The 72,089-nt window shown below is 35.3% G+C and overlaps 4 protein-coding genes across 4 annotated transcripts in view; 1 reads left to right on the top strand and 3 right to left on the bottom strand.

Moving 5' to 3' along the window:
- LOC144442181 (eukaryotic translation initiation factor 2A-like) overlaps positions 1–12,982 on the bottom strand; it is a 14,087-nt gene extending 1,105 nt beyond the window's left edge. Inside the window, exons 1-18 of the mRNA XM_078131452.1 lie at positions 12,875–12,982; positions 11,638–11,707; positions 10,829–10,903; positions 9,997–10,115; positions 9,509–9,608; positions 8,490–8,572; positions 7,384–7,484; positions 6,380–6,497; positions 5,680–5,796; positions 5,281–5,349; positions 4,792–4,893; positions 4,201–4,241; positions 3,609–3,742; positions 2,832–3,048; positions 2,260–2,290; positions 1,820–1,899; positions 1,155–1,307; positions 1–357 (exon numbers count right to left, since the gene is read on the bottom strand). The exon at positions 1–357 is cut by the window's left edge and continues 1,105 nt beyond it. Of these exons, the coding sequence (XP_077987578.1) occupies positions 232–357; positions 1,155–1,307; positions 1,820–1,899; positions 2,260–2,290; positions 2,832–3,048; positions 3,609–3,742; positions 4,201–4,241; positions 4,792–4,893; positions 5,281–5,349; positions 5,680–5,796; positions 6,380–6,497; positions 7,384–7,484; positions 8,490–8,572; positions 9,509–9,608; positions 9,997–10,115; positions 10,829–10,903; positions 11,638–11,707; positions 12,875–12,902 (1,764 nt within the window). The 5' untranslated portion in view covers positions 12,903–12,982 and the 3' untranslated portion in view covers positions 1–231. The remainder of the gene's footprint in view (positions 358–1,154; positions 1,308–1,819; positions 1,900–2,259; positions 2,291–2,831; positions 3,049–3,608; positions 3,743–4,200; positions 4,242–4,791; positions 4,894–5,280; positions 5,350–5,679; positions 5,797–6,379; positions 6,498–7,383; positions 7,485–8,489; positions 8,573–9,508; positions 9,609–9,996; positions 10,116–10,828; positions 10,904–11,637; positions 11,708–12,874) is intronic.
- Positions 12,983–24,071: 11,089 nt separating this feature from the next.
- On the bottom strand, positions 24,072–36,377 carry LOC144442770 (proline-, glutamic acid- and leucine-rich protein 1-like). Its single transcript, XM_078132143.1, has 17 exons — positions 36,250–36,377; positions 35,670–35,731; positions 34,007–34,112; positions 33,330–33,479; positions 32,374–32,508; positions 31,314–31,464; positions 30,575–30,704; positions 29,900–29,987; positions 29,003–29,097; positions 28,688–28,795; positions 28,397–28,535; positions 27,777–27,921; positions 27,009–27,064; positions 25,971–26,177; positions 24,790–25,225; positions 24,539–24,726; positions 24,072–24,137 (listed from the first exon to the last, which is right to left on the bottom strand). The coding sequence occupies exons 1-17, from the start codon at positions 36,373–36,375 to the stop codon at positions 24,072–24,074; spliced, it is 2,388 nt and encodes a 795-aa protein (XP_077988269.1). The 5' UTR covers positions 36,376–36,377.
- An 859-nt stretch (positions 36,378–37,236) lies between these two features.
- Positions 37,237–58,243, top strand: LOC144442304 (amine oxidase [flavin-containing]-like). Its single transcript, XM_078131616.1, has 14 exons — positions 37,237–37,392; positions 43,852–43,946; positions 48,892–49,032; positions 50,500–50,604; positions 51,604–51,695; positions 52,119–52,260; positions 53,096–53,248; positions 54,385–54,544; positions 55,054–55,150; positions 55,374–55,427; positions 55,794–55,949; positions 56,373–56,484; positions 57,264–57,326; positions 57,998–58,243. Exons 1-14 carry the CDS (start codon positions 37,320–37,322, stop codon positions 58,166–58,168), a joined length of 1,614 nt encoding a protein of 537 aa, XP_077987742.1. The 5' UTR covers positions 37,237–37,319; the 3' UTR covers positions 58,169–58,243.
- Positions 58,244–66,717: 8,474 nt separating this feature from the next.
- Positions 66,718–72,089, bottom strand: part of LOC144441924 (integrator complex subunit 6-A-like) — a 27,152-nt gene continuing 21,780 nt past the window's right edge. Inside the window, exons 14-17 of the mRNA XM_078131189.1 lie at positions 70,081–70,226; positions 69,541–69,811; positions 67,936–68,289; positions 66,718–66,926 (exon numbers count right to left, since the gene is read on the bottom strand). Coding sequence (XP_077987315.1) covers positions 66,718–66,926; positions 67,936–68,289; positions 69,541–69,811; positions 70,081–70,226 — 980 coding nt within the window. The remainder of the gene's footprint in view (positions 66,927–67,935; positions 68,290–69,540; positions 69,812–70,080; positions 70,227–72,089) is intronic.

Here is a 72,089-nt window from a genome sequence, read left to right as displayed (position 1 = left end):
TGATTTTACGGTCTTCAACTCGTTCCCAAAGATAACGTTTACACATTTCTAAGCCTGATACACTGTGAAATTTAGCCACTACTTATTTTCATTTTGTTTTCCAGCAAAATAGGCGAAAATAAGTCTTTATAATTAGTGAAAATCTCCAGGTTTTAGAGTATTTAGAGTTTATTTTACAGTATGTAACTCTACTTATAGAAATCTACTGAAACTTTATTGTGATCACTTTCGCTAGAGTTCTAACTCTCCAAGTTCTTTTAGTATGCTGTCTTCCATTGCAAGTTTATCAAGTTGATTTTTTTCAAGCTGTTTACCCGACGCCTGCTGCTCCTTCAGTTTATCGATCTGTTTCAATTTCTGAAAAAAAAAATTCAAAATCATGAGAGCTCAATTTCTGATGACTCCAAGATTATTGCTGCACTAGCTGAAACTGGGCCATTTTTTTCATCAAAACAAATAAAGATATATTCACCGAAAATTGGTCAGTTACTTATAAAAAGGCATTGTATATGTTAATTAGTTGTCAATATTATCGGTATGTAGTGTAGTAGTCTGTAAGGTACGCCGTGACGGGGCGCCCTCAACCATCGGCCAACCCCTAAGAGGAGGCCGGTGAGGGCGAAACGTCACGACGTATCTTACAGTCTAGTAGTGTAGTGGCAAACTTAAATCTAGATAGAATAGGTGGAGGTGGAGGTATTAGGTAGATCTTTTTTTTGAATTTTTTTTTCATGTTTTGAGTGTCTAGTTCAGGTAGTTATCATGTTTTATGTTGTTTTCCATATGGTCTCTGTGTTATTGGTTTCTTCTCATCAGATGTACAGCCATTACAGATTGGAAGAACAGTTTTATATTGTCTTTTTAAGTTGATGTCAGTTTCCGCATCAACTATTTCTCGCAAGATATCACAATTTTCATGATTTTATCATTTTTTCTCAAGTACGTACAAAAAATTTAGGGTCAGCAGTGAAAAACTAGGTGGGGTCCGGTAACCGGACCAAAACAATTTTTTTTAAGCCTTATCACGTACTTGTGTAATCTACCACATCCAAAAACAATAATTTTAGTTTGTGTCTGTTAGTTTGATGATGGCTTGATTTCCATAGTAAGACTTTTTTTACTTTTTCTACAAAATGATGTCATAATTTTCGTACCTTTCTTAAACCTTTGATTTTTTTGTCTTTCTCTGGGTCAGCATCACCTCCTGCTGAAAATGGTGCATTCTGGACATGAGGAGATGGCTGCGAGGGCGCCATCACATATGCAGCCATTGCAATTGCATCTCGTTTTTCTTGTGACATTCCATCCTGAGAAAGAACAGAAGAAAGGAATGTGTTTAGTCGTTCTCAAATATATTGGTCATGTCTGTAATCTTTTGGGGCTTTGTAGTCTGGCTGTCTACATGTCATTTTTTGTGATTCCTCCCTCCCTCCCTCCCTCCCTCCCTCTCTCTCTCTCTCAACCTCTCTTGACAGAGGGTCTATTTCTCTCGACCTAAAAAATAATTCTGCAATTGACAATCATATCAAGAATAAGACATTGATTTACAATATAATGTGGGTCATTTTCTTTCGAATGATACTTTATGCAAATTTGCTTACATGACATAAAATATTATCACCATATCACATGACAACATATGAGACTTAAAGGAAAGTAAACCAATCACAGTGCAGCTTTCTAACCATAACCAAGGTCACATAACATCAAACCAAGGAAAGGTCAAATTGACCAATCATAATGCAGCTCCCTTACCATGTGATAAGGTCACATGACAGAAATCTGATGATCATGACCAATCACAATGATGATCTCTTACCGTTTGATCACCTTCCAGCTTAGCTTTGGCTTTAGCTTCTCTTTTCTTTTTGTTCTTCATTGCAGATTTGGATAATTGCTCTAAAAAATGAAAAAAAAGAGGAATACTATAAATAACTAAATACATGTTAAAGGTCTAGAAAAATTTCTAGAAAAGCTTCCAGAAAATCAGTCTCTTAATACCAAATGTGTGTTTGTTAAGGGTGGTTAAAGGTGTTAAAAGCTACCTGAATTCCCCAGTCATTTTACCAGGGTTCCCTACCAGTGTGTTTGCTAAGGGTGGTAAGGCAGTAAAATGTACCAGAGTTTCCAAGACATTTTACCAGAAACAAAATTGTAGTAGATTGATTGTATAGGAATCTATGCCCAATATTACTATGATTTCCCACTTTCTGTTACCAATATTAGCAAAGACACAGCACATTTAATAATAAAACTAACCTGGCTTGTTCTGTTCTTCTTTTTCTGCTTTCTACAAAATAACATTACAAAATATATCTTAGTTAGATTTTCAAAAGTCTTTATTGTTGAATGTATAAAATACAATAAACGCCTTCCATGCTTCTTCACATGATAAACTCTATAACACAATATTTATTTGAAATAATGTTTTATCTCTGAGTTCTGAGACTAGCTGTGATTAGTCACTTCAATTTGAGTAATTAGACATTATTCTCACCAGTGTTCTTAATTCAGCCAAGGAAAATGCAAGTGAACTAAGGGGCCTTGTCAATACAAGTCAAAGATGAGAAGCAGTCTTATCATTCAATGTTATGTTACAAATACATTGGACGAATAATTGGCAAGGCAGCTACTAAGTGTGTGCACCCTGGTATTTATTGCTATATTACATGTATCTCTAAGTTTTAATGTAACTAAAACAAATATCTGTTCATGAACATGGCAACAAAATTGGATGCCAATTCTAGCAATCAATCATCATTTATATACATTTGTGTTTGTTTTTATCTTAAAAGAACTATTCTTAAAATTCACATTTACAACTAACTCACAAAGACATCTTTTTTGGGTGGCTGCCCTCTCATAGCTGGTGGCCTATATGCTGCTGGCTTAGCATGGGCTTCTGATTGGCTGGCTGTCTGGTGGACTATTGCTTTTTCTGGAAGTGCTCCCTCTGGAAAACATTGCCAGGTGGCTTCCCATAATTCTGCATTCTTGTCAACATCCATTTCGTACATAAGCTGGCCAGTGTAGTGCCAGACTTTGTAACTGGTAGGAAAAACAAGAAACAGTAATAGCATATAAGTTTTTTTACTTTTATGTAGATGGTAAAATAGTTAATGTTTGGAAACAACTTTGCTGGTCTACCATACTAATGTGTGCCCACACTCAAAACACTCTTATTTTTCTATCATCAAATTTGGAAAGCTCTATTGTTTGAAATGTTTTCATTTGAAATTAAGCATATCGCACTTCTCCCAGCTTTTTGTATGTGACTGGGTTGACAGAAGAAGCCTGGCTCTTAAAACTATACCTCGCGATTGGCAATTATTATTTCAGGTGGGACTGGGTGTTTCCAGTGAGGATAAGCTGAGATAAAAAGGTGCTTTTTAATTAATAAATATTTATAAATTGTGCACACAAGTGACAAGATAGTCTTGCTGAGAGCTTGCATCTACAGGTTTGTAGGCGCAGGTAGACAAAACATATCAGAGCAGACCAGTTCAAACTGGTTTAGACTGGTTCAGATCGGTTCAAACTGGTTCAAACTGATTCAGACCAGTTCAAACCAGTTCAGACTTTTTCAAACTGGTTCAGACTAGACTCACCCATTACCAACTCTTAATCTTGGTGCACAGGTTGCAGTCAGAAAGTGAGCTCCATCAGGACACCATTCAAAGAGGGTTGAATCACTAGCTGTCATTTTACTAATTAGTTTCTTTTGTTTACAATCCCAAAATTCCTGAAAAAAATTTAAAAATTTAAAAATAATGTCTGAAAATTATTTTGTTTGAATTGCAAGTGTAGTTTAATGTATCTGCAAATACTTTCTGTAATTTCATGCTTGTTTCTCATGAACAAACTGACCATATATTTTATTCAATCGGGTGAAATTAAAAAAAAATTGACGCCATCTATGGCAGGATTACAAAAAAATCAAAACGTCACTGATTGTAAGATGGAGACCCCATTAACGATGGTCGGTGGGTGAAGTATAGATATAGCTTTCTTCAGGATACTAGTATAAGGTACTTTCATAAGTTTGGATTCTGGCGAGTCATTTCCTATTTGGCTGACTATTTATCAGAAGGATATAAGCTCATGAATATTCAGTGTGCATGTAATGAATATTCATGTTTGCTGAGACCCATGATGCAGTGGTGCATCACAGAAAGATTTCAGTGTATTGATAATACTTACCATGTTACCCCTCAGGTTTCCAAAACCAGCCAAACAGATAAGTAAACATTGTTAAGGAACACATACATCAACATGAAATTTTACATTCTTTCAACTTCAGCTAAAAATTGTTTACAATAATTGGTACGCTTGATAAGTTGAAATACTGGTGGCAGTAATACATTAAATTTCGTGGCCATTTTTTATGATACATTTTTTTAAAATAGGAAGCCAACCATTGATTTTCTTATAATCTTTACATTCAACAAGACAAAATTATTCATTGGGAATAGGTTTAAGAAAGCTGACACAGACATACACATATGTATGTATGCATGCAGACACACATTGCACTTGCTCACACATACATACATACATACATACATACATACATACATACATACATACATACATACATACATGCATACATACATACATTTATACATACCGGTACATACATACATACATACATACATACATACATACATACATACATACATACAGGCACACACACACACACACACACACACACACACACACACACACACACACACACACACACACACTGTTACAGTAGTAAAGACAATTATCAGTACTGATATAAAAGGATATTATTGCCGTGTGGGTTGTAGAAGACTGTATTCCTGGCTCCTGCACCAAAGTCAAAGATAGGTTCACACTTCAAATTATAGAGTGAAGCTTTAGCTGGCATAACTGTGATGATGTTAAGGGTCACACACATTATAGCCAGGGTTCATACACTTAAACTCACACATTGATTATTCATGAGTCCTGAGTGCCTACACTAAAAGGGTAAGGCAGACCTCATGAATATTCAGTGTGCAACTTGAATACATTATTTCTGCTGACTCCCATGATGCAATAGCCCATAACAAAGATACACTATAAAGGCACACACCAAATTACTGTTTTTCTGAAATCGCAAGTAATTTTGTAGGTGATGTAAAATAATGAAATGACTCTTCAACTCATAATTTATGAAAATGAATTCATTTCCTGGAGTAACGTTCCCCTTTAAATTAGCAAGATACTGAGGGACAAGACCATTTGGTGATTTTTAATTATGCCACAAAAGGATACATCCATAAACTACACAAAATTCTGTTGAATTTGGACTCCAGTCAATACTGTAGATGGGGCCTGACTTAGCTGGAAAAAAATAGGATACAAGTATGGTGAAACACATGGAACTCAAGTGTGATGTTTTGGTGACTCACATTCATGCAGTCACAAGTCCTACCACAGGGGGCAGGAGGCATATGCGTGAAGATTGTCTATTTTTTCTTGAATAATTCTATGCTCAATAAAGATGTTATTCACAATGCTTACTTTTAGCTGGATATCGAAATCTGCATTTGAGTCAGTGGCCTTGAAACACAATAAATTTTATTAAAACTATGTCAAAAACTAATGTGAAACAGTGAACATTTGTTTTACCCAGATAAGGGCAGTGGAATGTGAGGTAATCGAAATACTTACAGACGGGAACAACACTTGTTTCTCCTGAAGCACTAATATAATGTAGAGTCTGTTCACCGTAGTAGGAAGCACCTGTTTTATCAACGTCAGTTGTTGTTATCACCAACAAATCAGTTCCTACGTATATGAAAAGTATAATAATCACGTTAGTTTTTAAAAAGTGCTTCCCACGCAACGCCTAAAGCACTTTACAATTATTACCCCTGGCACAGATCTATAGTGGCACAGCAGCCTTTTATACTTCTCAACTCCCATTGCAAACAATCCATTGCAGCCTCTATTAGCACATATATGATTAAAGCATTCACATTTCAACCTATCCTACCAGGTCCCCAATTATACAGCCAGGTTGACTGAGGCACAATCATGGTTAAAATATTACCATAGGACTTCAGAAAAAAATGGCTGTGGTGAAGCATGAACCTTTCATTCATCCCTGCATACATTGCATATATACGCAGGTAACTAGTAATTGCACATAGCGCACTCAGTGACCGACCACCCAAAATACCATAAAGGATTGTGGGAATATATACACATTTCCATGGTTATTCAATACAGTAAATCCAAGATGGCGATTACTAGTTACTTACGGTCTCGCACGAACTGAGAACTTAGAAGTCACGTGACAACGCAGGGACAAGCAAAGCTCGAACCTGTAACCTGCGAAGCCAATGCTTCATTTCCATTGTTTACTGACCTTTTTTGTTCCAAAGCATGGTCACCTGGTCTGCCTTGAAGAAACTCTTATTAGCTACAGTGGAACCAGGACCTTCTAAGTTGGGGTACTTGTACACACGTACAAATGATGGAGCACCCTACAAGAAAAGAGTCAAGAGAATATATTCAAATCCCACTGAATTTACATTTTGAAGTTTTGTTGCATAATACATAACTGGAGAAATTCACTCTAACAATAGGAGAGAAAGACATTTTATAGCCTAACTGTTGTATATTTTACCCATACAATGAAGGTGCCATTTACGGTCATGACTGATAAGAGTGCCACCTAGTGGTGAGCTGTAGCTAGTAAACAGTCATTTCGACATGAATCATCGACCAAGACTAACAACAGCGCCACCTAGTGGTCAGATTTACATGTATCGAGTAAACTATTATTTTGTAGAGGGTCAGCAACCTAGTCTCAGTTACCCAGACTCTCTTGACTTCTGCTGCCCCCAGCAAAGGCATTACAACATCTGCTATTTGAACAAGATGGCTGTACGGTTAGATTGACCCACAACATGGCTTCTGTAATATAATTACACAGTTGGCAACACTTGCTTGGTTAGTTCTCTAACAAAGTCAATTTTCAAAAACTTTATACCATGATTTCTATGAAATATATACAGAACTAATGAAAATGACAATCAAATCAACAGCTGTTACAGATCCCAACAGTGGGAATGTTCCTCCTCACAACAATCACTTATGCAATACCCCAGACTCTGTGGGGCGTTGGAAGAGCGCCCCCCAGTGGCAGAGTTTGGGTAGCTGAGACGAGATAAACAATCATGATGACTGACTGAAAGCATAATAATTCCAACCTTTACCTGGACAGCTCACATGTAATATTTTTACTAAGCATTCTCTTAAACTATCATCTCATTACAATATAAATACATATGAACGGACACACACCTGTCCAGTCCTTGCAGGTCAAAACCAGTTTCTGTGAACAGTACTGTATTGTCCCTGCCTTACCTTAGATCCTGGTACATAGGTGGCAACTTTACATGGCAATGCACCAGGTGACAAACTGAAATCAACAACTTTCTGAATGTGGAGCTTCCTGGCTATGGTATCTACAGTAATATAAAGACAAGAACGACTGATATTAATACTCCTTCAGTAGTCAAATGAACAAACAACCAATATTTCCAGATAGAGACAGGCTTGGACCAAGGTAGACATAGGCAGAGAAATAGACACAAATAAACAGACAGATGGACACTGAGACAGACAGACAGACAGACAGTCAGACAGACAGACAGACAGACAGACAGATATAGACTGAGACAGATGATAGAGACAGACAGAAACAGACAGACAGAGACAGGTGAAAGACAGACAGACAGACAGACAGGCAGACAGGCAGGCAGGCAGGCAAGCAGGCACAGACAGACAGATGGATGGATGGATGGACGGACAGACAGAAGGAGGGACAGACAGAAAGACAGGTGACAGGCAGATAGGTTACAGACAGACACAGACAGAGACAGAACCAGCCAGACAGATAGACAGATATCCTGAGAAAAACAATTCATGCAAACTATGAGCACCTTGACTTTCACATACTAGTAATTGTCTTTCCAAAATTGGCCATGGTGGCGCTCTACTTCTTGTCTGTGTATACCTTGGGGGTATACATGGTATAGGTTACTCAGTTAATCATAGATCACTGCTGCTTTCCTTGATGTCTGAACAATACAAAAAACATCCCTGATTTACACTTCTACAGATTACCAATACAAAGCTCTTAAGAAACGGCGCTCTGAGGTGATGATACCCTAAATTCGAATGAGGGTGCTGTATTCTCATTTTCCTGTTTGCAGTCTGGAATGGCCTATCGCTTGTATGAAAACTAGCAATGGTCAAGATCAAACACACAAGATCTTTTCCAATTCAAAACAAATTTGCAATGCAACTACATATTACAAGTTCATAATCTCTTGAGTATATCCATGAATCTTAGTTATCAGATTTATATTGCCATTGAGAGAATCATAAAAAAATTCATTGAAGTATAAAATCATCTCAATTCTGTAAATCCCACGAATTGATGTCTTCCGATGTACTACTAAACTTACCAAATTTATTGTTCTCATAAAATTGGATTTCATTGTTGACATTTCTAGCACATATACTTTCATCTGCTGACCACTGTGGACACCTGGTAATGGAACACATGTCAACAAACTATTGTGATATACATATTTATAGACATGCATATATGCAAAATCAAATTGACACATACGCCCATATATGGAAACAGAATTACCATATGTCCAAATTATTCAAAAAAAAGTATGCACATCCAAAATTTTACATGCAAAATATTTCAAAGTATATGCCTATAAAGTACAAAAGGGAAACAAATATGAACATCTGCCCTTATTTGGTAAAAGTTGAACATCTAACCTTATTTGGTAAAAGTTGAATATCTGCCTTTATTTGGTAAAAGGTACACACACAAAGATGCATATGCAAAATATATCAAACTAATATGTCCATATATGGAAAATAACTAACTATACAAGATCATAGTTTTATTGCATTTCCAGGCCTCCGGCCCATTTGCAAGGAGGTTACAAAAAATTCAAAGTCAGATCATGACTTTCAGTTACAGAGTGCGTGAAATCAAGGGATCTACATTACAGTGAAATCAAAGCACAGTTACATACAAACATATGTATGTAACTAACTATACACTCTTATTTGGAAAAGTGTCTGCAAATATGCAATCATGGTCTAAATCATTTAAACTCTATGCCTATATAAGGTAAACAAATTGCCATGCGCCCCTATTTGGAAATAGGTATGTGAATACAAAGTTGTACATACACAGTCATTTAAAGTTAAACTACACGCCTATATATGGAAACAAAGTCGAACTAAACGCCTATATAGAAAACAAAAATGAACATCTGGTCTTGATTATTGCCATGGTGATCAGAACTCAAGGACCAATGTTCAATTTTTCTAGTTTTTTTAATTTGTAGTGACAATTTGTTCTATTTTAACTAATTTGTATCAGATGAGAAAAGCTGAAAAGGTTAACTTGGTATTCCACAACTATATATTCATATCTTTGTATATCATAACTTACCAATTGTCTTGTTTTCTCTGTACAAATCCTTTCAGATCTTCACCTGTTTTTACATCCCATAAATGCAAATTTGGCTGTCCACCTGGCACTTCTCTGTTCACTGTAATGATATCAATCAATTAATTGGTCAATCAATTTATCATCCAATTCATCGATCAATCAATCAATCAATCAATCAATCAATCAATCATTCTTTGTTGTCAATATCTAAGACCAACCCCAATGAACCAACCAACCAACCAACCAACCAATCAATCAATCAATAATCAATCAATCAATCACTAACTCACTCACTCAATCAATCAATCAATCCTTTTGCATGTTATTGAGTTACAAACAAGTACTTGGTCTATGTTGATTTTTCAAGTAGGAAGCCATGATAAAATTGTTTTATAAATGAAAAAATCTAAAAATGAATATCCAATCCTCTTCCATATGGCCACTAGTTTTGAAAAATGGCAGCACCTTTGAAAAGGAAGCCTACTTACCTACATACATTTCCCACGTAGCTAGGATGTTACCTTGTGGTGAAAACTGTAGAAAGTGAGTTTTTGGTCTGTCTAGTTTCTGAACCAAACCACATGTCTTTGTTTCTATAATATTTACACTGCAAGAACACAATAAAGACTTATTACTTGACCTTTCACCTTTATATGTCCTTTGACCTTACACACAAATTGGGGCATTTACAGAATATCATTTCTAATAGCTGTGATATTTATATCAAATATAAAATTTCAATGTTCAAACTGAAAATCAAGGATATATTTAGTCTTGCTGCTAGACCCCTCAGGCTTTTCTGCTCACTGTCAAGGTGACCAAAGGTCACTAGTGAGGGTGACAGCCTCAGGCATTTGCCCTCAATTGTGTGCCACCTTCAAAAACAGATTGTCGAGAAGAAAGCCTGAGGTCTAGCAGCTAGACTAGAATATATTTTCTGATCTACATCTTGACAAGTAATATGACAGAACATCATGACAAGTGACTGCAGTGCAAGTGTGGCATACTTGGGGTATTTGCACGAGCGCTGGCAGTATTCTCTGCAGCAGTTCTATCACGAGTGTAGTGGTAAGAACACAGGAGACAGATAGCATGTAAGAAAGTGAGTTTGATCTATTACACACTCACTGTCACCTGTGGTAAGAATGTATAACAGTGGGATGACTGTACAATAGATACACATTTGTATTAAAGCTAGGGAGTCAGGGTTAGGGTAAGGTTAAAGATAGGAATAAGGTTAGACTCTCTAGCATAACCCTGATTTGTATCACCTTCAATGGATGGATGCTGTTTTAAATATGTTCCGTGAAATTATCTTACCAAAAACCATTACACCATGCGAACAGCTTGCCATCTGTACTAAAGGCCTGTACTTTACAGTTCTTACTGGTATCACTGTAAAAAAAAGAACAACAAAATTACAAAGACTGTCAAATATCGATGTTACTTAAAATGTATCACAAAAAGTGTATTTATTAAAAAACTTGGAAAATAAAATATTTTGTGATAATTCATTTGGTAAAGACAAACCAGTCTCTATAAGAATCAAGAATTAAACAAGAGTATGTCGGTAATTACACTCTTTTGGACAAAAGAAATAATTCAAACAAATTTTTTATTTGGAATTCAAGTGGTTACAAAGTAATTTATAGTACACCATTTTCTTGCCATCAGAAAAACAAAAGATTGCCTAGGTTGGCCACTAGGGGTGCTGTTTGGAAGTATATGAATAGTTGCGTACTCCTTTGAAAAAAAAAAAATTATTTGCAAGTATTTCAGAGTAAAAGTTGGTGGTATTCTTAAACAGTCAGAAAATTCTTGTAACTTTGTTTTCAATCACAAAATTTCAGGAACTCAAGGATTATTTTAGCAACATTTGATTTGACTGTTGCATGTACTGCCATGTGATATACGATGGCCCTAATTTTGCCTGGGGGTGCTAATGCACTCTCCTGTTACTTTTCTTTCAAAAATGGCTTCAAGGTGGGAAACTGGAAACTGGAATAATTGATAGTGAATATGATGATTTCTTGTGTAAGTATCAAAATTACTGTATATATGTCATCATATATATGGACAGCAACTTTTTATGATAGATCGCTTTACAAGAATTGATTGCCTATACTTACCTAGGAAAGCTGTCATATTGTTTCAGCCTAGGGGGTCCTTCAACCAATGAAACTCCATCAGATCCCCTAACTGTGAAGGCAAAAAGAGAAAAATTAGAAATTAGAAAACCTAGGCCATGGAAACTGCAGTGCTCTTGTTAGCTTAGAACCTTCCCTGAGTTGAACTTGACACGTCCTATCAACATACACTTATGACTTTGTCTTTGGATTCAGATTTTAACTAAAAATCAGATTTCTGTGCTAGGATATATGACATTGACTAGACATGATGTGTGAAGATAAACATACATGTAGTGTAAATCATAACGTGGATCGTATTGGAACTAGACGAGCTATGTAATTATCTACATATATATGAGTTTCTTGTTAGATTTAATATCTAAGGTTGTGAATTCGTCAAATTTTACTCAATACCAAAATAAACAGTGTTAAAAATAATTGAGAACGGAATCCAAGTATTTTACCGTCCCATTGTGTTATTAATATACATAGATTCACGGCTATCTGAGTTCGTTTGGGAATATATCATGCACAAGAAAACATTACCCCAACCCTAGCTCTGGGTTTATATGCTGCTGGGTTTCGACACAGTGGGAGAAGACGTGTCAAAACCCTGCAGTGTATAAATCCAGAGCTACCATGGCCCCAACACACATCCATCACTCGATATCTGCTTAAATACATCATGGCAGTATCACTAGATGGGTGATACGTCCATTTATACATGAACTAAGTTATGCAGTATTGACAGTGGTAAGTAGTGAGACAACAGTTGGCTTAAAACATAGACCCCACACGTGTAGGGTCTATGTTTAAAGTTAAACATATGTTATTATTTCAAGGTTTTTACATTTGCATATAACGGTTATAACTAATGAAAATACTGCTTTTGGGCACACAATATTAAAAGTGAATAAACTCAACAATTACATTTTACAACAAACAAGATCAAATTAAAGGCTAGTAGTAAAAGTTATGATTGACAAGGTTGTCGAGTTACTGAAAAGTTGATGGGATCAGGGATGCATGCTCTGTACGTACATGGACTTCGGAAGTTGACTTTCAAAAAGACCATGTGGCACTAGCTAGGTACATACATCATTTGACAGAAAGTACACAGTGAGCCATATTTTAAGCTTCAGCTTTGCTTATTTTACATTCTATTATAATAATTCTATAGACAGCCTATATGTGCTATTTGCAACGCGTTTTTTGATAGTTTATGAGATATACTCACCCGCAAGGAGGGGGCAGGGCGCAGCCATTTTGTTAGACTTATGTATATGAGGTCAAAGGTCAACGAGATAAACACCAAATTTTGGATTCAAATCAAGCCTAAAATCCTACCAAAGAGAGTGATTATACTTATTTTTTTTAAATCTTATATTGTTTTTTGATAACCAAATGTTCATAAAATCGAGCTGAGATTAGTTTGTTCAGAAACAGTTCTCTTCTCGCAAGACGCGACATTTGTCAATATTAACAAAATGGCGGCACAAGAGAGACGAGAGTTGTCATCGCCACTGACAGAAGAAAATGGGGCGTCTTTGCAACTTTCAGATTGTCTGTGCCCGATCTGTATGTCGATTCTCATTGAACCTGTTACTATGCCATGCTCTCATGAACTTTGCATGCCATGTTTTCGTCAGAATGTAGAGGAAGCCAACTTTACGTGTCCGTTATGTCGGATCAGAATCAGCAGCTGGGCACGCAAACAATCCCGAGAAAACAGATTGATCAACCAGAACCGATGGAAAATCATCCAAAATGCCTTCCCAGAGAAATGTAGAAGACGTTTAGAAGGACTTGAAGACGAATCTTTTGAAGAAGGTAAAGTAATAAAAACACCAAAAAAGCCCAATCGTGTTATTTTTTTACTGCACAATTTTTGTAATTGTAAATAGGGCAGACGGCATAATTTTCAAAGTAGCGCGCCAACAACTCTAACAATGTTGTTTTTGCATCGCGATCTCACAGACGACACGCCCATTTTGATTCCACGTCGATTTAAAGAGTTTTAGGAATGCAACGTGTGTGTTATGGCAACGGCGACATGATGATGCCAGTGCGATCATATTCTAAAACATACCTGACTACACTAGACAAGAGAGAGGTTTTGGCAACGCTCCAAAATTCGTATTCGCATCATGTGTTTACCATGATGCAATGTCTAGTCTCGACTCAAGGCGTTTTATTTTCTGAGTCATCTGTTTTTCTGTACTCATATTAAACTAACGTTCAGCAACTCAACAGTAAATTCAAAATCTATTCACAGCAATTGATCTTGAAAAAAATAGTCTGTAAATGGTTTAAATTTTAAAGTACAAAAATTTAAAAATTCCATGCATGTTATGTCACAGAGAATGACGTGCATTGTAAATTGATTAGCTAGTCTACTGTATGTTGTGGAAGTAAAATGTTTCAAATTATTATTGCACAAATTAATTTTGATAGAATTGTGGCTGGAGTCACATTAGGGAAAATAAAAAAAATGTTTGTTTTATGATTACATGACTTCAGAAAATAGGGAAGGTAGGTTGGAATTTTATGTTATTTTATATTTGTAAAAATTACTTCAACCCCAAGATGAAATACTCGTCTGTCACAATATTTCCATGAAAGTTTGATGAGATGACATAAATGAAGACAGCAGTAGATGAACATGTTATGCAGACTGTACTGCTATAGTCTAAAAAGACCTGGTTTCTCTCTGGAATACTATTTTTTTTTTTTTTTTTAAAAGATGAGGCAAAGGCATGAAGCTGTACATTGAAATAGAAAATGTTACCATTTTACCTTTTTTGCATGCAAAGAATATTTAGAGTCTGGGCCTAAATTAGGGTCGGTCAGGTTATTGGACACGGTCGTTTGCTACACACAAAATCGCGTGATTGCGCTGTATGATTTTTATGAAAATTTGCCGTTTCAGATAAACATTTGTAGTAATAACAGAACCCCATGCCACTGAGTTCCAGTGTGGGTACTCAGGGGTATTTGCTCTCATGCTTGCAGTATTCTACAGATGCAAAGAACACAGCCAACACTCGTGCAAATATCCTAAGTACACCACACTTGCACGCACTTGTCAGCGGGTTCTGTCATAATATTTCTATTTTGTTCTGATTACAGAAATTCTTGCACATCACATACCTCTTATCAGTCAACCTGGAGAAGTGCGCAAGGAATTCGAAGAACAGTTGAACAGGGTAAGTCTCTTTTCAGATTTGACTATCGCGAATGTCAGATTAATTTTATGCTGGAAGTGAGATAAAGAGAAATTATCAAAACTTCAGTCAAACATTGTGAAGGTTTTCTAAACCTGTTGTATAATTCATTAGATTGAAGGAATATAGGGTCCGCGACAAATGTAGAATTAAGTAAGGCTGCTGTAAGGCCTAAAATAAAATAGGTGTTTGGTTCCAGTTACCTGACCCCACCTAGTTTTTCACTGCTGACCCTAAACTTTTTTTTACGTATTCAAGAAAAAAATGATAAAATTTCAAAAATTGTGAAGTCTCATGTGAAATAGTGGATGCGAAAACTGACGTCAACTTAAAAAGACAATATAAAACTTTTCGTCCAATCTGTAATGGATGTACATTTGATGGGAAGAAACCAATAATAGTATTAATACAGAGACCATATGGAAAACAACAGAAAACATAACTACCTGAACTAGACACTCACATATGAAAAGAATATATATGATAAAATAAAATAAAAAATCTACCTACCCCACATATTCTAAAATTGAGCGTTATCAGAACCACACAATTTTTTTATTAGGCCTAATAAGAAACTGAGTCATTTGTGGTCACTTTTATCATTCCTATACATATTCCTAATGATATGATAATTCTTCATTTTACAATTTTTAGATGAAACAACAGAAAATACAAGAGGAAGAAAAAGAAATGCAGGCTAGTGCAGAACTGATCAAGAAACTTCAAGAAGAAGAGACGAAACAAATAGAGGAAAGGAGAAGGAGACACGAACTACAACGATTGGAGGATGAAGAATTGGCAAGAAAACTGAGTTCTAATATTGCAGAACGGGTAAGGAATTAATTATGTAATTATATGAAGAGTATTCAGCATGTTTGCTGAGATGTGGGAACCCAAGTAACAGACTGGGATAAATTTGGTATACTGGGGTAGTTCCCATACATTTGCAGGACTTGAAATTAAAGTTTTTTCTTTGGTAGTCCTAGTGGGCTACCAATTTCAGAAACAGGTAGCCCAAGGATTGTGACCTGTAGTCCCTGAACTGAAAACAGATTTCCTGTATTGGAAATATGTATGTTATTAAAATACTTCCATGTCCATAAATCTTCCATCCTCATCACATAATCAGTGGTAGCCTGAGTGGGCTACTAGCTGCAAATTATGGTAGTCCCATGACATAAATTGTTAGTCTGTGGGCATGGGACTACTGTTAATTTTGAGCCCTGCATTGTAATATAATTTTGGTGGGGAACCCTGGTAAATTGACTTGGGAACCCAGGTAGATTTTACCAACTTTAATATTGCCCCTTAAAAAACACTGGTATTAAATTATTTTATATAGTATACTCCTATTCTCTTCAAAGTTATGGTCTAGCAGCAATGCGGCTGTACAGTGTACTATAGGTGTATGGAAATATTATTAGGCCAATCCCAATCCCTGTCATTGATAGTTGTGTAAAGTAGGATAAACTGATTTGTTTCTGTTTATTTCGTCAGGATGTGTTGATGGAGGAACCAGAGCCGATACCAGTATCACTAAGTGATGAAGATCTAGCCAAACAATTGAATGATGAAATTAACCATATACCCAACGGAGATGAAGAACTTGCTAGGAAATTACAGCAAGAAATAAACCAAGTATGTTTGAATATATCATGTACACAATTACAACACAAAGTAGTTGAATACAATGAAATAAGTAACTTTCAGTGTATTAGTTAATTTTTGCCAAATATTTATTCTGTGAGGTGATTTCATGGTAAGAAGGGAGCAATGTTCCTAAATGTGGAGTTAATTCTCAGTACCTGAAATAGAATATTACTACCTAGGCGTGTCATAAAAATAATGAACATTCAATTTCTTGGTTGACACCATAACTTCTGCTCCACTCGCTTTACATGCATTACTATAGGCATGTGTGAGAATAAGTTTACCTTCTTGTTCTATTTTGACCCTCTAGCATGAGGTAAAAAGCTATTGCGGGTACAGAGAATAAGCGACCTTCTTGTTCTATTTTGACCCTCTAACATGAGGTAAAATGCTATTGCAGGTACCGAGAATATGGCAACCTTTTTGTTCTAATTTGACCCTCTAGTATGTGGTAGATAGCTATTGCGGGTACAGAGAATTCTGTTGTGCATTATATTGATTACCATTTATCAAATGAGGAATACATACACTTATTTCTGTTTTTCTTTAGATTTTAGTCCCAAATAAGTCTCCAGATGTTATATCTAACACATCTAAGAAACTGTCTGGAAGTGGAAGTAGTAAAAAAGGATCCAGGTCGTCAAGTACAAGCAAGGACAGTGTGATCAGTATAGAAACGTTCTTTGCAAAGGCTGCCAACAAATCTACCACTCCAAGCAGAGAAAGTTCAGAATCATGTATACTTGTAGAATGTACCAGTGAACCATTGCCAAGCAGAAGTTCCAGTGAAAACACCGAAAGTATTAGCGTAGATATGTGTGATGGAAGTCAAACTAAAACACCTGACAAGAAGAAAGAATCTCAAAGTGGTCTTCCAGACAGGACAGCGCCCTCTGGAGGGAGGAGTAGCTCTGCTAGTACCGACAGTATTTCAATGGAATTAAATCATTTCAAGCCGATTCATTCATCGCCACGAACACCTCCAAAACGACATATAGATGGCACATTGAAATCTCCAACTGTTATTCACAGCACTCCACGTAATCTTCAGAGTAAATTTGACAACCAGAAAGATGAAACAGAGTGGCTGCAACGGTCACCGCTTGTCATGGCCAAGTGGCTAAGTTTAGTAGAGGAACGAAAACGAAAGGTGGAAAACCAATCAAAAGGGACCATGACAGGTAGCGAGCAAATTTCACCTCACCCCATATGGGCAAATGGCAAGTTAGACGAACAAAACAAAACAGTTATTAAGGCTGAGATTACGAAAAACACTGAACTCACAAAGAATTCAACAGTGCGTTTTAGTAGTAACAAACGGAAAGTGTCAGCAACAGTTACCTCGGAACAACAAACACAAACGAATGATCAATCTCCTCGCTTAAAACACGAACGTTTACTTGATTTCAAATTAAGTGAGGATTGCGAGAGGAAATCTTTTCGAAGGAAGTTGCTGAAAATTCCCGCGAGTTATCAAGTCGAAGACTCTGACGAAGAAATGCCGCCTGTTTTGCAGATGGAAAACTCAAAGAATGAACAATGTGTCAAGTCTAAAAAGGAAATCCCTATGTTAAATTATGAAGGAGACGAGAGGACTGAAAAAGCTATCGATCATATCGAAACCAAGAAACAGAATATCATGATGAATAAAGGAGAACATATTGCAGTTCGAAGACGGGGAAGGTTAAAGTCGGGTAACGCAAATAATAACAATTCAGGTTCAGACGATAAAGCGGCGTCAGGTACGCGAAGTCAACCCACCAAAGAAACACGAAGTACTAAAGTCAGGACAATTGACAGCATGTTTGCACAAAAGAGAGACGATCACGAAAAAAATAATGACGATAACAGTCATGCTTCTAGTACATCAACTGATAAAGCACACAGAAAGTCGATACGAAATTGTAAAGGAAGTGACGACAAAATGAAACCTACCTCACCTAGAACACCAAGAAAGAATCAGAGATACAGGGATGACGAGGACTCGCCGAAAAAAGCAGGAAGGTTGAAAAACAAAGAAAGAGCAAAAGTTGAACAGATGAAAGACAGTACACCACAGAAGAATGACAATGATGATTTAGTTTGTAAAGATATATACACATCACCGAGAAGAAAGCGACAAGTTTATGATAAAGTGCAAAATAAAGTGGTCAAAAGTTTAGAGAAAGGATTAAACGACAGTGCATCTGATAATGTTACACAAGATGCGACTGATTCTAGGAGGACGTTGGATGTAGAAACAGACGTAGGGTCTGAGGATATTACAAATGTGTCCACCAGTGTGACAAATATAATAAACAGAGGAGAAGGCGATAAAAATATATTACCTGAAAAACCACCAATACATGGTGAGAAAAGTAGTAAATTTTGTGATAAAGTTACGCGAGCAAACCCACAACCATTGCACAATTCTACTAATATTACAAGACATAAACGAAATGCAAGTGGAAGCAAGGGAAACAAAAATAAAAAACTGAAACTTGACAGTCAGCCTGTGCAGAGAACTATAGACCAGTTTACAAGCCCTACCAAGAAGACAATCTCTCAGGAAGAAATAGACTTTCAATTTGCACTGAAACTACAAAAAGAGTTTGACTCGGAGACACAGAAAGACAGAAATCAAGTTAACCGAGCAAAAGGATCGAAAGACGCATACATGCTGCGACAAGCGAGTACAAAGTCAGATTCAAGTGTGTGGGTCACATGACACGAGAAGGGCGATCGCAATAGACACTTCATACAATCTAATGAAGGCTACCTTCAAGTTCATAAACAGGGTCAATTTCAGTCTGATTGAAATCAGATGTAGTGACTTGGCGCGATTTCTTTATTTACCTCTTACCATGCTTATTGTTATTGTTGTTCGGTCTTTTTTGTTGTATGAGCACCTAATAGGACATTGAACAGCGCCCTCATGAGGTCGTAAGAGAATAACTCGGAACATTTGTTTATAAGGCTGCCATATCACATGAAAATTTTATTACAGATTGTTTATAGAAAAATCATAATTTATTGCTTCCTTTTTGGGGAGAGAGTTGATATTTCTGAATCTGTTATGGATAGACTTTCATACTGAAATGTTTCGCATGTCATAATTTCTACTTCAGTATTTATCAAATCATATAATTATTGTCCTTTTTAGGGGAAACATCTCATGAATTTTACAGTAAAAAAAAGAAGCATTTTAATTCATTTGTTGTTGATGCATGAGCTAGATACCAAGCCAATCACTTAATATTTGGTATTCTAAAATGTAATCGAGATATTTTTATGGAATGTTGTAGACACAGTAAAGGGCATTATCGTAACAGTGTGAACTGTTAAACTTCTCTAGCTATTATTTTTGCTATTTTTCTTGTTAGTTTAATTTGCATTTATAACCCAAGTTTCCTTGGTATACACCAAAACACTTGCCATCAATGACTACTAAATGATTGTGTGACAACCTTGCATTTTTTAACCTTTGAACCTTAGTATTGGTGAACTTTTAACCTTACCTTGGTTATACCTGGGGTGCGTTCGATTATGCATCCCCGGGGAGCCTCAGACCAGGGTAACTGACGTCACTTAGGCACCTTGGGTCATGTGAAAATCGGACATATTTTATTGCATTTGGGGTACCCCTGGGAACCTATAATTAAATCTGTTTCAAGATAAATATTTTGGTCCGTCTTTCCAAAATATTTGAGACAATTTGAAGTGAAAAATTATTTCCTCACTGAATGTGGAAAGATATCCACAAAATACGGTATAATTCTTTCGGAATTGATAACAATAACCAATCACATGTCATCTCCATCTTGGGTCAAGTCAGGTCAGATCAATCCCCAAGCTGCCCCTGCTCTATGAGGAGAGTCGACTTGGGGAACCCCGAGTGTGACGTCATGTAGTAATCGAATGCAACTTGGGGCAACTTTAGGTGCCTCAAGGCACCCAGGCACCCCTGTTAACCACAGCTTTGGTACGCTGTCAGTGACATAACCTTTGAACCTTAGTAAGTCAGTCTGGTAACCTTTGAACCTTGGCTTGGTAACCTTTGAATCTCTAATAGCTTGGTAACCTGTCACCTTAGCTTGGCAACCTTTGACCTGTTACTATGTAACCTTTAACCTTAGCTTTGGTAACCTTTGAACCTTAGTTTGATAATATTTGAACCTTACCTTTTTTGAACTTTGAACCTTGCCAATGAACTTTGGACTTTTTCAGTTCGTGTACCAATTAAACAGCATCAAAACATTTCATACTACTCACCCAGAGTAAAATAATTTTATTTTATGGTTAAAAATGATTCAAGTTATCAGCATTTTGTAAAAAATTCATAAACTTAGAGAGTGCAATGTATTCTCAAAAGTTTCTTTAAAAAATCATTCTTAATTCACTCTGAAAAATATTGTAACAAGTTCTAACAGTATCCTTGTTTCACTTGCATCTCTCTGACCCCTAAAATGCAAGATTATAGAACAATAATTTACATTTTTTTCTCCATGATTTCTTCACGATTTCTTTCAAATGTTACATATACTCAGTCATATACTTGTTTTAATTAGTTCTCTAACAAGTGTACATTGGTATAACAGAATATTTAATATGTGAGAATATAGACTGTTCTTTTGTACATATTTTATATATTATTATTACTCGTTTCGATTTTGTTCGGTCACCAAATGTTTTATACTGGCCAATCAGAAGACTCTTTGCAGAACCACAACACATCGTTCTTAATCAGTAGAAGACAATAGTTGTCATTGGCTACTGCTTTCTGTAGTAATTTGTGAAAGTATGGCTGATATTAAATGTCCATATCAACAGTTATAGTGGTAATTTGTCCAGTGCTTCAAAAATATGTTATAACTGCTACATTTTCTAAACAAACACGGGGCGCTTGCCCGTGTGAGGGCGCTAACCTGAGTAAGTACGGTAATGTGCAAGACAGTTCATGAAATAAAGTGAAATCTAAATGCCAAACTAAAGTACAGCATAAAGTGTGGACTCACTAGCACTGGTCACCTTCTAGATACTGTAAACATGGACATATTTACTAAAAAAGGCTTATTTTCACTTATTAAGCTGGACAAAAAAAAATGCCGTCTTGTACATGAACACAATTTATCAATCTGGTAATCAGTGAAAATTAGTCTTTGAGAACTAGCTGAAGACTGTAAAATCGCAAAATTTTCTAGTAATGAAAATATCTAGGTTTACAGTATGCAGGTCATTTCGACTTGCAAATACTCAAATATAGTCTCGGTTACCCAGAATCACTCACTGCTGTGTTCTACTATGAGACCACTCAGATGAGAGTCTGGGGGAAACGTCTTCCACAGTTGCCCGCACCAGAAGTCACACAGTGCATTTCTTCAAAGTCATGAAAAATGGGGCCTGTTCCTTGTAATTACAATGTATCAGTCCATTGATACATGATAAGCTGTTGAGAAGGTACCTGCATTCTTCAGCCTGCAATGTTGGGCGTGAAATATTCCCAGCATGCACTGCTGTGGGAACGAGATCCAGTGCAGGTGATAGTGATTACGTCTTGGTGGTCTTGTAGTAGAGCCCCAGTAGTGAGAGTCTGGGTAACTGAGACTAGGACCAGTATAGATGTTAATGATTTCATACCAATGTACACAAACCAATGATGTCACTTCCTCTATGCTAATGCAACAGGGCTAAGCTGCATCAGCAGATGTGGCTATTTTTATATATAACTCGCCAACAAACTGTTTCAATCTCACATTGATGTTTTTGTCACCTATGCTCATGCAACAAAGCTCTTTGATGTGTGCAAAAGGGACCATTTAATGTTACTCACCCAGTCTGAAAACTCAGCATTTCCTCCTTACTTTTACTGCCAGAACTTACAGGAGAATTGAAGATGTCTTGGCATTTCATCACCTATGAGACACATTGTATTTGCACACACTCAGACAACGTCAAATGCTGAATATATTATAGAGGTGCCATTGGATGTAGGAGACAAGTTATCATGCGATTATCACTTGGAAAGTAAACAATTGAAGCCATTAAAATCATCAAGTCCATGTGTAATTTGTTTTCACCAGAGTGTAATTCTACTGCGATGTAAAAGAATAGCAATGTTTTATCACTTTTTAATGTGCTTGGTTAAAGCACACAGTCCCTCTATCACATGATAAAGGATCCTGCTGTGTGTGTTGTGTCTCTGTCATTGTCAGTGACATTGAAATGTCTGTTTTTGTGTCAAAAATATGTCCCATGAGTGGAACACTAAGGTAACACAGTTTGTAATGTACTTCAATTTTCAATCCACTCTCATCTCTAAAATGTCATGTTACACCATATTTTGAAGACATTCATTAATTCCATGGTACCCCCCCCCCCCCAGCAGCTCAAAGTAGTACTACTGTCTTTTGAATTTCATATTTTATATCAATCACCAAATTTACAAAAACATCTCTTCATTATATTTTGCATTTCAAACTAAGTATTTTCTGATAACTTACAAAGAATTATTGTAAATTTTACAGCTTTCCAGAGTTTTTGTATATCTTTGTTGACTTAGGTGGTATGTATTTGACACAGCTTTCCAGAGATTTTTGTATATCTTTGTTGAGTTAGGTGGTATGGCATTTTATGTGCATAAGATGGTAATAAAGTATTCCCATAGGTATTGTTTACCTAGTAGAAGTATATTTGTAAAGCTTTACAATCACTTTATTTGTTGTAAGATGAAGGATTGTGGTGTGTGTGCGTATGTATGTATGTATGTATGTATGTGTGTGTATGTATGTGTGTGTATGCATGTGTATGTATGCATGAATATGTATGTATGTGTTGAATGTATGTATGCATGTATGTGTTGAATGTGTTTGTATGTATGTATGTATGTATGTATGTATGTATGTGTATATGTATGTATGTATGTGTGTATGTACGTACATGTGCATGTATTTTGTGTGTGTGTGTGTGTGTATATGTATGTACGTACATGTGTGTTGTGTGCGTGTTTGTGTATGCATATTAAATGTGTGTGTGCATATCATGGTATATTGCACTTCACACACATTCACACACACTCTGTCAAGCCCTGGTCAAGTCTGTCTTTCTTGCTCTCTCTCTCTCTCTCTCTCTCTCTCTCTCTCTCTCTCTCTCTCTCTCACACACACACACACACACACACTGTACACACACACAAACACACAACAAAGCAAAGACTCTGTCTGGGCTCTATACTCATTTAATCAAATTAAAATATACACAGTATAGTACATGTATACAGTTCATCCTATATTGTATATAGTAATAGAGAACATCCCATTCCCAATTTAGATGAGTATCACCTTCCAGAAAATTATTTGTGTGTGTGAGTCAAGCACTGTAAAACCAAACTATGATTTGATACTGGTAAAGAGAGATTACATCTATCATAATGACTGACATCTTAGCTTACTGAGTTATATTTTTCTAGCTAAAACACATCTGTTACTCATTATACCATGCATGAATATATACTCTGGTCGTTCTACATCACGAGAACGTGCATCTATGTCACGACAACGCGTGTGGTCTGTCTTATTATCGGGTCTAGTCAGAATCAGGTGATGCATCCACAAAGGTTGCCAACATAGCATCCGTCTCGGATTCGTCAACCTGTAATAAACACATAATAGATAGGTTATAGTATATTTTTAATTATCAAAAGAAATAAACTGTAAGAAGAGAAGCAGCTGCGTTCTAATTCCCAATGCTACAAACTCATCCGTACATCTATTTAAGTACAACTACTTCCTTGAGAAATGGAAAAGTTTCATTCAAACTTTGTGCAAAGATGAGTCCCTTCACTGCCAAATGGGAACATTTCATTCAAACTTTGGACAAAGATGAGTCACTTCACTGGCAAACTGAAATGTTTCATTCACACGGAGCATTCAACAAATTGAAAGGCTTTACCAATAGGAGGCTCTGTACTATAATTTGCATAAATACATTGTATGTGTATAGTTCTCTGTAAATAAAGGCCATTGATCTTGGTGCAACAATTATCATTTTACCTTCTTTTTGTCAGGTTCATCGTCATCATCATCTTTGGTTCCCGCCTTGTCTGATTTTCTCTTTGTGCCTTGCTTCATCATTTCACTTCCTGAATTCTTTCCACTGTCTTCACTCTTCTCTTCCAAATCCTCAACTTTACTCCCAAGACTTTCTTCATCATCACCGACATCATCATCTTTATCGTCATCTTCTTCATCACCATTTTCATCATCATCATCATCATCATCATCATCATCATCATCATCATCACCGTCGTCATCATCTTCATCATCGTTGCCATCTTCTTCATTATCATCTTCATCTTCACTCTCCATGGCAACCAATGTGTCCTCTTTGTTATCCTTACTAGTTCTTTCCATCACCTTAATGTCACTCTTAACATTTTTATTACCCAAATCTGGCTTTCCATTATTTTTTTCAAATAAAACTGCAGAGTCCCCAAACTTTGTCAATAAAGTGCCTTCATGATCCCTACCATCTGCAATTTCCATGGCAACCGATTGTTCAGTTGCACCTGCAACCGAGGTTATTATATGTTGATGCTGTACAAGTGAATTTGATTGGCCATTTGCAGAGCAAGTCCTATCTGGCAGATCTGCAAGTGAGAGTGGTTTGCCCAGACTTGGGACTCTAGGATGAATTATTGAGTTGATGATCAGTTGGGCTTCTCGACAAACATGAGTCACCTGGAAGGAAAACAGACAAAGACTGAAAATCTGACAGAAAAATCAACTCTCGAGATTTTCCTACAAAAGCGAACAAAATCAGTCTGAGAGTAAATGTTATATAATGAAATTCATATGACCAGCGGGAAAGGAATAGACACAAATGACTTTCAATGTTGATAAGACCCCTGTATATAAACAATTACACTCTTTGGAAAGTTGAATTCAAACAATCAACGCCAAGTGTGGTACCTGATAACAGGAGGTCGTAAAATACAAGCCACCAATATCTAGACTGACTGTTACTAAGCACACTATTTTTTATAGACAATGTTGCAATACAATGAATTGAACCTTAGACTGAGATTGAACGCAACACATCTATTTTATGACCTCCTGTTATCAGATACCACACTTGATGTTGATTGTTTAAATTGAACTTTCCAAAGAGTGTAATTGTTTATATACAGGGGTCTTATCAATTGAGTTTATCTTGAAAATCACAGTTGTGTCTATTCCTTTCACACTGGTCATGTGAATTTCATTGTACATGGTTACAGATAAAGGAACAATGTGTTATAATTACTTGCATTTTAATATCATTTGTAATGGGTGTCGTTGTCTTTAGCTACCCATTTCATAAGTCAGCATGTAGAAGTGTTCTTCTTACCCATATTGTTGTGTAAGGTGAAAATTTGCATCTGACAAATGTGTATGACACATAAATTTTTTGTCATATGTGATAAAATTTGTCTAAATTTCTAACCTTTATATCAGGATCTTGTAGTCCTCTACTGAATATCCTAACACTGCATTGTAAAGGTGGCGGCCATCTTGGATGAGGTACCAGTACACATGCAAGGAGACATTGGTACAATTGTTGTCGACATTTTGTTGATGTGTATGGAATAGGAAGATTATCAGGATTTTGTTGAAGTGTGAGTAACAAGGGAACTATGACAGTGTGGATGTCCTGTAAACAACAACAAAAAATTATGATTTAGTGTTGGAAAAAGCCCTTCTTTATCTGTTCACTGTCTGGCTAAAAATAGTCAATTATACTCATCTGTTGATCCTTCTTCAAAAACATTTCAAACTGAAAAACCCCACATATTTTTTTTCAAAATCATAAGCTTTGCACTATTTTGAAATTTCCGATGTCATTTTGTTGATCTATCAAGAAGTTGTCAACACTAATATTTTTTTTGAAAATCGTAATATTTATACTGCTTTGAAATTTATGCTTATGTCTTGCATGAAGGCAACATCTAGTCTAGATGCTACCTGTGGCATCAAATCATCTCTTTACCACCGTCTAGCTCAATGGGAAATCATGAACCAAAATAATATGCAAATGAGTAAAACATCAACTACTAGAATGATGTAAACAATGTATAAATAGCATCCTGAGGAGACAAATATACCATATTTGGACATTATGTAACTACCCTCAAAAAACACCAACTTATCGTTGGCCGTTATTCTGTGATTGATTAACAAAGACAAGATGTTAATGACTGTGTGGGTACAATTTCATCTCAGGAACTCAGTGAGCTTGACATAAAAAGAAACCTGATATCTTGACTTTGATGCCATGGGTAGCACTAAGACTAATATCTGAAGTGATAAATCAGTGATAAATCAAAACCATAAATACACAACCAACTAAATGGACAAAATGTTTCATGACTCATACAGATTACATTATCTATACAAGTTTGACATTTTAAAACAATAATTCTGATAATTTATTAAACAAAATTAACAAATACAAATGTTTGGTGCCTTTGGCATTGACTCTTACCCTATGTAACACAGGTTTGAAGCTGGTACCTTGAACTTGAACTAGTGATGTTAAAGCTACAAGGGATAGAAAAATATAAATATGTATGGTGTATTGTATTTATTAGTTGACATCAAAACAGTAACTGTTGCACTGATATGATTCATCCTAGGAATATCAAGACTATAAAATTATTCATTTTTTGAGCAAAAAATCATCATGTTGACCTTTTTTTAAGAGCTTTATTTTTTACCCAAATCCTCCTGCCTTGTACAGGTTGAGAGGGGGGGGGGGGGGTGGAGGGAGGCACAAATATCCATTATCCATCTACTCACACCACATATGACAGCACACACATACATACACACAGGCACACACGAATGCATGCATGTACATACGCACGCATGCATGTGCACACACTCTTGGGCACATACATCCATCCATATCTACACACAACTCATGACACACAGATAATAAATTTGCTCGGCCAGCAAACTGGAACACAAACAAATGGAACACAGATACAAACACAGACACACAGACACACAGACACACACACACACACACAGACACACACACACACACAAACAAACATACACACACACACAAAAAAAAAACTCAATTTGTCATACCCACAGATAAATGAGATAAATGAACCTTTCAAATTCAGTATAGGTGTAGTTTTGTCAGTTTTGCACAGGTACATTAAAAAAATCACAATTAAAATGAGTTAAATTGTAACCACGGAAACAGTTTCCAAATAGTCCTTCTTTTGTGATAAAATCATACCTCTTAATGCCTCTAAAGTGACTTCCACATTGGCCAAAGGATTGACTTTCTGTTGACCAATCAAATTATCTGTAACATCAAAACTTTTGTGTTTTTTCCTCTTCTTCTTACTTCTTTCAAATTCTACATTATGACTACTGAGAAGCTGTGAAGGAAAGACATCAATGTCGATAAGTATCGGTTCATAGAAGGCAAAATTAAAATAAATACAATCAGAACATTTCAAAAGAATTCACAGTTGGTTTCTGACCAATCAGAACCTCTCAAAAGGTTTCACAGTTGGTTTCTGAGTGTGTGTGCATATTACATGCATGTACATATGTGTCTGTGCATATATCTGTGTATGTGTATGTGTGTATGTATGTATGTGTGTCTCTGCTCCTGCATATATCTGTACGTGTACGTGTATGTGTGTATGTGCATGTGTCTCTTTGTGTCTGTGTATATATCTGTGTATGTACATTTTTGTATGTGTGTGTATGTGTGTGTGTGTGTGTATGTGTGTGTGTGTGTGTGTGTGTGTGTGTGTGTGTGTGTGTGTCTGTGTCTGTGGATATATCTGTGTATGTGTATGTGCATATGTGTATCTCTTTGTGTCTGTGCCTTGTATGTGTGCTTACCTTTGTATTGTCTTGGTTAGGCTTAATATCTTCCAGTAAAATTTCTACCAGTTTTTCAGAGAATGACTGTGACCCAGAGGCTGTTGTGACTGTATTCAACCAGGTTGTGAGTACACTGTATGCCATAGCTCTGAGATACCTAAAATAGAAATGTAATGGAAAGTAATAATTCACAGAGTATAGCAATAATAGCAATAAAATAGATAAGATAGACACTAGAATTCAGATGTGTTAAAAGTATACAGTTCACTATTTTGTACCAACACATCACCTCATAGGCCAATTACTAACCTGTATGGTCTCTGTTGTCCAACACCAGCATTGCTATTGGTCCATCCCAATGTCTGAATACATAATTTATTGATAACACCACCTTGACCAATCATATGTCGACCACAACTGAAACAGACAAAAAGTGACACCAGTTTTAAATTTAATTTTGTATATGCGCACTTCTTTCCACTAAAACTATTCTAATTCTGAAAGAACACATGCTAACTCCTGAAATCTGCACTAGCTGTAACTGAAGTATAATTTATTGATCAGACAACCGACACTACATTCACTGAATGATGTCAGGAGAAATACATTATTTTTAATACTCACCATTTCATTAATGTTTCCAAGACTTGAAGTGCACAGGTATGTAATCTTGGTATAAAACTAGACAATAATATGAACTCTGTTGATGTTTTATTGGCCTGGAAATTTAAAATAAAAAAAGACAAAGTTAAAAATGTTTTCACAAATTTGATAATCTGTAATGTTTACCTTAAAGGGAACTGATAAATTGTAAAAAACACTTGGATCCTGTTTTTCTCTCTCTGTTTACTGTGCAGTTACACACGTGTACGTTTTCTTGAATATTTTATTTTGGATAATTTCTTTGAAATGTTCACACTTTTATTATTTTGTATCTGGTGAATAAAATCAATTCAAATTCAAATTCAAAATGAGATAAAATGTGTTGGTTTCATTCAAGTTCATTGATGACTACAGAGGTGGTATCTATCAGACCTGAGGCAGAACTTAGAAATTCACCTTATAATTACATATATACCAAAGACAACAGTGTGCATATATATACTAATGGTATTTCCAGTTGCAGTAAAATACTGAAAACACAATGGCATATATACCTGCATGCAAATGATATGCAAATGAAGATATGATCGGTTCATTGAACACCAAATCACGTGATTAAACAGTATGATTGTTTACGTAAATTTGCTGATTTGTATAAAATATATTTAATAACAGAACCCCTTGATGTGTTTAGCAAAAGTGTGGGAACTCATGGTATTTGCACTCGTGCTTGGTGTTTTCTACTGCACTTTCACTCATTATGCTCATGAAAGTACAGGTGCAGAGAACATTGCAAGCACTCATGCAAATACCCTGAGTACACCTTATTTACACTCGCATGTCATGGGGTTATGTCATAATCTTGTTCATTTGAGGTTGAGGGCGCTTTCAGCCTTAAAGAAATAAAGTCAAACTTACCAAAATTTTACAGTTGATGGCGAGAGTTCTGCAGACAAAGGATACTATAGTATCTACTGGAATATTTACCATGGCTGGAAAGTCATTACTATAAAATAAAAACATAAAACATCTTTATTACATAACTATGTACTAATGTTACCGATAAGTTCCATCAGCGTGGGTGTATGCTTGTTGTATTTGTGCATACCTGTCTGTAAGAGGAAGCACATGTTCCATGTATAAGAAATCACATAAATGCAGTTATTATAAAGTTATGTTTTTAAAGAAATTTAGTATTTCAGATAGACATGTGTAATGATATCAGAACCCATCTGCATGTGAGTGGGTGTTTACTCTGGGTATAAATTGCACTCCTGTTTCTTCTGTTTTCTGCTGCATGTTCACTCACCAAAGTAAATTCGTAGATAACACATGCATACAAATACTGTGAGTACACTTCACTGGCACTCATTCCTCCTTACGTTCTGTTATAGTAAATTCTATATCTAGAGCTGTTACGTTACCTGCAAAATATCATTTTATCTCTATTTGATTTACAAGGAAAAGGAAATGGGAATGGGACAGATTATCAAGGTATACACATTCAAGCTGTTATCCACGGCAGAAAACCAATATCATATCAACAGCGCCACCAAGTGGTGGAATAAGAAAACAGTCAATATATTTCATTACCTGATTTGACATTTCAAACACTGACATAATGATTGAAATAGACTAGACAGCTGGAATGTGTGTCTTGGTTCGGTTTCTGTGACATCACTCAGTGGTAGGGTTTTTCTTGGTATGATGTAGGTATCCACACCTGGATAGAGAGACAGAGAGATCTGTGTTATAAACATACTGGAATCTATACATACACATATTAATAACGTGACACACAACATGACACGGCACAACATAACACAACATGACACAAGTTGAGGCCAGGCAAGGTGAGGCGAGACGAGACATGACAAGACGACTCAACACAAGATGACTTGAGACGAGACGAGACGAAACGATACAACACAACACAACACAACACAACACAACACAACACAACACAACACAACACGACACAACACAACACAACATCAGTACAACACAACACAACATAACACAACACAACACAACACAAGGCAGATTGGTCAGTAAATTGTAGGGTAACACATTTACATATTACCTTATAAGGAACTCACTTGTTATGCCTATACAAAGCTACAAATTCTCCGACATGAAGAGGCATACATGTAAAAGGGCTTTTTGCTTGCTCAACAAGTTGCAGGACCCCAACATTTACATATGACCATAATGCACACCTGTTTTGTGTATTCACAGCTACAAATTCTCCAAAGTGTCTGGTATAAATGGATCTTTCTGATTGGTCAATACATTGTAGGATAACACATTTACATATTACCGTAATACTCACCTGTTTCAATATCTTGATAGAGCTGAGTCAGGACATCATGCAATGAACCTAACACCTTCTCACAGTGTGATGTCCATGATTCTGTATGTTTGACACCATGACTACCGCCCCCACCAACTCTAGGTAACAAAGCAAACACCTGACAGACTGTCTGTAAAATATAACAAGTCAGAAGGGAAAGGTCAATCAGTCCTGTCGCATCCAATAAAAATTTCTATACAGAGATCCGAGTCAAACAATTTCTTGAAAGTGAATCTCAAATTTTTGCTGATGTCTCATCAGCATCGTCAGGTACAGCAAAAATGTGGGATTTACTTGCAAGAAATTTTTGACTCTGTGAATAGAAAGTTTCATTTGATAGCAAAAAACCCAAAATTCATGAATATTCACTGCTGTAAGTCCTGTTATCTACATGTATGTGAAATCTTTATTGTGCCAATGTTTTGACCACACAAGGGAGCTCTTCTTGACTTGAGAATAGCATAATATAGGTCATAGCTAGACAGTGAGATACATTGTGGTGTTGTTCAGCCCTATCGCATCATTATGTTCTAATAGGTGTCAAACTGACCATGATATCAGCCTTTCAATGCTGATTTATTAGACCAGCCATCTAATCTTACATCAATAGTAAACATAAGTTTTCGGCCAAAGTCTGGCATTTTATCAGCTACATACAATTAACAAGTATCACCATAACAACAATCGTTGATGTTCTCAACATCAGAATCACAAACTGTTCTATTTTTAATCTACATAATGACCAAAAGGGCTAGGCACATATATGTATACTCAAATATGGGGAGTAGCCATATTCAGAGCTACAAATTCTCCAAAGTGGTTAGAATACACATGGTTCTTTCTGATTGGTCAATAAGTTATAGGATAATACATTTACATATTACCGTAATACTTACCTGTTTCAATATCTTGATAGAGTTGAGTCAGGACATCATGCAATGAACCTAACACCCTATCACAGTGTGATGTCCATGATTCTGTATGTTTGACACTAATACCAGTCTAAACAAGTTCAAAGCTACAATGTATTCATTCTTACCTCAGTAACTGTATGATCCTGGCTGTCCTGCAGTACTTTCAACAAGAAATTTTCTATTTTGGTTTTGTAAGGTCCACAGGGACCAGAAAAATGTCTAACACATGCTGAGAGGACCTGTATTGCGCCAAACAAACACTGAAAAATAAACCACACAAAGGAAAAATTCAGTTTCAAGATATCCAACAATAATAATAAACTTTTTCAATACTACGAAACTAGAGAGAGTATAGAGTTTCAAATACTACGAAACTAGAGAGAGTATAGAGTTTCAAATACTACGAAACTAGAGAGAGTATAGAGTTTCACTTATGATAGGCAGCATGATGTTTTTTTTAAGTCTTACACATTTTTTGTTACGAATTACACAAACAAAATACATACATTGATAGCGCACATGCACATGAAATGTTTGAACTCCTTTGACAGTGATGTTGACTTGTATTCACAATGAGATACAATGTATCATTTCACACATGCTATCCTGCTACTAGTGAGATACAATGTATCATTTCACATGCTATCCTGCTACTAGTGCCTGTAGTTTGATTACATACTTCGTAAACAAAAAGCCTTGTGTGAGTTGCAAAGAACATCATGCCATCTAATCTAATCTCTATACTCTCTCTGGTTTGGTAGTATCTGTAGACTACAGTCACCGGTAATCCTACACTTTATAGTACAAAGCAATTGTTATGACAGAACCCCATGACACATGAGTGTTTTCTGTGGCCGTACTTTCACTCACAAGAGTACAATTATAACCACTGAGTACCCACACTGGCACTAACATGACATGGAGTTCTGCTATCTTTACACATGTTTATCCAAAATAGTGAATTTCCATTAAAATCACAATATGTGATTATAATATACACTTTCATGTAGTGTACAAGGAATGATTGTAAACTCATTTGCCTATAATTTGCATATAGGTATCCAATAATGTTTTAGCTTACTTCTGACTTGGCTGATAAAATCCAGTTGATAATAGCAGCAATGTGATTGGATGACAGGTCTCTAGATAATTCAGATAAACCAGTGGTATTCCTGAGAATTTCCGACAACACCTCACACGCATAAATTATAGTATTGGGTGAATCATGCGACTGAAATAGAAAATAGCACCAGTTATTCATTTGTAACAAACAAATATTTCATCTGTTTGTTTACTTTTCCAATCTATGCCTGTCATTGTCTTGAAAAAAATAACATAAAATGACTCTAAACAACACATTTTCAAAACAATTTTAATCTGAAAATTGCTTCAAACCCCCCTCCCCGATTTCTAATTGGCTTCCCGTTTATGACCAAATTCATATAAAGAGGTGTGTCAGTGTGTGTATGTGTGTGTCAGTAAGTGCGTGCATGTGTCTATGTGTGTCAGTGCGTGCATGCATGTGTGTGTATGTGTGTGTCAGTGCATGTGTGAATGTGTCAGTGCATGCGTGCATGTGTGTCAGTGCATGCACGAATGTGTGCATGTGTGGGTGTGTGCATGTGTGTGTGTGTGTTTGTGTTGGGGTGTTTACATTAGGCAGTCTCTCAAATCATCAACACTGGGAAGGTTATAACTTTCCAGTAAACTAACCCAATAGAACATTAATTGAAATTGTACAACAAGTACTACACTTACCGATACAACACTTAACAGAAGTCGTACCCATGTACCACAATGTTCAGTAAATTCTGCTGTACTACACTGCTTTACCAAACAACCTAAGAGTGCAATACCTTCCAATCTGAAACATAATTAATGGAAATAATATTAGCCATATCTTAAATCGTAGATGTTGGTTCTCGAACAGCTATGCTTAAACACACAATTTGGTGGTATTTCTATCATTATTATTATTATTATCATCATTATTTATTTATCGTAAAAAAAACATGCTACACATACATCTTAGCGCATTGTACAGACTGAAGTTAAAAATTGCAAAAGTAAATAACTGAGGAAAGAAAATAACAACAAACACACGAAAAAATGTCTTGTACAGTCAGCCCACATTATGGAGAACAGCAGGCTGACTACGAGTATCAAACGGACTCAATCAAAACTGAAATAATACCGTTGAGACTGCAGGGAAAGATTCTGCTTCACAACCTTTTGATGGAAGATGGAATGTCTCTGCTTGCACAATTTTTAAATTTTAAATTCAAATTTTTAAAAATGACAACATATTACATGAGTAAACTTAGCTTTTACTGACACCGTGTACATTATTGGCAAAACGTATCAACCAACGAACATACAGTGGCTGAACTTGGGGCTATCAATGTCTCGGTTGCAAGTATTTCAACTCTATTTCACATATTTTTCCCAAATAAAAATTGTGCAAGCAGAGACATTCCAACTTCCATCAAAAGGCTGTGAAATGGAATCTTTCCCTGTAGTCTCAACAGTATTATTTCAGGTTTGATTGAGTCCGTCGGGTGTCTTCGGACCTGACGCTATCTGGCGCTGAATCTGATGCTCAATATGACGCTAGCTGAATCTGAATCTGAATCTGACGCCAACTTTATACTCGTAGGCTGACTGTACATGTACATAAACTACATTTGTCACTGTTCAAGCTAAAGCCTAATGGTTAGGGTCAGAGGCCAGAGGTCAGAGTCAGGTTTAGGATGAGAATGGCGGATCACTTTGTCTTACTTTCAAACCATCCAAATTTCAACTTGTCCATAAAAACTATAGACCCTGGATGTCACTCCGCAGTCTATGGTCTTCCCAAAGATCAAGTTTTTATTCATACGTTTTTTGTAGTCTGTACGGTAAGCCATGACGGGGCGCCCTCACATAGAGCAAGTCGGAGAGGACAGAGCGACACAACATTTTTACTGGCTAACATTTTTGTTACAGTTTTGGATTATTCTTGACTTGATTTCAAAGCATGAATTTTTACACATAACAAGCAGTAGTGCAACTGTCACTCCTGGGAAAATGTATCCATCGCCCATAGATGAAACAATGTTATCTCAGGCATACATGTAGACCATATGGGCTCACTTGTATGAGAAACTGAACACTCTTTATGCAACAAGTTGAGATTGAAACAGGTTACATGTAATAGTGGGACAAGATGAAAATGTGAAAGTTGATGTAGGACAAGCTGCTATATAGACAACATGAATAATTTTTTACACCAGAGTTATACTCCGTGGCATTTTAAACCTGATTTGGTATTCCGTATTGTAATGTTCTAAATGTGTCTTAACATTTTTAACTGAAGATTTTACTGATATTTTCCATATTATGGTAATACAGACCTAAAATAAATTATTCATTTCAAACTTACCTATTTTCAGCTGTATGCAGAGCAGTGTGAACATAACTCACAAAATTTTGAATGTTGGCTGTCTGCAATTCAAATTTACAAAATATATTATATGATTATATTATCATGTCTAATTTCGCTGTCTTTTTTTTTCAGTCAGGTGGTAACGTTACTTTAATACCAATAGGTAGAACCATGGATCTATTATCAATAATAGATCCATCATGGTAGAACCAATTATAAATGCATTCATTCATTCATTCATTCATTCACTTCCATCGTTTTGCACGATTTGGCAATAGACGAATTCAATTACCATTCCTTTTTGGGCTCATATCCTTGTTCATTGTATTCGCGTATCCCATCCTACTGAACCAATATATAGACGGGGCATTAGCAAAGTGGTCACAGTACATTAGATTCAGAATAGTCCTGCTTGCATACGGAGTAAGTCGTCCCTTCCTGTTGATGGTCATGTCAGTAATCTAGACCCGTGCACCGTCTGCAAGCAGGACTAGATAATCTGTAACCCACGTGGTACTCATGTGAAGAATGAACGTTCCGTGTCATGGCATTTCATACAGAGTTTTTGTCTACTTACCTGTGCACCCAATAACTGCTGATCTTCTAGAATAGAAAGCACGCCAGGAATTGCTATTTTCCTAAAGGTTTTATCTTCTAAAGTTGACAACAGCGTACCAGTCACGTTTTTCATGGAGGCAGCCATTTTGTAAATATTGGACGATACCAATATATTATAGGGGCGGGTACCAAGTGTGTGATGTGTGTCAAAGTTTTGATTAAAAAAATTGTGTGGTTCCGATTACAATCAATTTTAGAATAGGTGGGGTAGGTAGATTTTTTATTTTATTGTATTGTATTTTTTCAGGTGTGTGGGTCTGGTAGTTATGGGTTTCCCAAATGGTCTCTGTGTTTTCTTCCCATCAATATCATTGTAATTTACACTTATAGATAGGAAGAAGTTTTTTTATTCTCTTTTTATTTAGTTGATGTCAGTTTCCGCGTCCACTATTTCTGGCGAGACTTCACAATTTTCGTGATTTTATTATTTTTTTCTCGAACATTTAAAAAAAAATAGTTTTAGGGTCGACAGTGAAAAACTAGATGGGGTCGCGGACGTACCGGTCGGGTCACAGGCACTCGAATCAATCTGTATGATTTCCATGATTTGGGGGGAAAATGTATAGTGAATATTTAAAAAAACCATAAACATTTATTCGAGTGCCTGTGGGTCGGGTAACCGGAACCAAACACCTTTTTTTTCCTAGGCCACTACTATTAGGGCATGGATGTATTAGGAGAAATAGATTTGACGTTTCCTTAGTTGGTTTCACTTCAGTAAACCAAAACCAACTCAAACTGTAAAAAACTTGATTTAATATTCATTTGAACTTTCAGGCCTAACTCTCCTAATAGTAATATGATAATATATCCATGTCCTAACTTTGTCGTGTCACACATGACCCCCCGGCCATGACCCCCCGGCCATGACCCGACTTAATGCGACTGCAGTTTACTGTCAGCTAAAGGTAAACGTGTGCATGTCAAATAAGTCAGCAAATCTATTGGTCTGTCAGTAAGTGATAGTGAGGTCTGCTGTTGATAGCAACTCCTGACGTCCACTAGAGCTGCTCTCGAAGCAAGTGCTGCATGCCGTTGATTGAAAACGTCGTCATGGCGAATAATAAGTACGAAGTTGTCGTCGTTGGGGCTGGAATAAGCGGTGAGTTGCAATGGCATTACATCTATGCACGTACCTCTACTTGCCGCAAACGTACGTAGGGAGTGTACGATGCGATGGGGACAGCTGTTTACGTACACCCAGAGACGAAAGTAGATATTTACTAGTCCGTAACTGTTCCAATAGCTGTAATGATAGAATGCATGTGAGTGCGACCTTTGTCTGGATGCCAACGTAACTTGGTGTCTAACTCAACAACGAGTTGTAAATCGTTACGATACCGTATTATATAGGAACTAGACTAGTGCGAGCTATGCATGCTATGTACGTACATATTTCAACAGCTGACTTGACATCGGGTATGTCTGCGCGCGAGCTTTCACTTTTTCACTGAGCTAGTAGCTTTTACCCCGTACTCTGTATTGGCATTCGTAGTCCCTACTACATTGTATCACCGTCGGACTGGAGGCTACACATCTACCGTAAATTTACCAGTTTTTAGCGCTACTTCAAACTGATCAAAATATGAGTCATAAAATCCCATCTAGTCCCTAATACAGTTGTGTGAGAAGTTTTTGTCGCCCTGGTCAGAAATATGAACTATAATTGTTTTTCTAATATAATTATTCATTACAACTGTCTGTTTATTTGTACATTTTTAACATAAATGTAAATGTAATATGATTTGTATAATTGTTAATTATTTAATTCAATGCAGTGAAAATATGAATATGTTTCATATCTTGGATTATGGCTGTGCAAAATATAATTTGTGAAATATTCTGTACTTGATATTAATTTATTCATTTGTTATGTTTGACAGTTTTTGTGTCAAGAAATAACACATTTTTGTAGTTATTATGTCATTATTGAAATTTAAATGGTTGTCATAGAAACTCAGCCTTGCAGCTTTTCACTCAGGTGGTAAATCATGAATTTTTTAGCAGTATGCGCCCTTTCTGAATGTTTTATTGAAATGAAAGTCATGTCGACCTTGAGAGGAAGTTAAGCTAAGCACATCAATGTATCTCTGTCTGGGATCTGACCTTTAACCATTGTGACTAATGGGATTGAATCCTGTATAGCTTAACAGGCCTACTTTGGGATTACGGTTGAAATTTTTGGTTGAAAAATCAGTTTGGCAGAGATGTTGAAAAAGTTGGTTCAAAACTAAAAAATAAATCCATTTAATCCTTATGGCTCTTCTGATGAGATAATAAGATTACACTAATCCCAGTTTAGATTAGGATTAAAATGTATTTGTTGAAATCCATCATCTGATAAGGCTTAAAATAATCCATGTTTCACTGATAAGATTACACTAATGCAAAAACCTGGGATTGAAACTTTGACCTGTGTTACCTTGTTTGAAATATTCATTCACTCTCTGACTTAGAGTTTGAAAAAAAAATTCAAACCTGTGTTTTTTTTACATTTTAATAGCAATGTAAAATACTGGGAGTTGATAAAGAAGGATTTGTTGTGAGTATAATACAAAACTTAATTGTAATGCAAAAAAAATGACAATAAATAAATAAATAAATAAATAAATAAATAAATAAATAAATATATTGCAAAACGACAATGACTAAATAAATAAACGGACGGACAGACAGACAGACAGACAGACAGACAGACAGATATATAAACAGATAATTAAATGAAATTAGAAAAACATGAATTTTGTTCAAATTTTCATTGGAAAGGAGTCTACTGAAAACTACAAATCTGAAAAAATAGTTTTAATGGTAATTTCATGAATCAATTAAGATAATAGTAAAGGACTTTTACACAATGAATACTGAGATTATGGTGTTATATGTAGATACAATTATAAATGTATTACTCCTGGCATGGACCTATAGCAGCACAACAACCTTTTATACTTCAACTCTCTGGGGAGCATACAGTCTACAGCATTCTCATAGGATTAAAGCATCAAATCTTGCCCAAGGGCTTTAGCCATTCAGAAACGTGATAGCAAAGATGATAGGTTTGAACCAGCTATGTGCAGATTCTGAAGGCAGCCACTCTAACTGTCGTGACTTGATTCATATTATAACCTCTCGCTTCAGCAGTTTTGACATAATACTTGTTTGTTACTTCCTTTCATCACATCATTCACCTAACAAGACTTATACTTAGTCAAATTTAATCTGGTCAATCATGGAAGTACCATGTGCATGCCCAATTATAAGTGTCACCTTTGTGCAAAGTTTGAATGAAATCTGCCATTGCATATTGGATATGGCAGTGATATGCACAAACACACAAACACAAGACAGAATTAGCCATTCATTTAGCCCCCCTCCCCTCTAGTCTCTGCTTTACTGAAGCTAATGTTTACAAATCAATGTGGAAGTGTATGTTTATCATAAATGTACAGCCATTTTGTTTTAGTGTCATTGCCATTTTACCATGCTAAAGTGATGGTTAATATATTTTGACAATTCTGTGAGGAAGCTTTTTACTGAAGGTGTAAATTTTTGATAAATTTGATTAATGTTGCACAGATTTCACCAGATGAATATAATACTTTAGTTATATAACCTTGACAGGAAACAGTGTAATTACAATGCCAGAGGAAATCCCGAATACTAAGGAGCTGTGACCATCTGCAGTTTTCATGCTTGACAGCCTAAATTGGAACTTCGTGCTTGAATAATCTAGAATGATTGCAAATCCAGATTATTTTCTAAGGTTGCACATGCACTATTTGTGTTAAAGGAAAATTCCAGTCAGACTTACTTCTGCCTTTAGTACATTTGTATTGATTACTGCTGTCAACTTATAGGAAAAGTCCAGTCAGGCATTTTTCTGCCTTTAGTACACTACCTTGTATTAATTACTTTCAAGTTAAATATGATTTGTGGTCATAAAATATCATTTCTGTAAATTACTCACCTGATAAACCTTGTAAGCATGGATCCCCACAGCACTTGATGTGTTTGCAGACATTGTGGGGATTTCTTGCAAGGGTTTGTGGGAAAACCTCTGGTAAGAGTGACATTGCAAATAATATTCTAAACTCTGTCTAGACAACTGCAAAGAGTGTCAAATGTTCAATTTCATTTTCTGAGGCTTTTAATTTCAACTAACCATGATTTCCTGCAAGGGCTTATGGGAAAAGCTGACTATGACATGTGCCCATCTGTATGCCTTGACAGATACAAAGAATATCAAAATTCAAATTTCAGCCACTTAAGCTATAGTTTCAAATAACCATAATTTCCTGCATGGCATTATGGGAAAAGCTCTAGCTATGACATCAAACATGTGCCCATCTCTGCCATAACAGATGCAAAGAGTGTCAAAATTCAAATTTCAGTCACTTGCGCCTTCAGTTTGATGATCACCCTTGACACGTACCTCAATTCAATATATGCATGTGTTAACTTAAGTGGTGCCTGTCTTTTGAGCCATCATATGTTTTGCCATGTCTAAACTTAGAAACTGCACTCAATTTACAAATTGCACAAGTTGTAATTAAATATTACTTCGGCAAAGATAGACGCAAACTATCGATGTTCGGTATAGTAGACTTCATGAGTAGGTGATACCAGTGCCTAGTTTACATGTGGCTATAATCACTCTAATCAAGATAGCATAAACATGGAATGAAGGTAAATGTGTCATCGCTTAAGGAAAACTTGTTACTGGAGACACCACCCTACTGTGAGTGTAATTCAACCAATATCCATTGATAGTTTATAGTAGTTTTAATTTGTGTCAATCTGTGTTTTTTCAAGTTGCTGATAGTTAATTTGCCGTTTTTCACAAGAAAATTGACTAAAATGTATTCACTAGGAATTGTCATGCATTTTTTGGATGGTTTCTTTTGCCTATCTTGAAGAATATGAATGGTAATTGTTGGTGTTTTTGCTAATATTATAAAAATCCATTCCCTGAATTCAAATCTTTGTTACCAGTACTTCATTTATTTTCACTGTTGTTAAAGAGACTATTCAGGATGATTTCTTTCAAACTTTGCACAAAGGTGATGTGATACACATTTGTTTTCTATAAAGGATAATGTAAACTTAGCCTTTTGGGCAATACACTTTGATTTATATGCATAATCGTACAAATCAGAACTGAACTGACAATGCTGTAAAAGAGGCTGTGGTTAACAACGATGGAGAAAGCAGTGGAAAAAAAGAATGTGTGTCGCCTATTTTATGTAGTACATGTATTATAATGAATACAATGACACATGTATAGATGCAATTTCAGCCTTAGGAAGTTGCCGTAATTACTGGCATTTGCAGGTGATAAAGAGTCCAGTGCAGGTGAATTTTTGTAAATACTTGCATTCATTCAGCAGGTGACATTTTAAATTTACTAGCATTTGACAGGTGAAATTCCAACCTTAGCTGCATTTATGATTTGACAGACAAATTTTGAAGCCCATTTGCATATTGACTATTTTCATGATAACGGGGAATTTTTTCTATTTACATTAATTTGAACATTGTCATTCAACAAAATTGATGATTATTTTTAATCCAGCAGATAAACATGACATTTGTGACAATGCATTTTAATAAGAATTAAAGTTATATTTACATTATTTTACTTTGCTCCTAAGTTTTATGTTTTTAGGAGAATTTTGCTTTTCAAATTCAAGTAGAGGAACCCTCCTTGTGGTGTCATGTCATATATTCTGAGGTCACATTTTAAAAAAAATAATTTCACAGAAACAATTTAATTACTGACAACTAAAACACAGTTTTTTAGAAGATCAAACTATAGCCTATGAACATGATGAAAGAATGTTTTTCATTTCATTTTGCAATTTGAGTTTTGTTGTTTCAAAAATGTTCATCTTGAGATCAAGAACATGTCAATTGTATCTTTCACACTATCCTCATAAAACACAGATGCATTTCTTTAATCTTATATTATTTCCTTTAATCCCGAATTTCTGTAAAGGAGACAGGAAGGGTAAAACTAACCCAACGAGTCCACAGTCCTTATAAGTTTCACATACCATAATGTTGAGGTACTATAATGTTGATTTTGAATACTGGTACTGGAGAAATCAGGTAAACCAGGCATAGGTTCCAATACAATAATTATTATCAAAATCTTTATCATTTATGTGTTCAAATAAATCAGCAATTTGTTAAATGGTCGCCTCAGAGCAGCATCCTGGTGCCCTAGTATTGATGAGTGGTGCCCTAGTGTTGATATCTTTGATTATGACAAATGTAAAGAAATCATGTAAAACTGTCATGGTTTTCGATACAATGCACCTTTATGGGTAATGCCAATGTTATTCATGGGGTTTCTAGAAACAGAAAGGGACTCGGTAATAGTAGCATAGTTGCATGCCCATACAGTTCTCCTCTTATGTAACTCCAGGAACAGAAAGGGAAAATCAGGTGAAAATAGCACTATAGTTTGATATGCATTTTACCTTGATTTTCTTTAGAATCCCGGTAATGTAAAGGTCTTGTGCAATTCAAGTGCTATAATTGATTCTGGAAATTATTCAAGTCAGGCTTACCAGATTCTATCAAAGTTCAATCCAAGTGTTTGACTTTCTCATTATAAACATCCATGGTAGCTCATTGCTTGCTCTAGCTAATCCCCAGGGGCCTATAAAAGAATCCCCAGGGGCCTGAAATTGTGACTTTCAGAATATAGATGTTGGTGTGCAGATGTGTGGGAGCAAATCTGAAGTTTTCAATGGATTAATAACGCACACAATGATGATGTTTGGACGTGAATAGAGTCATAAAACAAACACAGCTTGCTTTCTTGTATTTGCACTTTTTCAACGTGTCAATCAAAACTGCAACAACCGAGTGTTGAAGGCTGTCTGCAATTGTTCGACATTTTCTCAGTTTTTTAAATTGGCCATATCGATGAGGATTGAGTATTTATTTCGGATTTTGTAATGAAAAAAAAAGAATTTAATTATGGCTTCCTTCTTGGAAAACCAATGTGAAACAACATATGCCAAGTTCTTGTTTGTATTCAGTAAATTGCAAAAGATTAATAAATGTGTAAAATGTTTGTTATCGTACTACGTACAGTAATAAACATTTTACACATTTTTAGCTTTTTCCAAGTTACAAACACGGACTTGGTTTATAATAATAATAATAATAATAATAATGATGATAATAATCTTTATTTATACTGGATAGTTCTTTAAGCATATAAACGCTTGTCTCCCACGAAGTCCAGTGTGGGCCATCCTTCATGGGTTCAGTGCTAATGCAGGAGGAAACCGGAGTACCCAGGGAAAACCTTGTTGTTTGACAGAGTCAAACTGAACGACACTCTTTTCACAGCGTGGTAAATTTAATCGAACCCTGAATGGGGTTCGAATCCCGACTGCAGTGGTAAGAGGCAAGTAGTTTAACCACTCAGCCACTGACAAATGTTGTTTCACATTGATATTTCAAGTATTAAATTCTTACACCGCTTGAACTAGGTTCATCAAAGTGATCATTTTTACAATGGTTGGTTTTTGATCTTTTCTTGATGTAGGCTTGAGTGCTGCCCGTTTACTTGAGAAAAATGGCAATGATGTTATTGTACTAGAGGCCAGAGACAGAGTTGGTGGTCGGATGTATACAATAAAGGTATGTATCGTTTTGGACACACACTTTGTTGCATAAGTCACCTACAGATGATGGAGGATGCATTGATGTGTTTCTGCTACATCCAATTTCCCTGATGCAGATCCTCTGTGTAGCAAGATGCAAATGATATCATTGGTATGCAAATGATCAAATTATGTAGACAGTGTATGTAGATATCAGTTAAGCAAATATTATCATTTGTATGCAAATGATAATATGTGTACAGCATCATTCTCTCTACAGCTGACTGGCATGCTAACTGATGTAAAAACCCTTGTATTATTTTTTTGCTGCTTGAAATAAGGAGAAAAATGTACTCCGGATTGCAAGAATGGGCATTTCATCGTAGTTACATTGTTGTAAGTTATATAGGGACAAGGACATTAACAGTTATTAATATTAATAATGATAATGGACAGATGTTTCTTGTTTTGGAAGATATGCAAAGTGTTTTAATATTTACTGGTTAGTTCAATTACCATTTGTAAAGTATGGCCTGGCGTTTTCCAAGGCTGGGAATTGTAATATGTACAAAAATAAATCAATAATTTAAATTAAATACATTTGACAGGTGTAGAAAATAAAAAAACTACATCAACACATTTTTTTTGTTATTAATAATTGCCCTCCTCTCTCAAAACTTATAATATGTGTTTTTACACTGCACTCCTCTCTCAAAGTAAGGAACTTATAGTATGTGTTTTTTACACTGCACTATGTTTAAGTTACTGGCTGGCCCTGGTGTCCGGTTACATTTACGTAATGATAAATACATGTGAATTGGTTCTCTCATAAACTTTCTTTCTATACAAAATAGTATTACATAAACCCCTTATCGATTGTTAGTATTTTCAATCCTATGTATATAATTAAGCAATTGTTATGCCGGCCCTCACCCTTCCCCCCCCCCTTTCCTTTTGTCTTTTGTGTGTTTTCTCTGCTGTGTATTGATCCTTTACCTTTGTACTGTTTTGCATTTGAGTGGAAAATAATGATATTTAAAAAAAAAAAACCAAGGTGTGACATAGCTATAGAAATAGATGATACAAAAGAACACTTGTATATATTGAGTTTATCTGTGTAAAACAGAAGATGTATTACTGCAGATGATGGAGGATGCATTGACATGTTTCTGTATATATTGATATTGTAATGCTGAGCATGTATTGTGTATTCAAGGAAGTGTCCATTCCCTATTGCAATCAGACTCAGCAAACAATTAAATACACCCTAAAATCTAGTGGCCCCAATCATAGTTTAACTTAAACCTGTTACTTTACTTAAACTTATGAACAAATCAACCTCTGATCAACATATATCTGATCATTAGTATTTTAACAATTTCAGGTGTTATTTATTGTTTGTTGCATGACCAGAGTGAAAAAATAATACTCCAATTACAGCTAAGTACAGGTTTATGAAAGGCTGGTATTTGTACGAGATAGTATTACTTGTGAGTATACCATCAGAAATAAATTGAAAGGGTCACTGTGCTCATGATGTCAACAAGGAGATCATAGCTGAACCTACAGAGTTTATGATTATAACCTGGTAGTATCATTAGTTCATACGTAACATACGATGCTGTTGGCCCCACCCATCGTCTATTTCGATCCATCATTAAGCATGCTTGAGTGGGTATTTTATGTGGTAAACATTCAGTGCTGCATTAACCAATATGTTTTTAACTATTGTTGCATTTTTTGCCGGACACATAATTCGTCTATTCATGAACCTTGTTTCTGCTGAATATTCATGATATGCAAATGATATAAATAATTGATACTAAAGGCTCATAATGTATGCAACCATTACAGGCTAAAATATATTTACAGGTGTTTGAGGTTTTTTTCATATAGATGAATTTCCTGATGATACTATTACAGGGTTCATACAGTTTGCATCTTAATTTGGCCCCTAACTTTTCAAAATGTATTTCTTTTTTAGTTGTTTTTTGCTACCAAAGTAAAGTGTGCTGCAATGACACTTTTAAATTTGTAGTCCATTCAGAAATTTAAAGGAAATTTACATTATTTGATATAAAAATATGTATACATAGTTTTCATGCCTGAGTGTATAATCTTACCAATTAAACAAATCTTCATTCAAAGACAAATCATGACAACAGGAAATTGTTAATATTAATTTATGATTAATTAAAATAAAAGAAATGATTCTTTGTGTCATGAATTACGTCAAGACAATGAAAAGATGTCTAGGAAATTCCTTGGGAAAATTGCCATTCTCTAGACTCACATTTGTGCAGTTTTTGTCTTCTTGCAAACTGTTATCCAGAAGGGGGATTGTATATATTACAATGGGCTCTGTCCATGTGTGCATGGCTGTCCATAATACATCATTTCTCAGACGTGCAATATCCCAATTTTTCTTTCAAACCTTGCACAAATGTGACATGTCAGATGGGACATATGCACCTCACTTTGTTTTGCGACATGTAAATTTGACCAATTGGCAGCCGTATTTGAAGTTACTACTTTATATCAAGACACTCTGTAGTATTCATTTGTTGCCTGTAATTTCTTTTAAATCATGTCACCATTCAGTCACATAGAAGAAGTAAAAAAGTATTTGAGGGGCTGTGTCTTCTGTAAAGACTTGTTTACTTTCAGTTGCTGTATAGGTGCAGTGGTTTTTACAACAGTGAGTTCAATTGTCATTCATTTTATTGAAATGACATATACACAGTCAAGTTACTTAGGGATCTGATAAAGACAGAGGTTGCAGTATGTGATTGCTTTAATCCATTGCACTATTAGAAGCTGCTATAGATCATACAGGGTATGCTGCCCAGGGAGTTGAGGAAGTAAAGGGCCTGGATATGATGCCAAGGGTACTAATAATTGTGAAGTGCTGTGAGACTGTACATGTACTAGCTAGCTTTTAGATGATAATAGTTACAGGATGTCTAAAAATTTATTAAATGAAAATAAATATTAAATTTCACCAGGATAATCATGACACTATATGCCATCAAACCTACATGTATAATTGCTCCAATTTCTCTGGGACAAAGAATGCAAGCATGAAAATAAATGAAATACCAGTAGCTTTTGTAGTGGCATCTAGTGCATACCTGTGAGATTGTGTACTAAATGAAAGAATGATAAATTTACAAAAAATATGCTGAGAGACTGTGTTTATGGAAGAACACTAATCACGTACCAGGACAATCATGGAACAGAAGTCTCCATTTACATATTTTGTCATACCTGAGAGACTGTGTTTCTTTAATAAATGGAAGAATGCTAAACTGTGTACCAGAGCAGTCATGGAATGGATACCATCAAACTCATTATTTTTGTGTGTTTGTGAAAGAGTATCATATTGTGTAATTATAGAGAATTTATGACATCCTATACCAATTGGCCATAAATCATTTAATTAAATGTTATTGTTATAAATCATTATGAAATTTAAAGAGTACAAAATTGATACCAGCTAGGACAATCCTATTAAAATAGAGTATCCAGTAGTGTATCGGACTATTGGATTTCATTAGGCATGCATACAACTGAATTCCACATACCTGCACATTTGTGATAGCTGGTAGATTTTAAGGACAAAATAAATGACTTGTTCTCGGTACGTGAAATAGAATATTACTGCCTAGATTCATAAAAATAATGAATATTCAATTTCTTGGTTGACACCGTAACTTCTGCTCCATGTGCTTCACTTGCAGAACTATAGGCACACATGAGAATTAGTCGACCTTGTTCTATTTTGACTCACTAGCATGAGGTAAAAAGCTATCAAGGTACCGAGAATTACTCTTGGCTTTACAAATGAAATTGTAGTACACCCCTGACAGTGTCAACAGATGGTAGTGAAATTTTGGATTTGCTTTAAAAAAAATGTTTTGACTCGTTGAGTATGAATTTTCGTTGGTAACTCTGAACGCAGAGTTCTTGAACATTAATTCACCCTTGTACTTATCTTTATATTTTGTATAAAATCAGTAATTATGATTATCATGATACTGAATTATTATTTTATTAATTTCCTTTGCACACCATGTTAAACATACTTAAGTTACATTTATACAGCAAACACACACAGCATATTAAAAAATTTCCATTTTTTCTCAACTTGAAACTTTGAACTCCATGTAAATTGAGACTTGCTAATGCCAACTTTGTTTGTCAGATATCCATTTATATGTAAACCAAGATATTGTCAAATATATTAGTCACAATCTTAAATGATATTGTCACCTGGGTGGAAATCAAACTCGGGTGAATTAACAAGACCTGTGTGCCCCAAAGCCAATTTGACGCACCACTGGTGCACACAATTTGGCTTTCTCCTATCTCTGACTGTGTTGTGACTCACAAGAAATGTCAGTTTTTGTCATTTTGACTCAACAACAAAATTTGGCTATCATTAGAGGGCACACTGAACAAGACATCACTCTAGTTATCTTGAATTTATTTATACTGTATAGTTCATGGCAGATTTAATCAAACCTATACTAGGACTTGAGCCCTGGTTGCAGAGGTTTAACCATTCAGCCACCGACAACCCAATTATCACGCACCAACAACCCAATTATCATGTACTGACAACCCAATTATCATGTCTGGAAAACAAAAAAGTGATGATAATCATGATGTCAGTTAGAGTACACTTATATAACATGATGATGTGTTCACCTATTTTGGAATTAATCATATAATGTATGGGAATAATGTTGTCTCTGCCTGCTTCATTTTCATAATAAACTGCAAAATATAGATTAAAAGTTCTTTTCACTGTATTGACCAATTTTACTTTAATTGTGTTTTCCATCCTCAGGGATGGACGTCTGCAGAAATTTAAACCTATATCCTTGAAATATTTATATCTGGTACTTATTATCTTTTGCCCCAGTGTGTAAAAGTATGTCTGCTAAACATTTAATTTTGTCTGATTTTATTCTGCCTAGGATCCTGAGCACTTTGACTACTGTGATCTTGGCGGCTCTTACGCTGGTGTCACACAGGACAGACTATTGAGAATTGCTTCAGAAGTTGGAGTTGAAAATTATAAACTGAAAGAAGATGAAAAATCTGTATGGGTAGAAAATGTAAGCCAATACTGTGTTTTCCCCACAAATATTTTTTACTTTTATTTTAATATGTTATTGGATAAAAAAGTGAAATCTTTGTGTGATTTTGTAGTACAGCGATTGCCAAAATCCTGACTTGTCGACGTTGCAGCAGTCTAACTGATAGTAAGTATTCACTTCAAGCAATTGATTTTGCAGAATTATTGATGGTATTACTCAACTGCTAGGAATTCAATTGTGACTGTGACAGGTACAATATCTCTTTTAAGATTTTATGCAAACTTTCCCTTCTTTGGACAGTTAATACAGTGAAATACTTGGACAAATTATTAGCACTGAGCCTGTATTGAGAGAAAAGTAATTGAAACAGTTTTGAACGTACAGCTATAGTTAACGCCTAGTAAATTTGTACAATCTGGTCTTGCTCAAAACTAATTATCACAAAATTAGTTTTTACTTCTGTTATTTCAATGTCTAGTAATTGAAGTTATTTTCAGCGTGATTGACCATTACAGCAAAGAAAATAATTCCTCTCCAAACTGGCAATAATGTGACTTTTTATGTTCTTCCAATCAACGGTTTACAGCCATCAAAATTGGAAACTGGATGAAGCAATCACTGGCTAATCAATAATATCTAATAAAAACTGCTGTCAAGAGTAGATTTTACATTGCAGTTTTGCTCAGTTTCTGTTTAGAGATAATTATCACAATACTTGGATGAACTACCTGTAGGATTTCTTGGTTATATCATTAGCACTAAAATTTGTGTAAATTGTCAAATTTTTAGGTTATTACAAAAATTTCAAGTATAGTATTATTTTGTGTTTGTGCATTGCATTTATTTTGTCAAAAAGAGAAGGAAAAATTTGTCTTTTTTGGGGGCAGAAGACATTCTTTGATGCTTTCAGTTTGAAATATGAAAAACATTTCAGATTATTTGTCTTCACAGAACTTGCATGAAATTAATATTTAAATGCATTTTTAAAGAAGAGTACTTACAATTTTTGAATAACATTGTTTAAAAAATTAAGCACTTCCTTCATTTAGAACAAAATTGTGAAAATTGACATATCTTTAGGTACATGTATAGTATGTTAGATACATTCAGATTTGACCATTTTATGATAAATATCTGTAGATTTCTTTATTTTATGTGTTTTGAAGAACAAAAATGTTACTGTTTGGGCAGGATCATGTCACATTCTCAACAAACTAGGCATTATGAAATCAAAACCTCACATTAAAAATAACTGCTTGCTTAAGACTCACATATATACATGTACATGCTGCTGTATTTTGGAAGAAAATATCAAAGATATAAATAAGTAAAAGGGAATTTTCTAAATGTTTTAGACCAAAATTGTCCTTTGAGTTTGGAGCCAGATGTCCCAAATATGCCATTTGCAATCATGTACATATACATATGTCATTACGTTCCATGCAGTTTACACTCTCAAAATCCCTGTTTTTATTTTTTTTCCAGGGTAGAGGAATACCATATGAAGGATATTTTCCCAGATTCTGGAATCCCTTAATATATTTAGACTTTAATCATCTTATCAGAGAATGGGATAGACTTGGAAACATGGTGAGAGACAATCAAACATTTTGATTACACATTTAGGAAATACACATTGAGTCTCATTGACACTCAATCAGGTGCAACTGTCCATAATCAAGATTTTCATTAACTGTGTTAATTTTTGCTCTCATCTTGAAATATTGATACATTGTGAGCTATTCATTTATTTTTAATGAATCTACCTATTATTAACTTGCAATTATGTTTCAGCTACTAGGAATTCTCTAATTAAAACTAGATTTAATCAGTTTTGGACAAAACATTTTGAATAACTGATATTGATCACGTAAATAAGATATCATATAATTCAAAACAATTCATTTTATCATTGTTGTCATTGTCGTGCAGTTATCCAGCTTTTTCAGAAAACAGGAACACGTCTCCTAAATATACTAGATCAGAATTCATAATTTTGTTCAAACTATTATGTAATAACAATATTTAAAATGAAATCTGTGATGTTATTGATATTATTAATTATGATAAAATTGTTATCCTTCTGTTTCACTGTTGAAAGAATTTAACTTAACATATACCTCAGAAATAAATACTGGGTTTTTTCACCACCCATTCTTATAATATCAAGAAACAAAATCAGTGGTCACATGCAAATTTTTTCATATAGGTCAAAATTAAATCGACGGTAAACTATTTTAAAATCCAAAATGGCTGATGAATACTGTTTTAAAATGGCCGACAAATACCATCTTAAAATGGCCGACAAATACTGTCTTAACTCTATTGGGATATAAAAAAAATAGTTTCTTTGAAAACAGGATGGTGAACCCCAGGTTATAAACAGGCCACTCTTAACCATACAACCATGACTCCAATAATGATGATAAAATAGAATTTATTATGTTTGACAGTCAGTTGAACTGTACCCATGGCAATACTTCACATCAGCTGCATCAGCCTAACTTTGTTTGATTGAATAATCTATGCTGTCATTCCATTGTTGAGTGTTCATTAATAAAATAATGGTATTATTATGATGTTTCTCAGATACCAGCTGATGCACCCTGGGATTGCCCACATGCTGAAGAGTGGGATAACACCACAATGCAGGAATGGATAGAGAGAACATTATGGACAAAGTAAGTAAACATTTGTAAGTCTGCCCACGTTCATTTTTGTGTCAAGCGGTAATAACATCATTGAAGTCCATAATTACAAACAGTTTGCAATTCAAATTGATTGCTGATTCTGTTAGGTTTGGTTGCTGATTCTGTAAGATTTGGTTACCGATTCTGTAAGATTTTGAAACAAAGGGGTAAAGCCAAGAGTATTACAAATTGCCTTATACCATGGGTTTTGAAGTGGACAAGGTCTAGGCTTATACATTCCATAAATATTTTTTTTAAAAGCACTTGTAAAATGTTGTGCATGTAATATTGTAAATGTTTGCCGAATGAAATAAACTTATTTTTCAATTTAATTGAAAGTTTTTAGTCATTGTCCATATCTTGATATTTAATTGATTTCATATGTCTCAAAAATTGCATGATTTATTTTTTCAGGAAAATGAAAGACTTCGCCAGGCAGCAGGTTCTTATTAACATATGTGCAGAACCTTATGAGATATCAATGTTATGGTATTTGTGGTATATAAGACAATGTGGAGGATTCATGAGAATATCATCAACAACCAATGGTGGGCAGGTAAATAATTCTATTTTATGCAAATTAACAGATGTTAAATTATCAACAACCAATGGTGGGTAGGTAAATTAATCTATATTATGCAAATTAACAGATGTTAAATTATCAACAACCAATGGTTGGCAGGTAAATTAATCTATATTATGCAAATTAACATGTTAAATTATCAAGAGCCAATAGCTGACAGGTAAATTAATCTATATTGTGCAAATTAACATGTTAAATCATCAACAACCAATGATGGGCTGGTAAATTTATCTTTATTATGCAAATTTAAAAGATGTTAAATTATCAACAGCAAATGATGGGCTGGTAAATTAATCTTTATTATGCAAATTTAAAAGATGGTAAATTATCAACAGCAAATGATGGGCACTGAGGTAAATTAATCTTTATTCTGCAAATATGACATTTATCATGTTTAGGAAATCTACTATGCAGTCTGCTTTTCTAAAAATGCCAGAAGACAATTGTGATGTCATGGAATGCATGCCTTGACATTATCATTATGCTAGAATAGTTTGATCAAGGTGTTATGTACGTATTTTTACTTACTCGGCTTGTGCCACTTTAATTGCAATGCAACTACCTGTGGAAAGTGACATTAAATTCCATTCAAATACGAACTTAAGAATGAAATTGGAAATTGGAAATCTAGTTTTGGTTTAGCTTAGAGCATTTTAAGCCAACATTAGACATTTTCATGAAAGCCAGTTGGATATTCATTATATCACGTAGTACAAATGAGACCCCCTCCCCCCCCCCCCCCCCCCAAAAAAAAAAAAAAAAATAATTAAAAAAATCTTCTTCATTGAATCTGGGCATTCACTTTTAGGAGCGTAAATTCATTGGTGGATCTCAACAAATTCCAATCAAAATGGCAGAAGAATTAGGAACTGATCGAGTGAAATTGAAGTCTCCAGTTGCTAAGATACAACAAAGGGATGATGGTGTCATGGTTACCACACTTGATGGCGATAACTATAAGGTGAGGTGACAAATACATCTATAATTGATAACTGTTGATGAGATGAAGACATACAACTTAGATATCATTAGACAGTTGTAGTGATTCACATCAATCGCCTACTCTCACTGATGGTAGACTATTTTTAGCAGAAGCTGAATGATTATCATGATAATGTCCATTTCAATATGCAATTTCGCGAAACGCTCAAAATTGGTAGGTAGGATAGAAGTGTGCCCTCCTGTCAATGGTTGACTTTGTCATGCTGATTATATTTATTCATTTGATACTCATCAGTGTGGGGTCACATCAATCGCAGTAAAATGTATCAAAATTTTGTTATTTACTAGATATTGTAGTCACATTATTTATCTAAATTGTTTTGTTTATTTAACTTTGAAAAATGTCAGGTCGTCCAAACAGGTGACAAACACCTATAAATGTGGACCCCAAAACATATATATATCTATCTATCTCTGCATTGTCTGTCTTCTGTTCTCAGCCATGCTATTTATATAATGACTCCATAATGGGTGGTCTCCGTTCTCTTACTTTAATATAATTAATTACTCACTGTTGCCGCCGTATATCATAATTTTCAAAAATAAGTTAATTGTCTTTTTGTACTAACAACTTTAATAATAATGATTAGATTTATTTCAGTATGCTATCACTTTTAAGACATCGCCATGGTACTACGATTGTATATTTAACTTCTCACAGTACTGTGATGCTTCATAAACCCCTCAAACTCATAACATAATTTTGCCACAAATAGCAAAATGTTGTATTTTTCAATTGTGCATGTTTGATGATTTTATTTGTTTTTACCAAATAAATAGTTATGACTAGAGGACCTTGTTTTTTCTAACACCTCAAAATAAAAAGACAAATAGTTTATTCTTGTATGGGGGGGGGGGGAGGTAATTGTGGTGTTGTCTGTGTCTGTTTGTATGTCTGGCTGTCTGTCTGTGTCCTCACTTATACAAAAAAGACAGCAAGCTCAATTCAAACAAATTTATATGCATTCAGATCAAATCTGGTCTTTTTGTTACATTCTAGTGTAACTATATGTAATCATAGCCAAAAAAGTGGCCGGATAAATTTAAACAAAATTATACAAATACCAATCAGATTTCTTTCTTTCTATGTTGTAGTGTAACTATGTAATCATAGCTATCCCTCCACCATTGAGATCAAGAATAACCTTTGAACCTTCACTGCCATCAATGTATAACCAACTTGCACAGAGACATCCTATGGGAGCCAGTATGAAATGTATTGCATATTACAAGACTTCATTTTGGAGGAAAAATAGTAAGTTGATTATGTAAATACTATGTGTGTACCTTAGTCTGGATGGTACCGATGACATCATCTCTTTATCGACATCTATAAAGCTCATTGGGAAATCATGAAAAAAAATGTCATGCAAATTAGTAAACCTCAACTGTTAGAATGATATAAACAATGTGTAAGTAGCATCCTGACCTGACAAATATGCCATATTTGTGAGCTAGATGTGAAGAGAAATCTTGAGATTTAGGCTAGTGTGTACCAATAACTGTATATACAAACTTTATTTTTTGCAAGGGACTACTTCATCAGTAATTGCAGTTGAAAAAGAACAGACAAAAATGTTTGGCTGAAAACTGGAGGGGCTTTAATTAACTCGTCAAAGTTATTCAGCGTCATGACAACCCATGTCTATATCACTCAGGTTCAGTACTCTTACGGTAAAATAACATTAGCAGAGATAATTTCTAGTATTTTGCAGTAGATTACATTTACTGTTAAATTTAACTTTTTGTGGTTATACTTCACAGGTTTAAATGGTTCAGTCATAGCTATAGATCCAAACTTTCCATTTGTTCATGTCTTAGAAGAAACCAAACCCGATGGTCGCTTTCCAGGATTAGTAGCGTAAGTCGTACATCAGGGTACATGATGCCCATAACTTAATAACTTACATTTATTTCTGAGTATTTAGTCACTCTACTTGATGTACATATTACATTCTATGAGATTCCTTGCTGAATTTAATTTTAAAAAAATAACTGTATATTTATTATCTGATTCATGTTAATGCAAATAAATGATTCTTTGAAGAATTGATGTTTAAGTTTTTCACATTTCCATTATTCAGATTTGTACTTGCAAATCAGGCCAGAGATTTTGCCGAAAAAACCAAGGAGGAAAGGTAAGACACAAACACAATCAACAAATATGTTTGGTGTATCTTGGTAACTGAGTAAAAATTATCTGATGTGAAATCGTGAATTGAGTTGGTCTAATTCTAAGATATGACAGGTGGGGTTTGAATACCATTTCTTTTACTGGAGTGGTTTCTAATGTGGAGTGACATTCCCCTTTAATTATTGAAAGTTGAGGTATATTATCTAATTTGATAGAATTATTTAATACCACTCTGGATTCCTTCGTCCACATGTGACCTTCTGTGACTCTCATCACATGTCTCGTATAAGCCATGAAAAGAGAAATCTTTTATGAAAATTTCTCAACTAATGAGTTAAGAATAATATGAGATTTGTTATTTTTTAAACAGGAAGAGACTGGTTTGTGAAGCCTTTGCTAAAACCTATCACAGTGATGATGCTTTGGATCCATTATTTTATCATGAGAAGAGTTGGATGGAGGAACCTTATTCTGGTGGTTGTTATACAACTATTGTCCCTCCTGGCCAGTTTGTCCAATATGGAAGGTAAATGTGCAAATTAGTAAAATATGAATAAATTATGCAAATGTACAATTATCTTTTCTGGCCTGTTATATGGAAGATGAACATGCAGATTAGTAAAATATGAATAAATTATGCAAATGTACATTTATCTTTTCTGGCCTGTTATATGGAAGGTGAATATGAAGATTTGTGAAATGTGAATAAATTATGCAAATGTATAATTATCTTTTCTGGCCTGTTATATGGAAGGTGAACAGGAAGATTTGTAAAATATAAATAAATTATGCAAATGTACAATTATCTTTTCTGGCCTGTTCTATGGAAGGAGAATATGAAGATTTGTAAAATGTGAATACATTATGCAAATGTACAGTTATCCTTCTGGCCAGGTTGCCCAATTTATGGAAGGCGAAAATGTAAATTTAGTTTTTTATCTTTTTAAAGGTATCTTCGGAAACCAACTGGGCGTCTTTTTTTTGCTGGATCAGAGACCGCTACAGAGTGGTCTGGATATATGGAAGGTGGTGTTCAAGCTGGAGAGAGAGCAGCTAGAGAGGTAACAATTTAAATTCACTATGTTTACTTTATTCATTAACAGTGGAGGAGAAACAAAGCATGAAATTTAAGTCACTATGACTCGACTGTATTAAAAAACAGTGAATGGACATGATTACCAGCTGAAAGATAATATGTGCATGATCCTTATATTTAAAAATATCTGTGGAGCAGAATTTTCAATATTGGAAGCAAAATTGTAAGTGAACTGTAAAGTTAGAAAACTTAAGCCGGTAAAGGCACACTACCAAGTGAATGAAATTACTCTAGTACAATGTTTGAATGGGATTGTATTTAGAGTTCAAGGATCCCAACGGATGCATCATGGTCGGGTACAAGTTTCCTTTGATGTACATGTATACTGCAGGTGCACAATCATCCATTTCCCCTCCAATGTCTGTATCATATAAAACTAGCCATAATGTTGAAGGGGCACAAACTGAGTTTATACATTTTTTGGTATCATTTTTTCCTACATTTTAAAAGGTACTCACAGTATTCTACTTCCTGATGTACACTTAACCATCACTTGCAATTGACTGAACTCAAACCTGGTATTAAGATATAACTTATAAACAATCTGATGACCTAATTTTTTTATATGTCTCAAAAATATCAAGGAAATCCCGGCTTGTTTTTTTTTTAAATGATAAAAATACCGGCTTTATGCAGACTAGCTTGTCCCCACTTCATAAATGACATATCCATGTCATTGTTGTTACCTTATATATGGTTCTCTGTATTGAAAGTGTGAATTTTTATTTTCATTTTACCAACCAGATATTACATGTGATGGGTAGAATTGGAGAAGATAAAATTTGGCAAGTGGAACCACCACATCCAGTAAGTTAATTTGGAAATTGATAATTAAGAAATGTTAAAGTTTTCTTTGTAGCACTGTGAAGTTATCATGCTGCTATCAGTATATCAGATATATGGACTTAAGGCTGAAAGATGTCAAGTTTCATGCATATCAATTATGCAATTTGCATATTGATTGAACTTATAATGCTGCCATCAGTATCTTGGATACAGACTTTATCTAAATGAACTTTTCTGAAGGATGTAAAGTTTCATGCGTATCAATTATCAATTTGCATATTGATTGATAAGTTAAGCAGCCATTCTTATCTCAGACAGACACAGTACACATGAAATTGACAATGGCTAAGTATGAATAGTCAGAGATTGCAAGTATTATGCATATTAATTATCCGATTTACATATTGATTAACTAGTATTTTCAAGCTGTTAGCTAATACTTGGCTGAACCTGGCAACACTAAAATGTGATAAATTTTATCAACTGTCTTGCTCTTGTAAAATTGTCATGCATATTAAATATTCGATTTACATATTGCTTAACTTGCATTTGCAAGCTCTTAGCTTACTTGAGATGTAAGAAGTTTTATCAACTATATTTTGCTCTTTTAAAAGTAAATAAAAATATACTGGACAGTATTAAATTTACTTGTTATGGTACACAGATTTTTAATAATTGTCTTTCTTGTGCAGGATGTTCCATCATACCCTTTCCATACAACCTTCCTGGAGAGGAATCTACCATCTGTGGGAGGATTTCTAGCTGTGATGTCATCGGCAGTTGTTATCAGTGGTGCTGTGGCTGCCTATGTTGCCTACAAGAAGGGCTACATTAATGTACAGATTGATATGAAATTTAAGTGATGTATGTACAAATATGTGGATTTTTAAAAAGTAGATGATTAAAGCTTGTAGAGTTGAAATGCGATGACAACAAGTCAACCCAGGTCCACAAAGTTTGATGACAGAGATCACAAACTTTGATGACAGATACCACAACATTTGATGACTAGGATCTCAATGTTTGATGACAGAGATCACAAACTTTGATGACAGATACCACAAAATTTGATGACTAGGACGACAAAGTTTGATGACAGATCACATACTTTGTTGACAAAGACCAAAATTTGGCAATAAACATCACAAGATGGAAATGTTTGATGACTACGACTATAAAGATTTTCGTAAAAAATATTGTGAAGGTTAATGACAAAGATCACAAAGTGTGATGACTCAGAACACAACATTTGATGACTCAGAACACAATGTTTGATGACTTGGACTGTAATCTTTAATGACAAGTGTGGCAAAGTTTTTGATGACAATTTTTTTAAGACCACAAACTTTGATGGCAAAGATTATAAAGTTTGATGACTAAGGCCATCAAAATTTCTGATGACAAATATTTTTGAAGATTGATGACAGAGATCACAAAATGTGATGACAAAAGCTACAACGTTTTTGAAGACAAATATCACAGAGGACAAAAGATCACAAAGTTTGATGACAGAGACCTCAATGTTTGATGACTCATTCGGACTACACAAACTTTGATGACAAACTATCACTAAGTTTAATGACAAAGACCACAACATTTTATGACTCATTAGGACTACCGGTACACAAACTTTGATGACAAACTATCACTAAGTTAAATGACAAAGACCTCAACGTTTGATGACTCATTAGGACTACACAATCTTTGATGACTAGATTGAACATCTATAATGTTGACAAACATAATCAAAACTACAAATTGATGAAAAGGTGTTCAAAATTTGATGACCATTCACATCACAAAATTTAAGGTACACATTAACCCAGAGACTTGCCTACCTAGTTTGACAATGTCGTTCACCAGGGGCGTGTTCGATTTGCACACAATCATAATGACCATGATTTATCCACCACAATCATGATTTCACATTTGATAAGTACCAATCACAATCATGTTTAGCAATCACAGTAAACATGCCCCAAACCATTATTGACGTGATTACAAGATGGCGGACAGCGTAATATCATAAGTGGATTGCGAGCGCATGGCTGATGGCAAGTTAGAAATGACAGAAAACATGATGTAAATAAATTGTGTTCGCTCAGATTAGTATTAATTTATCATTGCAATCAGTTTGACTTGTAAAATCATTTAACTATAGGAAATGTGTGAAACTTTTTGAAATGTTTACATGTAAATAATCATGATCGTGATTCAGCGTTTTATTTACAACCTCTTTTTGAGAAATGGCGTCAGATTAATCACACAACAAAATTATAATGATTGGGCAAATCGAACGCACCCCAGGACACAAGACAATATGGGAAGTCAAGTCTCTAGGCTATAGGTAGACCTATGAGAAACATTTTTATAAAAATTCTTTAATTTCCATGCTTTAAAACTAGAAGTGTTATGTTCTAGATACGATAGCCTATACGATATCTATACGATAGATTTAGTGGCCTTAGAAGAAATAGGTGAAGTAGCATTGTGCCTATCTTAATTATACAACCTGTTAGACTAAAGTAAAGTGATTGCACTTTGTCACACTCGTTTACAACCCATAACACCCAAGTAAAGCCATTCCACTGTGTCACATTCATGTACAACCCATAACACCCAAGTAAAGTGATTCCACTGTGTCACATTCGTTTACAACTCATAGCACTCAAGTAAAGTGCTTCCACTGTGTCACACTCGTTTACAACTCAACACTCAAGTAAAGTTACGAAAGCCGCTGAGGGCCATCGTACTTCCTACTTCAATTTACACACTCGTACACATTTCTCACTTCAAAATTCGTATAAAGTGATTGCATTGTGTGCCATTCATGTACAACCCATAACACCCAAGTAAAGCCATTCCACTGTGTCACATTCGTTTACAACTCATAGCACTCAAGTAAAGTGCTTCCACTGTGTCACACTCGTTTACAACTCATAACACTCAAGTAAAGTGATTGCATTATGTGCCATTCATTTACAACCCATAACACCCAAGTGAAGTGCTTCCACTGTGCCTGTTAACAGCATTCATATCAGGTGTAAAAGTAATTGCTGTAAGCCTAGTATATGGTCTTTCTAATGTAGTCAGTTTGTAAATAGTGTTTACATCAAGGGTTATTTGACTGTGATCAATAAGTGATTTTTGTGCATGTATTTGGTAAATCTGATTGGCAGCAGTCATCATAGACTGTCGACAGACGTTCATGCCTTTTTGCTACGTTTTATCTAAAACTAAAGTCGTTGCCTCGCTCCGATCCGTAGCAATACTATAACCGTGTACTGATCAGCAAGTGCCGAAGGCACTCACAGTTTGTGCCTTCAGCAATCACAGTTCGTATCAGTATACGCATTCGTATTCAGTGCTACAGAGCGAGGCGACGACTTTGATTTAGGTGAGGCACGAATGGCAGTGGACAGTCTACAGTCATCGGTGTACATCAATGATTATTTATTGGGCTTCCATTTCAAAGATAGCCATTTATTACTTTTCATATTATGTAAAGCTGTGATTTATTCAAAATGGTGCTGCCAGAAAGTTTATGAAGAAACCACTAAGTTACATGGTAATATCAATTTATGGCCATGTGAGGGCGTGCTTCATACATGAAAATTACCCCAGGTGCCATGATTCATGAGGGTGCTGGTTGACTTCTGTTAGAAAAATATGGCTTTATGATATGTCAATAAATTGCAGGAGAATGGCCATTTTGGGTCATGTGAGGGCGCACTATATACATGAAAATCAGGCCACTATATTCAAGCGTTGATATGAAGTGAGAATCAGAAGTGGAAATTTTAGATTATTCAACATTTCTTTCAAATTTTATGAAAAATATCCTCGTTATTATACAAGTAAAAACGAAAAATAAGAAAAAATACTGATTTTTTTACTTAATATATGAAAATTAGGGTGACTGTATTTTTTTTCCTGTTTCTCATTACTGAACAAGAATAAGCAAGTGTCTGTCGACATCATCTACAGTCATGGCGACGGTGGCGACACTTGTTCATGAACAGAGCATTTATACGCAAGTTATTCAAGTAGGGGAGAAAACATGTCAATTGTGTAGAGAAGCTGGGAAAGGTCTCGTTACCAGGAATCTAATAAAAAGAAGATAGAGAGGAGGAAAAGGAAAGGCAGAGAAACATGAAGAAGATGATTTTTTACTTTTTTCCATTTTTTTTTAATCAACCAACCAAAATTTGTGGGAAATTCAAGCACAATTTATATACATCAAAATCACATGATATCCTGTTCAAAGTAGAACCACTTGTGTATTGTTACACCAGGCTATAAAGTAAATAATGTATTAAAGTCTATTATTACCAAATTTTTATTTCAGAGGATAAATCATGTCAGAAAGTTTCAAGAAAAATCAAAATTTGGCACGCTTGCATTATCTTGGGAGATGTGTACAAAATAGATAACATATTGTGTATATTTTTGTCTGTACTGTCTATTCTAACTATGTATCATTGTTTAGTGTTGGATTGTGTTCATATTGTAATAAATGTTATCTAATAGTGATTTCTGTGTCGTTAGTTGGATTATTCATCTACCAGTTTATGGCCTTTGTCCACATACTAAATGAAACTAGACAAAATGACCCATTACACCTAAAAATAAAAAAAATTCTTTGGTTTCGGTTACTCAACCCCACCTAGTTTTTCCCTGCCGACCCTACACTTTTTAAAAAAAATATTCGAGAAAAAAATAAAATAAAATCATGAAAATTGTGAAGTCTTGCCAAAAATATTGGATGCGGAAACTGACACCAAAAAACTGTTCTTCCACTCTGTAATGGCTATACATGTGATGAGAAGAAACGAATAACACAGAGACCATTTGAAAACAACGGAAAACATAACTACCTGAACTAGATACTCACATTATGAAAAAGATAATATAATATAAGATAAAAGATCTACCTACCTCACCTATTCTAAAATTGAGCGTAATCGGAACCACAAGATTTTTTTTAATTAGGCCTTATATGAAATATAAAGCATTCTGTCTTTGTTCCTCCAGGGGGTTCAAACTTAATTAGTTAGGTTTACAGGAAAGCAATGTGGATAAAAACAAGTAAACAAACAAAAATAAATATCTCAGCCTTAATTACAATAAAACCATTAACATTTATGCATACCTTTTACAACATTCCATATTGTCTTCTGGCATTGTTAGAACAAATGATTGTTTAGCAATTTCCTCAAATTTTTTAGTGTCAACTAAATTATGTTATCACACATGGTATATCTTACAGCTCTTTTCAAAGAAGCTTGCCCAAGCTATTAAACAAACTATGAAAATCAGTGGACCTTATCACAAGGTTTCATGTCGAGATAGACACCATAAAGATAAACAGACAAACATCACTTACACCGTGTGGGCTCTGTATTTAGTTAATGGTATAAACAGTAACAGCATGCACACTACTGCAGTTACAATAGACATGAGGTATAATTTCTTGAAGTTCAAACACATCCATGGTCAGCAGCTAACTGAACTGTTTCTTTCATGCAGTTACTGTTTATATCATTAACTAAAAAGAGTCCACACTTTGTATGTGATGTTTATGTGTTATCCTTTTGGTGTTTATCTCAACATGAAACCTTGTGATCAGGCTCACCGATCTTGATAGTTCATTTAACAGCTTGGGCAAGCTTCTCCGAAAAGGACTGTAATACCAAATTTGCCTCCAGTCTCTTACAAGCGATGGTTAAGTATACTTCAGTAAAGTAGAATACTGTAGAATACTGCATTGCAATTTACGCCCCCAAAACATATTTGGCCAAGAAAAAAAAGAATTGTTTCTGATCAGGACAAGTTTGTCTAAAATGGTGTGACGATGCCTTTTTTTTTTTAAATTCTCAACAAACCTGTCACTCAATCTACTATTTATGGCAGTTACTGTGGCATGTGTGTATATGGGGCAGATGTCATTTGCTTGTTCATAATTGGCTCTACAGATGTCTTCACTGAAGTGGAGGTTATATGTATGTTTCCCATGGATCTGCAGACTGCATGGGCTGGACACACACACAAAAAAAGACCGACGCGGGGGGTATTCAAGTGATGCACACCTTGACCAGAAACAATTCTTTTTTTTTCTTTTCCTTTTTTTTAAATTTATTTATTTATTTATTTATTTATTTTTTTTTTTTTGGGGGGGTCTTAACTCAGCTTGCTCCCCTTTAAATTCTGAGACTCACATTTGGTGTACTGGTACAAGAAGAATGGGGGAGGGGGGGGGAGTGGTGGTACATCAGAGTTGACTGGGGATGGGGGAAGTTATTCAAACACACAACACAAGATTCACACTTTTCTGGACTTTATTACAAAAGTGTGATAAATAAATACATTCCATTTTTGTATCTTTTTAACATCTCTTTTACAAAATCAAAAATCTGTTATTTACACTGGAGACGCCTGGTAACCAGACATGATCTTTTACATTTTTTAGAAAAAACATGTCACACAGTGAGTCGGGGGGGAAAAAAAGAAAGGAATGTCATATTCTGTACAGTCCAAATTTATTGAAATTGTAAACCGCAAGATTCAGAACTTTACCAATATTTACAATTACAAGCCTAAAAGTGGCAGTGAATTTTTTCTAGTAATTTGGGGAGTCTTTGAAAGACAAAATAATTCTGCAGTTGAACCACAAGAGGGCAGTATTGTATTTGGACTGTACAATGACATTCAACAGTGTTCAGAAAATGCTACTTTTAAGTAAGAGTACTCCAAAAAACAACACACACACTTTTTACAGGTTTGAAATTCCCCCCAGAATGGGAAATAAACGGACAAAATTCATCAGAGACATACAAGTTCAAAGTCATGCCTATGAGGCTACAGCATAGTTGATTTTGAGTGTACTGTACATTTTGTATCAATATTTTCAACATTTCTGTAAATATTCGAAAAAAATGGTAAAGAAATACATCAAAAAGTTAATTTATTGCTTCATATTTTATTGGTTCTAAATCGATGAGGCCATGTCAAAATTTGCATTGGTTGTAACCCATGTTGTCATAGAAACCATGGTCATTATCAATGTTCAAAAATAAGTTTTCCCGCCAAAACTATATTAAACGATATCTGTTCACCTCTCACAGCCTTTTCACTATAGGATGAGTCATTAAATTCTAAGTCACTTTTCTCCACAATTGGCATAACTTGATAAAACGTGTGACATTATGAATATGTCATTAATTTGGAAATAAAATGAACTGAAATGATATTTTATTCAAATATTTGGGTCAGAATTGTATGGTTTACGATATTATTCCATTAGTAAATAAAAAGTCATCAAAATGAGAGAGAATTATTGGTAATTGGGGCAATTTGTAGACATTTTCATCCTTATCAAATTTGGTACCAAGCATTTAAAGTGTGTGTATCTCTTATCTACAAACAATAAAAAGTTCTATTCGGCAATTCTTCAATGTTTTGTTTTTTTAAATTATTCATGAAACGGTTTAGAAATTCTTTCAATTTCCTACATTTTTGGATGTTTTACATTTTGTAGACACATGGTAAATTGGAATTATTATAATGAGTTGTGAAACTACCCCACACATGTATTCAATTTGATATCTGGAGATAAAAATTTGTGAAATTTATTTTTTCAAAATGGCAGTGAAAGGTAGTGATATTGAGATTCATCATACCAAACTCAAGTTATCCAAATCGATTGTCTTTTTTTCTTAAGCAATATTTTGATCAGAAACAAGAGGTAGATTTCATTGCAGATTTTGAGAAAATCGTGTTTTTACACCAAATGGTCAAAAGTCAGTTGCATTCTCAAAAATTTCAATAACAGTTTCACTTTCTGTGGTATAATTTCAGAATCTCGTGACATCCCATGTGACATGTTACCCCCCCCCCCCCCACCCCCCACTCCCATGGCTTTCATTACGAAAATATTCCCGGTTCTCTCATCTCTCTAAATTAGTATGGCCTTGGTTCAGTGCTTCTTTTGAAAATGGCTGCAAAGAGGGTAACTGGAATATAGTGTACAGGACTTCCGATTTTCTGTTGATAATACCACAATACGACGTACCACCTTACACAAAATGTCCATGGTTCACATGAATAACAAAGTCAACAACCATATTTGATTGACAAGCCTGAACATTTTCTTCTGACACGACTCAATGGAACTTTTGCTGTAGCTATTAAGATCTGGTGCAAAAATACAAACGCTATGATGACATCATAGTTGCCATGGTGTTTGTTGGAGGAAATAGAAAATATCCCCCAAATCAACAATTCTGCACCAAGTATTACAATGTATAAAGAGAACATCAATGTTGGACTTAACACCGAAATCATTCCATTGGTCTCTGAAAATAAGTAATGAAGACTTCTTTGTGGAAATGCAGGGTGGTGGACTAAAGTGTGGAAATATGACAAAAATTGACATGTTATTCCAGAGAGCATGTGACAGTGCTGTGTTATCATTAAAAGTTATTATGGCAGCCATATCTACTTTCTGATTGGTTGACTAATATGCTAAATATAGGGCAACCAATCAGAAGTGAGGAATGGCTGCTGGCTGGCAATGTTGTTCTCAGGTTACCAAAGTGATGTCTAACTGTTTCAGATAACATGCAATTTTTAATGGAACGGTCAAAAAACAAAGTTGGGCTTACAATGTTTCTTTTATTGAAGGTCTATTGGACACAAGACCTTTCCAAGATAGTGCATACTCTGGTGGTAGTCTTTCTACATGTACACTGATCTACATCCTCTGGTGGTAAACTTTGAGAATCAACTATGACCTTGGTGGTAGACCCCTCCAATAACCAACGATCTCTGGAGGTAAACTTTGCCAAAGACCTATGCCCTCTGGTGGTAGACTTTGCCAATATCTTAATTCAATTCAATTGTTTGGATTGCGATGTATGTATGTATGTATGTATGTATGTATGTATGTATGTATGTATGTGTGTATGTATGTATGTATGTATGTATGTATGTATGTATGTATGTATGACTATGTATGTATGTATGTATGTATGTATGTATGCAGGTATGCAGGTATGCATATAAGTGTGTGTTTGTTTGTTATATGTATGCATGCACATATGAAGTGCTTTTCACTTCTAAGCCACTCACCAATCTTGTCACCAGGGGGTGCCCTTCAAAAGACGAACATACGCTGGACCCTAACATCACATTTACAGTTGCTTAGAAAAATACCATTTAGAAATTTTACAAGATCTTAGGTGAGCAAACAATATTGATTGCATCACCATAAAAATCCACATGGATCGTTCCGAAAAAATGAAAGACCAACAGAAGTGTACCAGAACAATTGATTCTGATTTCGGTGATATCCGCACTACCTCTACGATCTACCATCTACGGTAACTATACACAAGCATGCAATGTACAACTACTACCTCCGTGCGTTATGCACCAGGAGACTGTTCTGTCTTTGGACTGATTTGTTAGATTTATTGATTGACTGTTGATACAACTGCAAATGTTGTATCAGAGTTTTCCTCTTGAAACGCATGGCTTCTCGTATGACTTCGTTCACAAATAAGTGTTTCATTTGCGAGTCTCCGCACACAGAGTTCAACAGTTCAAAAATAGCAGCATGATCTAGGAAAGGAAAAGAAACTTATCGTTAGGATATTTGTCATCAATTATTGTTGATGACTCTGTCATCACTCTGACTTCTCGCAAAACAGAAATAAACAACTGTCACACAATGGAGAATATACTGTAAATCACGATATTTTCGCTACTAGAAAATCTTGCAATTTTGAAGTCCTCCGCTAGTTCCCAAAGGCATATTTTTACTTATTACAGACACTGTGTTCATGTACAAGAAGGCATTTTAGACACTTCTTTTTACGTTTTTATTTTCTAGTGAAATGAGCGAAAATAAGTCTTTAGCGAAATTTCCTGGTTTACTCTATGGTTCATAGTTCCAATAACCATTAGGACAGTATAATGTTGTTACTTTGGAATGGTAAATTGAAAACGAATGTGACGTTTGAATTTGTCTAATTTAAGTAATTATTTAGCGTTAATGTCTGTCTGTCTGTCTGTCTGTCTGTCTGTCTGTCTGTCTGTCTGTCTGTCTGTCTGTCTGTCTCTCTCTCTCTCTCTCTCTCTCTCTCTCTCTCTCTCTCTCTCTCTCTCTCTCTCTCTCTCTCTCTCTCTCTGAACTCTCTCTCTCTGAACTCTCTCTCTCTCTCTGAACTCTCTCTCTCTGAACTCTCTCTGAACTCTCTCTGAACTATTACTGTACTGTACTGTCCTGTCTTCAAACTGGCTTCAGTCAAAACGTTTCAGTCACCTTTGACCTCTGATTATAATACAAATTAATTTATTCGTCATGTAAAACATGACATTTCCTTTGCATTGACAGGAACCTACATAGCCACATAGATTACAATTACTCAAATAAGAAATTCATTATGCTCACAAATCCATAAGTAAGTAAGTTTTCTAAATAATGGGGCCATGCTTTTGACAAAGACTAATGTGCAGTAAAAAATTAGTATTTTCTCTCACCAACACAGAAAAATTGCCCAAGTTTCAAGTTTTGATACACTTGCTACTGAAATCAAAACTGATTAAAAATAACAATGAATTTACTCACTTCTACCTGGTCTTCTGATCACTCTCACAATTTCGTCTCTGAGTTTTAAATTATTATCAATGACAGTCCTTGTATCATTAACCACAGTATGTGAATTTTTCCTCTTGCGTTCATCATGGTTCAACAAAGATACATTATTCCCTGTATTAACAACAGTCCCAATCATTGGCTCATCTGTTCTCCTTTGGGCTACCCTGGGTTTCTTTGTAAGAGTATTCGTGATTGGCTCATCATTGCTGTCATTGTTCATATGATTGACAGGTTCTTCTTCCTCTTCCTCTTGCAGCTGTTGTTGTTGTTGTTGTTGTTGTTGTTGTTGTTGTTGTTGTTGTTGTGTTGCAAGACTAAGTATTTCTCTCACATTGTGTACATCTTCAGGTACTATTTTTGGCAATTTACTGTTGTCTATGGCTCCTAGTTTTTTCAGTTCTGTAAATAGAAACATATTGAATGACAGCAATGAAATGATCGTTAGTGTCACCAGGGCTCAAAACAATAGCCTTTTACTTGTCCCAGGCAAAATATTTGAAACCTTGAGCAATTGATTTAAAAAGTATTAGTCCCTGAATCTCCTATAATTATCGATCAGGGATCACACAGTGGGTGGCTTGGTGGAATCCTAACCCCCCACCCCCCCACCCCTCCCCCGCTACTTAACCTAACATACATAAAACTTTTCTGTACCAGCAGAAACTTTCAAAATGATATTTTTGACAATAAACCATTAAAAATATATTGACTGATAACAACAGTGCATATATTGGCTGCTAAAAAAAATATCGGTTTTGTGGAGAAGTATTTTTTGCTTCACACAAGTACTTTTATTTTCTAGTTCTCCAGGGTTGTGATTCATTTTCATTAGTTCCCCCCCCCCCCTGTTATGCAGTACGTTGTACGGTTCGACAATAAAATAAAAAGTAAAAAAAAAAAAAAAAAATTATTATCAGGTCAGTACATCAACAATTCTTGGTACTTCAAACAATATTTTACCACCTAGGCACGTTGAAAAAATAACGATCATACCATGTCTTGGTTGACACCATGACTTCCGTTCCACGCAGTTCACATGTATTGCTATGGACCCGTGAGAATAAGGTCATGTTCTTGTTCTATTTTGACCCCCTAGCATGACGTAAAATGGTATTACAGGTACCAAGTATTGTCCCAACTATCCAATGTATCATATAAATGGTAAAAGATTTTGTTTTGGCCACTAGAGGTGTTGTTCCACGATATATTTTGATTGGAAGACTATAATGCTGTAGTTTGCAAATCATCTTTTCCCAATGTTTCATGGCAAATGTTGATAATATTTTTTTGTTAATTTAAACAGTTATTCTTCTATTTTAGTAAAATAGTTGTAGGCACAACTGAAGAAAGTTACAACTGTATTTCACTGACTGCTTTTTGTACTGCCGTGCATTTGGCATGAAAAGTGTAACCCTTATTATTGCCATTCTATTATGCCTTCACATGACGTTTCCTTTGAAAAAGCCCTCAAACTAGGTAACTGGAATATCGCATATTAGGCTTTCTATATAGCTATTGCAATGGTGATACTGAAAATGAGAAGTTTGACTTGAATTATTTCTATAGTTTACAGACCTTTTTGTTGTTGTTGTTGCATAGCAAGTAATTGTTGAGCATTTGGTGGAGGTTTCCCAAGTGGCATTGGTGACGGTGACCGCCTCAAAAATTGATTTGTCGGCGAATTAGGTGGCATGTTAGGAGGTGGGCGTCTACTTGGTGGTGCAGGTGACAAGCTCCGTTGACGTTTTGGCATCGGTGATCCTGGCGGTGATTCCATTTGTCGTTTACTGCGTACTTGTGGGCCTGTCATTGCTTCATTTACATCAGCTTCGTCTACCATCATTTTCTGCAACAAAAAAAAAGAGATTTATTTTCAACTTCAGGTACGCTTAAAACAAAGGTTGAGAAAAAGTTGAACCTCATTTTGCATGGATAGAACCATCTAGTGGTAATGTATGTTGACATTCATGCCAATAAATAGCGCCCTCTAGGCACAAAAGCCTCACCTTATTGTCATCAAGTTTGAATGGATTGCCAGACATGTGTAGCTTCTTGTAACAAACAGTGTTTGCATTCATAACAATGAATAGCGCCCTCTAACAGCAATAAACTCACCTTATTCTTATCATCAAGTTTGAATGGATTACCAAACGTATGTAGCCTGGCAGGTGCTGGGTCTGCTTCTCGTAGCGGTGTTGGCATTCGTTTGAGGTACTCTTGATAATTACCCATCTCTGCTACTGGAATACTGTGACTTTGATCTGTAAATATTAAGAACAGATGTAGTAAACTATGTTACTGAAAACAGTATCTTACTTGAAAGATTTCAACAAATTCTGTTCACTTTTAGGGACAACATTTACAACTTACAATTTGTGTCTTATCAGCACAATATCTTAAGACGCATGTGGCAATTTTATTTTGAATACTAAAAACAATATGAGAAATTTCTACAAATTTTGTTTATTTTTTTTTGCATCAAAGGTTTGCATATGAAGAACTTTATAGGTTGGTTGATCTGTCAATATAACTAAACTATAAGGTGATAACATCCACACAACAGAGGCATTCTCTCACCCACTTGTGTAATCTACCACACAGAAACTAACAGATATAGTTTGTGCCTATCTTAGTAAACTAAAAGCAAGGTTTCCACAGTAGTAAGCTGAGAGCTCAGTTTCCACAGTAGTAAGCTGAGAGCTAGGTTTCCACAGTAGTAAACTGAAAGCTAGATTTCCACAGTAGTAAACTGAAAGCTAGATTTCCACAGTAGTAAACTGAAAGCTAGATTTCCACAGTAGTAAACTGAAAGCTAGATTTCCACAGTAGTAAACTGAAAGCTAGATTTCCACAGTAGTAAACTGAAAGCTAGATTTCCACAGTAGTAAACTGAAAGCTAGATTTCCACAGTAGTAAACTGAAAGCTAGATTTCCACAGTAGTAAACTGAGAGCTAGGTTTCCACAGTAGTAAACTGAAAGCTAGATTTCCACAGTAGTAAACTGAAAGCTAGATTTCCACAGTAGTAAACTGAAAGCTAGATTTCCACAGTAGTAAACTGAAAGCTAGGTTTCCACAGTAGTAATCTGAAAGCTAGGTTTCCACAGTAGTAAACTGAGAGCTAGGTTTCCACAGTAGTAAACTGAAAGCTAGATTTCCACAGTAGTAATCTGAAAGCTCAGTTTCCACAGTAGTAAACTGAGAGCTAGGTTTCCACAGTAGTAAACTGAAAACTCAGTTTCCACTGCAGTAAACTGAAAACTCAGTTTCCACTGTAGTAAACTGAAAACTCAGTTTCCACAGTAGTAAACTGAAAGCTAGGTTTCCACAGTAGTAAACTGAAAGCTAGGTTTCCACAGTAGTAAACTGAAAGCTTGGTTTCCACTATAGTTAACTGAAAGCTAGGTTTCCACAGTAGTAAACTGAAAGCTCAGTTTCCACAGTAGTAAACTGAAAACTCAGTTTCCACTGTAGTAAACTGAAAGCTCGGTTTCCACAGTAGTAAACTGAAAGCTAGGTTTCCACAGTAGTAAACTGAAAGCTAGGTTTCCACAGTAGTAAACCAACAGTAGTAAACCGAAAGCTCAGTTTCCACTGTAGTAAACTGAAAGCTCGGTTTCCACGGTAGTAAACCGAAAGCTCAGTTTCCACAGTAGTAAACTGAAAACTCAGTTTCCACTGCAGTAAACTGAAAGCTAGGTTTCCACGGTAGTAAACCGAAAGCTCAGTTTCCACAGTAGTAAACTGAAAGCTAGGTTTCCACGGTAGTAAACCGAAAGCTCGGTTTCCACAGTAGTAAACTGAAAGCTAGGTTTCCACGGTAGTAAACCGAAAGCTCAGTTTCCACAGTAGTAAACTGAAAGCTAGGTTTCCACGGTAGTAAACCGAAAGCTCGGTTTCCACAGTAGTAAACTGAAAGCTAGGTTTCCACAGTAGTAAGCTGAGAGCTCAGTTTCCACTGTAGTAAACTGAAAGCTAGATTTCCACAGTAGTAAACTGAAAACTCAGTTTCCACAGTAGTAAACTGAAAACTCAGTTTCCACAGTAGTAATCTGAAAACTCAGTTTCCACAGTAGTAATCTGAAAGCTTGGTTTCCACAGTAGTAAACTGAAAGCTAGGTTTCC

Source organism: Glandiceps talaboti, chromosome 11 (genome assembly GCF_964340395.1).
Source record: "Glandiceps talaboti chromosome 11, keGlaTala1.1, whole genome shotgun sequence".
Taxonomy (NCBI): domain Eukaryota; kingdom Metazoa; phylum Hemichordata; class Enteropneusta; family Spengelidae; genus Glandiceps; species Glandiceps talaboti.
The sequence above is the reverse complement of the archived record's forward strand: the minus strand, read 5'-3'. Positions and strand labels throughout refer to the sequence as shown.

What these genes read in the sequence shown, in the direction of transcription:
- LOC144442770 (XM_078132143.1), bottom strand. Translation starts at nt 36,375, where the DNA reads ATGGCTGCCTCCATGAAAAACGTGACTGGTACGCTGTTGTCAACTTTA. An exon ending in TTTTATCAGCCAAGTCAGAA is followed by an intron (nt 32,509 to 33,329) that starts GTAAGCTAAAAC and finishes TTTATTTTTCAG; the next exon opens with TGTTTGTTTGGCGCAATACA. An exon ending in CCATCAACTGTAAAATTTTG is followed by an intron (nt 29,098 to 29,899) that starts GTAAGTTTGACT and finishes TTAAATTTCCAG; the next exon opens with GCCAATAAAACATCAACAGA.
- LOC144442304 (XM_078131616.1), top strand. Translation starts at nt 37,320, where the DNA reads ATGCCGTTGATTGAAAACGTCGTCATGGCGAATAATAAGTACGAAGTT. An exon ending in AATCTGTATGGGTAGAAAAT is followed by an intron (nt 49,033 to 50,499) that starts GTAAGCCAATAC and finishes TTTTTTTTCCAG; the next exon opens with GGTAGAGGAATACCATATGA. An exon ending in CAACAACCAATGGTGGGCAG is followed by an intron (nt 52,261 to 53,095) that starts GTAAATAATTCT and finishes ATTCACTTTTAG; the next exon opens with GAGCGTAAATTCATTGGTGG.